General features: G+C 30.9%; 5 protein-coding genes, 2 long non-coding RNA genes and 1 pseudogene across 8 annotated transcripts; 5 read left to right on the top strand and 3 right to left on the bottom strand.

Moving 5' to 3' along the window:
• Positions 1-9,950: 9,950 nt before the first annotated feature.
• Positions 9,951-14,295, bottom strand: LOC107953235 (COP9 signalosome complex subunit 2). Its single transcript, XM_016888473.2, has 12 exons — positions 14,190-14,295; positions 13,981-14,073; positions 13,269-13,347; positions 12,673-12,913; positions 12,446-12,520; positions 12,229-12,363; positions 11,752-11,939; positions 11,107-11,175; positions 10,937-11,027; positions 10,706-10,840; positions 10,453-10,565; positions 9,951-10,360 (listed from the first exon to the last, which is right to left on the bottom strand). Exons 1-12 carry the CDS (start codon positions 14,197-14,199, stop codon positions 10,270-10,272), a joined length of 1,320 nt encoding a protein of 439 aa, XP_016743962.1. The 5' UTR covers positions 14,200-14,295; the 3' UTR covers positions 9,951-10,269.
• Positions 14,296-24,227: 9,932 nt separating this feature from the next.
• LOC107953236 (tubulin beta-6 chain) lies at positions 24,228-26,450 on the top strand. The gene is made up of 4 exons (XM_041117788.1): positions 24,228-24,349; positions 24,439-24,858; positions 25,205-25,474; positions 25,584-26,450. Exons 2-4 carry the CDS (start codon positions 24,465-24,467, stop codon positions 25,754-25,756), a joined length of 837 nt encoding a protein of 278 aa, XP_040973722.1. The 5' UTR covers positions 24,228-24,349; positions 24,439-24,464; the 3' UTR covers positions 25,757-26,450.
• On the top strand, positions 25,796-26,263 carry LOC121203683 (tubulin beta-1 chain-like). The gene has a single exon (XM_041074120.1). The coding sequence runs from the start codon at positions 25,796-25,798 to the stop codon at positions 26,261-26,263; it is 468 nt and encodes a 155-aa protein (XP_040930054.1).
• A 1,584-nt stretch (positions 26,451-28,034) lies between the features above and the next one.
• On the bottom strand, positions 28,035-30,199 carry LOC107953237 (uncharacterized). The gene is made up of 2 exons (XR_001699130.2): positions 30,047-30,199; positions 28,035-28,549 (listed from the first exon to the last, which is right to left on the bottom strand). It is a non-coding gene; the product is annotated as an uncharacterized lncRNA (long non-coding RNA).
• An 8,134-nt stretch (positions 30,200-38,333) lies between these two features.
• LOC107953238 (60S ribosomal protein L7-4) lies at positions 38,334-40,477 on the top strand. Of its 2 annotated transcripts, none has more exons than XM_016888477.2 (7): positions 38,334-38,488; positions 38,892-39,070; positions 39,163-39,260; positions 39,338-39,395; positions 39,635-39,714; positions 39,806-39,908; positions 40,102-40,477. In XM_016888477.2, the coding sequence occupies exons 2-7, from the start codon at positions 38,894-38,896 to the stop codon at positions 40,315-40,317; spliced, it is 732 nt and encodes a 243-aa protein (XP_016743966.1). In that variant the 5' UTR covers positions 38,334-38,488; positions 38,892-38,893; the 3' UTR covers positions 40,318-40,477. The 2 variants fall into 2 exon arrangements, with proteins under 2 accessions (XP_016743966.1, XP_040973723.1); XM_041117789.1 differs by having other exon boundaries at positions 38,372-38,553.
• Positions 40,478-43,490: 3,013 nt separating this feature from the next.
• LOC121232222 (uncharacterized) lies at positions 43,491-49,226 on the top strand. Its single transcript, XR_005930520.1, has 3 exons — positions 43,491-44,540; positions 47,544-47,607; positions 47,732-49,226. It is a non-coding gene; the product is annotated as an uncharacterized lncRNA (long non-coding RNA).
• Positions 49,227-61,011: 11,785 nt separating this feature from the next.
• On the bottom strand, positions 61,012-62,205 carry LOC107955897 (pentatricopeptide repeat-containing protein At1g31790). The gene has a single exon (XM_016891680.1). It carries the CDS (start codon positions 62,203-62,205, stop codon positions 61,012-61,014), a length of 1,194 nt encoding a protein of 397 aa, XP_016747169.1.
• Positions 62,206-63,861: 1,656 nt separating this feature from the next.
• Positions 63,862-65,921, top strand: LOC107953239 (molybdopterin synthase catalytic subunit-like; annotated as a pseudogene).
• Positions 65,922-72,089: the final 6,168 nt, after the last annotated feature.

Consider the following 72,089-nt stretch of genomic DNA (forward strand, 5'->3'; position numbering starts at 1 on the left):
TGAAATTATAAGTCTTATCTCCTTAAAGTTGCAGTGGAGCAGACTGAAAACTACAAACCTTATCTCTCTGAAGTTACAGTAGAGTAAGTTGAAGCCACAAGCCTTATCTCCCTGAAGTTGCAGTGGAGCAGACTAAAACACAAATCTCATATCCCTGAAGTTGCAGTGGAGTAGACTAAAAACTACAAGTCTTATCTCTCTGAAGTTACAGTGGAATGGATCGAAGCAACAAGACACAGTGGACTAGAATGAGGCTACCTAAAGAAGAGGAGCACCAAAGAAGTCAAAACTCGGTGAGACCGGGAAAAATTGGTCTTTCAAAAGTCTTTACTCTGTTCTCGTTACACGACAACAAGCAAAGAAGGACAGCTGTACAGCCCAATTTTCTGCCCGGGCCCACTATTACAAACCCAACTAAACCTAGCCCAAATAACCTAAACTCAACTACACCCAAACCCAAACCCAAAACCAAAACCCTAGCCCAAAACCCCAATAAAAAAATAAAAAAATAAACAAACCCTAGGTGCGCCGCACCTAGGGTCTTCTGACCCCTAGCCTGCGCCGCCACCGCGCCTCCTCCGCCACTTCTACTGTTGCCACCGTCCATTCACCTGCAAAAAAAGAGAGCAGAGAAATCATTAAACAAACAAGTTGTAAATGGCTATAAAAGCCATCTAAAAAACCATTGTAACTTCTTCTTCTTCTACGAATATATAAAAATATAAGAACAGATTCAAACAAAAAAATCCAGCAAGTTGATCAAAAACAGATTCAACGCGCAAAGGTCTTGATTTTCTTTTTTTTTAGTTTATTTTTCTCTTTATTTTCTTCCTTCAAATACATACATACATATTATTTTTATTTAAAAAAATAGTATATATTATATAGATATATATATAACAAAACAAAACTTACCTTCTGGAGTTTCGGCCGTCGTGCACTGTGGCCAATGGAGGCAGTCGACGGCGGTGAACTGCTGGAACTCTCGCTAGACCCTAGGGCTTCTTCAGAGAAAAACAAAAATGGATAAAGGTTTTTTTTTTTTTTGAAAAGTGTTAAAAATGTTTTTTTTTTAATTTTTGGCCTTATATAGACCTCCAAAACGACGCCGTTTTGGGCAAGCCTTTTAGGCACCAAAACGACGTCGTTTTGCCTTGGCCGACCCGAATTTGACCCGCTCCAAGCCTAGGATCCGCATGTTTTTAATGGAAGGGCTAATTGCACTTTTAGCCCTTCCACTTTTTTATTGTTTTGCAATCAAGTTTTTTTTATTTTAATTTTACCCCATAATTTATTTCGATTTTCATTTTGGTCCATATTTAAACGACGCCGTTTTAGAGGGCAGGGATTATTGCCCTTTTGGACACTCCTTGTTATTCGCGCGTTCAAATTGGCCCATTTCCACTTTATTTATTTCGGATTTGCCCCAAAACTTACTTTTTAGATTCAATTTAGCCCTTTTCGTTACTATTGTTGTTTTATTATCAATTTTATGTATTATTACTATTATTATTATTACCATTATTATTACTTTTATTATTTTTATTACTATTATTATTACTATTTTTGTTATTATTATTACTATTGTATTATTATTATTGTTATTATTACATTTTTTTGTTGTATTTACTTATACGTTATTATTATTATATTAACCAACTTAATTTTTTTTCAGCACACTTATTTTATTTATTTATATATCATTACTCTTATTATTATCATTTCATCATTTATTTTATTTATATCTTTTTAATAATTTCAAACTTTAGATTATTTATTATTTGTATTATTGTTATTATTATTATCATTATTAATTAGTATTATTTTTAAAACTACCTTACCTAATATTTCTTTCTTTCTTTACCCATTAATAATTACTATTAATTTTTTTAAATTAAATTTTAGTTTTTATTTGTTCATTTAGTTTTCTTTTTATTTCATTTTATATACAATTGATTTGTTTTATTATTTTATTATTATTTACCCTTTTTTTATTTTTTCCCTTATTATTGTTATTTACATTATCACCCTCATTTTTATTCGATTATGCATATCGGCATTACGATTCATTTTCCATTTTACTACAAAATCATATTGCATTAACCTTCACTCGATACATAAAATTGTGTTTTAAAAAAATTATTATAAGCGATACTCCGTGTTTCGAGATTTGAAAAAGCCGTTTCCTAACTTACGGGGTTTTGATTTTCTCAATAAATTCGAATACACGAGTCCCTTTTTAAAACATAAGCTTTTGTAAATAATCTTGGGAATTAAGAAAAGATCGTGCTCTAACTTACGGGATATGATCTCTTTCTAAAACCGAGATAATCAAACATCTTCCAAAATAAATAATTTTCAGTGTTTATCTTCGTTTTGGGGATTTAAGATATTGTGTCCTAACTTACGGGACATAATTTTTTCCTCGATTAGCGTGTAATACGCCATTTTCTCAAAAAAATTTAATTAAATAATATTTTAACAAACGATCGTACTTTTAAAATGTTCAAAGTTCTCAAATTTTTAACACCAAGACATTGATTAATCAACTAGGTACCAATTTTGGGCGTATCGAGGGTGCTAACCCTTCCTCGTGCGTAATCGAATCCCGAACCTGTTTTCTGGATTTTGTAGACCAAAAATCATCGTTTTAATAAATTTATTTTTTTGTTAAAATGACTGAATTATCAGGTGATCCGATCACATCTAAATAAAAAGGATTGGTGGCGACTCCCTTTTTTTTTCATTCTCAAAATAAAATCGACTTCGTTTTTTTTTTCAAAAAAATGGTTTCGACATATGTAAAATGAGGTTATGAAACAAATGTTTAGATATGATTTTGTTTTATGTTTTGGCATAAATTAATATGGCTATTAAGTGTGAAAATGGTTGATAATGATATGGCTTACATGGTGTATGATTTGGTTGGAAAATGGTTGAGAATTTGGTATAAAATGTTGTGGTTTTGATGCTTGTAGGGAGGACCCTTAATGGGTGGAAAATTTGGTATAAAATGTTGTAAATGGCCTATTTTTGCCCACACGGGTAGAGACACGGGCGTGTGTCTCAATCGTGTTGCTCGAGGGATATTTCGAAATGAGCCTGGGCAGACCACACAGTTGCACACACGGGCGTATGCTAGGCCATGTGGCCAAGTCAGTTTCGACCATGGGCTAGACACACGGGAGTGTGATTGGTCGTGTGACCCAAGTCAGTAGCCTCCTTAATTTTCACACGGCCTGGCACACGAGCGTGTCTTGTGGCCATGCAGATAAGTCAGTATGTATGCCCTGTTTTAACACGGCTTAGACACACGGACGTGTCCAAAGCCGTGTGAGGCACACGGCCTGTTCACACGGGCGTGTGGCTTGTACAACTTTGGAAAATGTTTAAGTTTTAGAAAATTTTTGTATGAGCTCGGTTTAGCCCCGAAAAATTTCTATTGTATGTTTAAGGTCTCGTTGACTTATGTAAGGGACTCTGTAATGATTTATGATTATGAGTAAATGATGTTTGTGAATTCTTTGTGAATTATTCTGATTTGTCCGGTAACGCCTTTAACCCTAGTCCGGCGATGGATACGGGTTAGGGGTGTTACACATATTCATTGAGAGTTTATTGTAATATCTTTTCTTACTTTCACAGCTTTATTTTTAGAGCTCCAATTTGCAAACACACACCTACTATTAATTTTTAGTTTTCTCATCTTCTCTTTTTATAAGGAGTACACTTGAGGTTTTTAAGGTTAAAAACCTTAAATGATTAGAAAGGGTTCTAGTTGATCCTTTACAAAAGGTAGAGGGTTTAAAAGATAGGGATTGTAAAGGTTATATCTTTTCCTTAAAAGTTAACAATTGAAATATAGTGAATTGGGAAATCCTTAGTTTAGGTATACCAAGGTAGTGGAGGTAGGCAATTGGGGCTGAACTATTATAAATTAAATTGTTCAAGTTTTTCTTTCATTTCCTTATTATTTAGAAAAGTTTTTCAAAATACCAATTCTCCCCCCCTTTGGTATTTTTGAGTCTAACACAATTGCACCCTTGGATATCCTTCTAAACTCTTAAGGATCTATACTATTGAATATGGTATTAAGTGCTTTAAAACATGCATTAGCCAACTTATCTTCCTTAGTGATCCATGTAAATTTCTAGCTTAGGAGTATTTAAACAACCAACATCTATGGTAAGAGGCTCCCAACTGGTCAGCATTGCCTTCCAAGCTTTCTCATCTAAAGACTTGATAAACACCCTCATCCAAGCTTTCCAATAGATGTAGTTGGATCCATCAAGTATAGAAGGTCTTTAAATTAAGCTTCCTTTCATCTTTGAGCAATTCAATAGCAAAATCTTTCACCTAGTACGTTAAGTTTCTATCTCTGATACCAATTGTTAGTATTGAGTTGTTTGTCAGTTGTACATTAAATTTAAACTAAAAGAACAAATGAAAGATTAAATAGTAAAGATGGACACACGAATTGCTTATGTAGTTCAAAACTCTTTCCTATGTTTGTGAGGTCTTATCCAAAGAGTAATCCACTATGAATTAACAATATAAGATGTGACTTAAGTTCAACTCATTTACCAAGTTGCAACCTCACTCCTATATATTAAATAATATCACTCCCCACTAAGGCTTTTCTCTTGAAATTAAAGAGCTCATTAACAATGTGTACTAAAAACAAATTCATCTATTGAACAAAATAAGTACTCTCTCTAATTCGTATATAATAAGATAAACAAGACTTTTTTAAATAGACAAAAATAGACTTGTAATTCACTAGGTAATGTGATTGAAATATGCCACTTAAATTGCAAGCCAAATAGTCTTTATAGAATAAAAAGATATCTTTTAAACTTGAAATTCTATGAAAACATAATCTCTTCAAATATGGTAACAAAGAACTCTCCAAAAGTATCATTGGATGACCCAATATCCTCATCAATCATATACCAATTATAATCATGTGCGATACTACTCAAATTATTAAAGCATGCCAACAAATATGGCAAATTGCACATTGAGTTGCAACCAACAATGCACCAGATAGCATTAACCTTTACAGCATTTACATCAAGTAGACAAGGTGTCGAATCCCAAGTATTAATTTTTTTTCCCAAAGCATCTAATATTTCAACCATCGTAGCATGCCAATGAGGAATTTTAGCCGCTTGTCATGCAAAGTTTAGCCCTCCAACATCAAAACCTGACACATGTTTAGATGCAACTATCAAGGCTTAGTCATGAGTTCTTCAGTACATTTCTTAATAAGGTAGAATAAAATTTATTTCAAAAAATTTTAATTTTTGAGTTAATCGAATTGAGTTATTTGAGTTATTTGAGTTATTCAAATTATTTGAGTTCGAGTCGGGTTGAATTTTACAATTTGAATAACTCAAATAATTCCAATGACAAATTGGTATAAATACCTTTTTGGTCCCTGTGAACTTTAAAAATAAGAAAATTGGTCTCTCTCACAACAAAAATTACAAAAGAAATAAAATAATTTTCAAATTTTCAAAATAATTTTTAAAAAAATAATAAAAATTCTAAAAAAAATATTTAAATAATTAAAATTCTAAAAATTTTCTAAAATAATAATTTTGGGACATAATTAATTATTCAAAATTATCATATACTCAAGTATCTTTCTTTTCTTTTCTTTTTTCTTTTTTTTTTTTTTTGCTTTGAAAATATTTTCAAATATATATGGTTTCAAATTTATGTGTTCTAATATGAAATTAGTTATACTGTAACAATATTTTTATTTGACATGTTTAATTTTTTTAATTTAACTCCAACAATTTTACTCGATTCGACTTAACTCGAATTTTATTTCACTCGACTCGATTTGAAAAAAATTCAAATTGAGTTAGGATGATAAAATAGGACTCATAAACTCAATTAATCTAAAAATTTTTCACTCAATTCGATCGAACACCTACCTCTACTTCGTAATATAAATTCATATTCCAATAGGATGGGTAGACACAAAAACTACATTATGAGAAGGTGGTCGCATGCCAACAGGAATGGATGAAGTAGTTGGAGTAGTTTTTCCTTTTTACTAGGAAAAAACTAAAAACTAATTCTAAAACAAGAGAAAAAAGAAATAAAAAGATAGAATGTTTTTACTTAGAAATGCAAGTAATCTTCTATAAAACACTAGGGTTTTCTCTTGGAAAAATTACAATTAATTCTTAAAAAAATAATAATAATAAATGAAATCAAAAAGATAAAATAGTTTTTTCATGTAAAAATCCAAGTTTTTTTTTAATAAAACCTTAGGTTTTTCTTTTTACTAAAAAAAACTAAAATTAATTCTTAAATAAAATGAGTGACTAAATGAAAAACTTATTAAATATAGATGACTAAATTAAAAATGAATGTTAACGGTAGTATCCAATTTGCAAATTTTTTATTTTCGATACTCAAAATGAAAATTTATAAACATTGGTGACCAATATTGTAATTATCCTAAAATAAAAGTAAATTTGCTAAAATCATCTAAAAAAATTATGATAATAATTAAAGTGTTGAGCTAAGTGACCAAGAGAAGGACCCATAACGAATTTTGTTAAATGAAAACTTAGACCACTTGTGATTTAAAGAAAATGGAAGTTTTATGGCATTGTTTGAGACCATATTTGTTGGATGTCCCAAGTGATGTGATGGTGCCAAATTGAGTGTTCAACTTCATCATCAAGGAATTACATGTTGTCTTTCTTAGTTCCTTTTGGTAGAACATCTTGAGTTACTAAATCCTTTATCCAGAAACCAGAAGATGAGAACTCACAAGCATTATCTTCACTATACTAACTAACAGAAAGCAACTTCATCAGATGTAATAAAATTTGATATGGTGGGTGTAATAGGAAGAATAGAACCATTTCCAGTGTAAATGTTCATATGATGGTGACAAGGAGAGAAGTTGGAATTGTATAGTATGAGCATAAAAATTAGAATCTCTTTCAACAGTTAATGACACAACTGCAAAGGCCTACTTAAATAGCCATTATCCAACACTTTACTACACTTCAATTATCATTGTAGATGGGTTCTCACAGCTGCATGCATTTTCTTCAAGGTGATGTCAAAGCTGTGCATAAATTTGTGATTTCCGTAGTAAATAATTTTATGGATGTCAGGCTTGCCATTTGCCTCAAGCTTTGAATGGTTAGGGTAGCTAGAAAGGTTAAAAACAAAATGTCTGGTCTCACATGCTGTCTGACACCATCTAAAATATTGTATCTCCCCTTGTGTCTTTTACTACCATAGGGATTACAGCTTATATACTAAATTCAAAGTTATTTTAATTTGATTCGTCCGGATATTTCCAGCAAATATTTCCAACAAATATTCAAAGAGAGGTTTTAAATTGGTTGATATGAGAATTAGTATAGATTGACTAAATCGAATAAAAAAATGATTAAAATCAACTTTTAATATTTTTATAAATATTTTAATAATTTATATTCTAAAAACTTTAAATATATCCTATACATAAAAAAAAATTCAACTATAATTCAAGGATTGAAATCTCTAATATTCAAAATCAACTTTATCATATATTTAATATTTTTATATACAATCATTTATTTTATGTGGCGATTAATTATTATAATAATCTTTATAACGAAAATCATAAGAACTAAAATAATTTCAGCTCCTAGATTAAAGTCGTTTTTAAGCCATATATTTATATATGTCATAAAACAAGAAAAAACAACATCAACTTTTTTTACTTCAAAAGAAAAAGACGATTGATTCTTAATTCAGATAATATTGGTATTGTTGTTAGTGTAAGAGAACATGGGCTCGAGTGTGTTGAAGTGTATTATCCTCTTATTTAAAGTTGGGGAGAGGTTATAAGTAGTTTTGGGCATTATATCAAATAATAAAGACTAAAAATCATAGTGCTACACTCATATGAAAGGAAGCCCATAAAAAAGAAAAGGGTGAAAAAAATTAAAGCAACTTACTTTCTATTTATCATTTACATTTTTTTTGTTCTATGAAAGCAAAAATTAAATCGATCTTACTAATATATAAGTAAAACAATTACATAAAAAATGTACCAAAAAGTCGATTGAGTCTTAGTTCGATTGGTATGGGTATTATTGTCCATTCAATAGGGCTTGGGTTCAAATGCATTGAAGGCATTTTATCAAAAATAGAAAATATGATTAGAATTTATAATGAAATTGTACCAAAAAATTATTAATAATTACAATTTACAAAGTTACTAATAAAATAATTACATTAAAATCTTGACTTGACCCTTGTACCTGATTAATTACCTTCTTTGCATGTCCTGTAAATTCTTAAAAGTAGATTATATTAATAGTCACTAAATTATTTTGAATTTTTTATTGTTTCTTTTTATTTTCTTTTTTCTTTACGTTAGTCAACTAGTGATTAAAAAAGACAAAATTGAATAGTTGGGTAACAAAAAAAGTCTTTAATAATAATCTATAATTGTTGAGCATTTTGTAACTTTTCATAATTGAATGATAAAAAGAAAATTACATTTCTTTTAAATAGTGATTTCAATATAGAATAATTATAAGTTTTAGTAATTACGGTAATTATAAACTCGGTTATACATTATGTTTCAATTTCAATTAATTAGGATATGAATATGGCAACATTAGGTAAACATTCAATTCTACAATTGCATGTCTCTATTCTTATTGTCATCATATTTTAACTAATTGAGATTAAAATTGAAATAATTGAGTGCATTACTATGACTGTTTTATTAAATATTACTATATTCATGGAATATCAAAAATCATTCACTCACTAAAATTGAAATTAATTATTAATTGTACAATTCATAGTTTTCAAATATTTTTTTTATAAATTTACTTAATTAAATATATTGTTAAGAAATTCATATTTTCTTATTAATAGCTTCGTTAATTATTAATAATTTTATTCGAAAGTGTAGCTTTTTTTTATGGAATTGTTAAATTACTAAATTGATCAAATCTTTGCTCCCCAAAAAGAAAAAAGTAAATTAAATCTGAAAAGTAATTTTTTTTTATAAAATTGTACTTTTATTATTATTTTAGTTTTCATGATTTTTATTATAAAATTTTCATTATAATGCTCAATATTAATTTAAGAAAATGAAGCAGCAATGATTTTATGAAAATTAAAGAATTACACGATAAATGATGCAGTACGAGATCTTGGAGGTGATTCTGATTAAGATGGCGTAGGTAGGATCTTTCATACTTTAGAGAAAACAAAAAGTAAAAGAAACTAGAAAAACAAAACCCTAAAAAAAAAAGAAAAGGGAGTAATTATTAGGATAAAGATAATGATGAAAATATATGTCCTGAATATATAATATTTTTAGAAATTAAAAAATAACATGGGGAAGAATAATCCCATAAATGGAAATATGCAAATGCAAGAATGATTTATCTAATTTTCTTAATGGTGAAGGGTATCCTTAAAAATATAATAATAGACACAGAAATATAACTGTCAAACCGATATATAAATAGAGGGGTAATTGATACCTATTTTTGAATAAATACAATTGGTGACTTATTAGCCACGTCTGCTCTAGTGCAGTACAAGATTTGAGACACAATTCAACATCAGATTATTCTTTATCAATAAATCTGCCACATATGTATGTCCCTCCTACAATCCACACATCAAAGTGTGCCAACTAACTTAAAACCCATTTATGTCTCAACTCATTTCTAAAGTAGAATTTCTTCTATTTGAAATCTGGTGATTTAATAAACACTTCATTATTTGGAGCCGACCATACCTTCAAAACTAGGCACTGTTGACATCTAAGAATTGAACCGATTGGCGTGACTTTAGGTTGAGATAAAAAGAACCCAGTTCTATTGCAAAAAATAATTATCACACACAAGTAAATTAGCAAATATGAAAAATCCCAATAACATACTACCAAGCCAGCATTGACAACAGCAACCAGCCATCAACATTCCACATTTTATATGCACTTAATGCAGAGAATCCATATTCTATAGTTCACATTACGACTGTCAATCTCATAATCAAAATTCTTGCAACCAGGCAAATATGTTTTCTTCTTTTGGCTCATTCAACAAAACTACAACTTTGGCTAACCAAACATATAACATCCGATTCTAGGTACACCATTTTCTTTTTCCGAATTGCTATCTAAATCACCTAATATGAGAATTGAGAATGCATATTATTATGGCCTCAATGAACAATGAAATCAGATATACCATATAACGATTTACTTGCAACTCAGGAAACCCTGTTGCTGACGGCTTGATACAGGGATCTAAGCTGCGTGTTCCATTTATCTATAGCAGTGTACTTCTTCATGCCCTTTGATCTGCCATGCATAAGTACAGGTCAAATCACGTTCACATTAGTTCAACTTCAACCACCCCTACTATGTAGTAATTATTAAGGAATAGAGCTCACCTGTCACCCCGCTCCAACAGCCGGTTCACTTGATCAATATGCCCCTCAATACGATTATCCAAGATCAATGAAACTAGCAACTGTTCAACATCTTTTTCTGGCACATTGAGCTCCTGAATATTGAAACCTCAAGGAGTTTAATCATATATTCTCCTTTTAAAAAACTCCAGAGTTTTATCATATAAAAAAAGAATCAATAATCAAATAGAATATCTGACACAACTGACTAGAAAGATAAAACTGTAGCCTTCACCTTTGATATGAAAGGGATCCGGATTCTTGTATATGGTTTTATTAGCTTAAGTAGCACTTGAGTTCTGACATTCTTCAATAGATCTTCGATATAATTTCGGATGAATGGATCATCCATGATTGTCCTTCGGTTACTCTGTGGAAGTCCAAGTTAGCAACTCTAAAGGGGGAAAGAAAGGTCCCAAGCTTAACAATAAGGAAAGCAAAAAGATGCTCTAAGATTTTTCCAAACCTTGAGGATTTTTTCAAACTCTATTATTTCATTTCGTTGATAGGCCGCTATAAGATTTGTCATTGCCAAAATCTCAGGGTCATTTTTGTACCTGTAGGAATAGCAATCAGGATATATATATATAGGAAGAGAGAGCGAGAGAGAAATGGTATAGATATAAAAGAACTTACGGCTTTGCTTCCTGGCCATCAAAAGGATTAACTTCGGATTCCATAAGCATATTAGCCAGAACAAGGTATCTGGCAATGACACGATAAAACAATCAATTTGAAATTTTATCCAATTGGGTAAAAGGAGTAGAAACAAGGCATTTATAGAAGGCATCCAATGCCTTATTTTTCTCTCTTTCTGCTCACACCGTAGCCTATCATTTTTATTTGTGCTCTTGTCAGATATTTTTCTCCTTCCATTCTCATTTTGTCTATCCCTACTTTTCTCTCAGTTTTGCTCTCCTAGTTTCCACTGACTGGGATTTTCTTCATATCTCCTCCACATATTGAACATTCTATATAATCTATCCTCAACCTTTCAGGTTGAACATTAATTTTGTTTTCTTACATTAGTTTAATAAGTGAGCATTTTTCCTCAAAGTAGCCACTTCAGACATATTTATAGAAAAGTTACTTATTTGCTGTAGACCACCCTAGTGCCATATCAAAGGCTGGCAAGCAATCAAGTATCAGAGAATGAGCTTCAGCTCTCATGTCAGAGCTTTACTATTATAATACTAATAATAAGGAGGGAGAGTGGAGTAAATATCAAATACGAAATGAAAAAAATACATATAGAATAAAAAATAGGAATGGCAATCATACTTAAGACATTGAATGCGTCTCTGATTCCCAGCTTCATCATAGTTCTTGAAAGCCTCAAAGAAATCTGTGGCTGCCTCAGCCCATTGACGCTCAGCCATATGCATCTTGCCACCACATTCACGAATTATTCCCATGATCCGTGGATGTGGTATAGCAGACTTGATAGCAAGTGCTTTCTGGTATAATTGCTGCATTTAATCCAACATTTCAGACTCAGCTAAACCGCAATTGATTCTATTAAGAAGCTAGGAGGACAACTACAAAAATTATGATTAATGCTTGACCCCCCCCCCCCAAACACACACACAGAGGTTCTTTCTATTCAAGGCTGTAAAGGGTACATGATTTTAAATTAAATGAGTCGCTTACTTCACAAGAGTAAATAAAGAATATTCAACCAAGCTTCCAAAAATCCTGGACCAGCTCAAATGGACCTTTGTAACTCTGTATCCATATTTCATTTTGAAAGGCGTTTACCTTGAGCTTTTTGTTGTTCTTTGTCTCCGTATACATTTGAATTTCAATTGCATATACCTCCAGAAGCTGACTTCCCTTTTTCTGATCATCTGTACCATCTTCCCTTTGACACGATTTGTGAAGTTCCTTCAAAATCTGAGAGTGCAATATATTAGCTGATTATGTTCTAACATTCTATATTGTGGATAAATGAAATTAAAAGGTTTTGAGAAGATACCTTGCTCATTCGCCCATACTCGCCCATATCAAACCAGATCTTGCAAAGCTTTAGATTTGTCTTAAACCAAAGTCTCTGCATGACAAGAAGAAATACATCAGAGCTTGATACAAATGCTGAAGCCATAGATTTGTCCTAAACCGAAGTCTCAGTGTGATAAGAAGCAAAATATCAAAGCTTGAAATAATGCTAAAGCTCTGAATATTGTAGATTAGATACTTTCTAACCTCATTCTTTGCCTCTTCAAGGGCCTTAAGAGTGGTCTGATAGAATTCTTGCAGGAGATCAAAATTTTGACTAGCTGATCCAGAAACAAAATCCATAATATTGTTTATACATTTTTCACTGTAATTTCGTGTCACTGCTGATTTGATGTACGTTAGCATCTCCCTGTATGAGTCCATCATTTCTTTATACTTCCCTAAACGGTAATAGAGCTTTACAGTTTGCTTCAAAGCTTTGAATCCCCTAACAGAGAAAATATGAGCACACCATTGAATATTGATAAGACTCAAACCAAATACATACTTTTTTGGTGAAAGAGACTATTTTTTTTAATGGAGAGATAAAACAGTAACTACAATCTGCAACGTGCAAGAATCTATTCATATAAATGGAGTTCTTTTGTAAAGTTAACATAACAGAGAAGTCCATCCAAAGTGAAGAGGCAACTGACAGCATATGCTCTTATATTATATAGCTAGCATGTGCAAAATCATAAAAAGGAAAACAAAAAAGCATTGGCGACTATTACAGAAATGCTAGGAAATAACCATAATATACCTGAAGTTACAACTACAAAAGTCAATTCCAGAGAACTCACCACTCAGCCTTTTCAGGCTCCATGCTAACTACTTCAGAAAAACCAACAAGTGCTCCTTCAGGGTCTGTTTCTACCAAACCTTTTATAAAAAGAAGAAGTATAAGTGATAAAAAGTAAGAAATCAATAATTACCAACTAACAAGGTTTAACACATATATCCAAACAGAATTGACCCCTGATCTCTCACCCACCACTGCTATAAGGAAGAGGACATACTATTTAGGGACCAATTAGCATCTGATATCAGGACACTGAAAATGCAAACACATTTTCGCACACAAATACATAACACTAAGCACAGTCCTTTAAAAATAAAATGATCTCAACAAAACATATATTCACCCAAATGAGGGATAGACAAAGAGAGAGAGCCAGAAAACGTTAATTTAAAACCTAATAACAGCGATAGTAGAGAAAGACGGGGGTCTCATAATCAACCTAACATGTTCAGTTTATTATTCAAACACTGCGCAGCAATTATAACTAAAATAATTTCCCAATTTTACAGACTTAAACCCTAGCAGCAGTTCACAACCATATTCGAAAGGTGAACTGTTAACTCTAATCAAAGGTAAAATGTTGAAGTATATAAAAATATAAAGAAACATAAAACATCTTTTATAGGTAAAGTTGAAACAAATCTTGATCATAACCATGTCAAATTTTGAGATTAGAATATAATATGCCCAAAAATAAAAATAGAAAAAGAAACCTTTGGAATTGTAATATTGATTCTCAATATCAACGTCTTGCTCCTCGGGCTCCTCATCAGAGTACTCAAATCCATAATCTTCCATATCCGCATCTGCCCAGTACCAAAAACCGATCGGTTTTATCATAAACTTATAACGAAACTTACATATAAGCTAAAAAACAAAATTTATATTTGAATAAAAGAAAATCAGAGAGAAAAGGAGAGACCTGAAGCCATGGTTACTCTGACAAAACTGGAGGATCAGTAAATTTCAATGTTCTCGGAAATAAGAGAAGCGAAGGCGAAGGTGAAGCTGTCGATTTGTGAAATTATATTAAAATGAATTTACTTTGTGTTTAAATAGAACGATAATCAGGCAAATAAATTTTGGTTTCCAATCCCTCTGCTCTTTTCATAATTAAAATGTATCTCCTCTACTTTTAATTTCCACAATTTAGTCCTTCTACTATTTCCATTGAAGTTGAATTGGGATGACTCTACATCTTCAAAATGAACATTTTTATTGATGTGACCAATTTAAAATACCACTTAAGGTATGTAAGGAAAATAAAATTACCGGCTATCACTCTACTTCAATTGTTAAATCAAAATAGTCAAGAGATGAAATTTCTAAGACTAATGTGCTTGTTTGGATGGAAAAGTGGAAAGATGGAAAGAGTGAATGAAAAAGAGAAGGGACGATTACAAAGAAGGTCGGTTCACCCATTCTAAGGCCAAGAGTCGAATAGGTAGAGGGACTTAAAGATGAATAGTTTTGTGCGGAAATGAATCCCCTTACTATGTGGTATCTTTGGGATAGTTATAGGTAAATAAAAATTCTTATCCAATTATGTTACTCATTAAGCCATGAGAAACCTGATAAAGGATCAAATTCAGTCTAAAAATATTACATTGCTAAAAATATTTTATATTTTTATAAATATAATGTTATCCATGTCGCATATTTTATGTTATTCATTTTTAATATGATTATTTAAAAAAATTATTCTATTTTTAAACTATATATTTAGATAATTAGTCTTCATGTCCAGTCACATTCTATTTTCGATTTATACTTAGATTTTATTTTTGAATTTATATATGTAAACAAGTTAGGTTATAAAATCACTTGTGAATTAATTCACATTATTTAAATTATTTATTTCTTAGGATTGAACCACATTATTGAGCTAGTTTTATTAACCATATATATTCATTTTATTTGTTGTGTTATATAGTGTTTTAATTTTCTTATATGTACTCTTTTTTGTTGTATATCATTTTATTTCAAGTTTAACGTAATTATTTAAATACAATTTTAATATTTCAAAATTTATAATTATTTTTAAAATTAATTAAAGGATAAACTACTAAAATAGTTACTTTTTTTTGTCTCAGGTTACATTTTAGTCACTTATGTTTGAAATGTTACGATTTAGTCAATTATGTTGTCGTGCTATAACATTTTAGTCACTAAGCGTTAATTGACGTTAACGGTGTAACGATAGGCTGACATGACACGTTAAATCATCATTTCAAATGAAAATTTTAGGTTGAATTATAAAATTGGTCCTTATTTTTTTCATTTGTTAAAACTAGTCCCTATACTTTTTTTTGAATAATTTAATTTTTTTATTTCTTTATTTTACTTTTCTTCTTCCCCTTTATTTGTCCACCAAATAAACCAAGTCCTTGTGTAACACCCCATAACCCCGAATCGTCGCCGGAACAGGGTTACGAGGCATTACCGGACAAATCAGACAACTTACGAATATTCACAAATAAAATAACATTCATAGTATAATTTAATAACTAAGTCCCTATAATGAACTCTTGAAGTATAAAACATGTATTAAAAGTGAAACGGGACACGTTCAAGTACTCTGAAATTTTTTTTTTATAAACTTTGACAGCATTTTTGCTTATTTTTACATAAAACCCCCTGCAAATTAAACCGTATCCATTTCAAATATAACCAATTTAACCAACTCATTTCACATACTCATTTTCTATTCTAAATACCTTCTAATCAAATTCAATCAATATAATATCACTTTAAATTTATCAACGTACTAATTAAATTGAAATGGATAAACTTTTTTTTTCATTATAATTCTTAGGCTTGCAGTACTAACATTTTTAACCATTTATATTCAAAACATAATAACCTTTATACACATCCTATGTACATGCCACATTACCAAAAGAAAATATACATCACCAAAAGTTTGCTAAAGTCGGGTCTGGCTTTAGATGTTGGTTCAGTACTTGACTTCTACAACCTGCGTACGCTGAGTATGCATATACTCAGTGGTATCACTATAATTCAATTTATAATTAAATATATTTAATCACACACATACTTTAACATTACAATTATCATCACTTAATGAACAATTCAATCTTTTTATGTTATCATTTGAATATATATATACCATTCTTATTTCTTTATTTCAATTATCACCTTTCACATATGTCATATCATTCAAATTTAGTTTTATCAGTAAATTTATTTCATTTATCCCTATTAACTTGACTCGGACTCGGCGGATACACGGGTTCCAACCAACACACCAGTACGGCACATTGTGCCTTAACGGTACACAGTACCTAATCAGCAATCAGTAACGGTAGCATTAACAGTAACAGTAACAATAACAGTATTCAACACACAAAGTGTTGAATCTGTAACAGTAACAGTAACAGTATTCAACACATAAAGTGTCGAATCAGTAACAGTAACAGTAACAGTAGTTGGCACATAAGTGCCTGATCAGTAAGCCGGCAAAAACCAGTACTCTTCCATATCCTATGGCATGCCAACCATATCCGACTAGCCTGACTAGTTAATAGTGTATTTAATTCACTTTTCAGTACAATTTCCATCTAAGTTCGGTATCAAATATAATTTCTTATTTCATTCAGTTTCACAATATTGCAGTAATTCATTACTTCAGTAATTTCATAGTTCAATGCAGTATACATAACAATATTCAGTAACTTCACAATTCAATTCAGTACTCAAAACAATATTCAGTATTCCATAATTCAGTTCAGTATCAGTCTCAATTTCAATGCCCAATCATAAATTTATCATTTTACTAAACACTTACCTTTAATACTTACCACACATAATTATTAAATTAAACACATAATAATGATAAAGTTTGAATTATAGTGATACAAACTAGAATTCTCTTCGGATTTAATCTTTGACGATCTTTTCTTTTCCTTTTTGGGTCGATGCTTCAGGCTCAATATTAGCTACAAACAATTAAAATAATTTCACAATCATTAACACAACATAATTTAATTGCTGAAATTTTTATCTAACTTTTACTTTAATTCCAATTTAATCCTAACTAAACCTATATATTTTTCTTTCTCAATTCATACCTTTTTACTACTCAATTTCTTGCCAAACTCACATTTAACTCTTTAATTTTTATCATGTTTTCATAATTTTTAATTTATTTCAATGTAATCCCTAAAAACTCAAAACTTATAGCTTAGTTTACAATTCAATCCTTTATTTAATTCCAATCAAAATTTCTATCAAATAAACCCCCAATTCCATCATTTGTTCAACATAAACCCCACTCAAAAATCTATTAACTTTCAAAATTTCAACTTAAATCCAAGAGTATTTCACTCTAGGATTCCAAAAACATCAAATTTATAAGAAAAAGACTTGATTAAACTTACCAATTAAACTTCAAGCTTTAAAATCTCAGTTTTCCCTTTCTTCTTTCTTTCCCACTTTCAAATGGCTTTCTCTGTTTCTATTCTGTTTCTTTTTGTTTGTTTTGTTTTTTATTTATTTATTTATACTTTCGTGGTTTATTTTATATTTATATTTAAGTTAATTTAATAATTATAAAAGATCTATTTAATAACAATATAATTAATACATTTGTATACATGTTTCTTTGTACATTTGTATACTATTATTACTATTTATTTGTTTTTTTTATTTATTCAACAAATAAAAATCTTATAATATCAATATTTAATTAATAAATATCTTTAATTTAAAATTTAAGTAAATACATAATTATAATACAAATGTATATATTCATATTATTACAACTGTCATTATCTAATTTGTTTTTCATACCAAAAATCTTATAATTTTAATTATTTATCTAATAAATATCTTTAACTTATTAATAATAAATAATAAATATCTACTTAATAAATAATACTTTTATTACAATTGTATTATACATATTATTACACATGCATCATCTCATGATCCTACATTTGTCAACTTATTAATTTATTCACTAATATAATATCAATTAAATAATAATAATCAATATATATCTTTTACTTATTATTTAAGAAAATATACAAATATATTACAAGTATATTTTCTTGTATTTTACACATATATTTAATTATAACCATACAATTGACATGTTTTGGTTTATTTACTTATTTAAGTTATAAATTAATAATACTATAAATTAACATAATATATATATTTATATATAAATAATTAAAACAAAAATCTTAGATTTTAACGCATATGTGCCGCCTCATTTCATATAAATGGTTTAATTTCTATTTTAGTCCTTTCTATTTTCTATTACTCTATAATTCAAATTTTACCCCTTATTTAATTTAGTCCTTTTTACTAATTACTCTAAATTGAGCTAATTTCACTTAATTAAAACTTAATTAAACACACTAATAGACTTATAATTATTCCTAATAATTATTTACGAACCCCTTTTACTAAGACAGAGGCCCAATAACACACTTTTCCGGTACTTACGAATTTTGGGTCGTTACACCTTGTTTCTTTCACATGATTCCTAAATTGAATTTCACTTCAAACCGAATATCAATCATTCTTAATCAAATCTCGCTTTAAATATAACCTAATTTTGAAACTAAAATTGGATCTAACTAATCAACATAAAAAACCATGTCATTAATCAAATCTAAACATAAGTTGGATTCTTTATATTCAAAACAATTTTTTCCAAACTTTTACAGAATCGTATAGATTATTCCTTTCTTTTTCTTTTATTTTCTGACGAAGACAATTAAGCAAATGATAAAATTGATCTAAACCTTCTTGGATATTCCCAAGCAAGCTTGATTGGAAGCCGAGTATGGATGATTCAAAAAGAGAAAGGGAGTATGGAACCAAACTGGTTTAGGTAAAGTTGAGGGTAAGTTTCGTATGATGATCGTTTTAGTCATTGAGAGTATAGAACTCGTTTGAAAAAACTGTGAAACAATGTAGTTCTGAGAGGGCGAGAATGTTGTAGGTAAGATAGATACGGTGGTCATGGGGGTTGGTTAGGAGGTTAAGGGAAAACTCTGTTGAGGTGAACTACCATAAGTCACGATTGGTGAGGTATTTGAGTGAGGCGAGTTTGTGGACTAGATCATTGAGAGGTCCAAATTGGTTCCTTAAAGCGATAATAGACGATGGGGGTTTGTAATTGTGGAGTGAGAATATGCGAAGCAAGTTTTATTTTGGTTTCAACTTTCGTCTTTTATTTTTTCATAAACATAAAAAAGTTTTAACGAATGAAAAATATAGAAAAACTACATTAAAAGAGATGGAGAAAGGAGGAAAACAGAGGAAAAAGCATAATAGAATGGAAAATAAATAAATAAAAAGGAAAGTTAAAAGAACATGAAAGAAAAAATTAAATTTCTCGAAACAAAAAAAATATAGGGACCAATTGTATAAATTAACTTAAAATTTTTGTTTGAAATGATTGCTTAACATGCCATGTCACTTATCGTTACACCGTTAATGGCACTTAACGGCTCAAGAACTAAAATGTTACAACATATTAACATAAGTGACTAAAATGTAATATTTCAAACATAAGTGACTAAAATGTAACATGAGGTAAATAAAAGTGACTATTTTAATAATTTTCCCTTAATTAAATAATATGATGAAAAGTAAATAATATTCTTGTCAGTCCTTTTATATATTATAGATAAATAGAATAAATGGATCCTAAACTTAAAAAAAAAAAAGCAAGGACTGGGATTCCAAATAGTTTCTTTATTAGGAAAAATACATATTACATTTCATGTAAACAAATATAAGTTAAATTCTACTATTAGTCCCTCTACTTTAATAAAGTTGTGAATTTAGCTCTTGTACTTTAATTTGGCCATTTTTTTAATCCTTACATCTTTTGAATTATAAAATTCTAACCCTCACCAAATAATAACTATTAAATTCATTAAGTTTTGTTATTTCCAAAATTTGACGCAACAAATACATTATCACACGTGTAATGCCATATTAATTAGTTATTTCCACATATTACTTACTAAAAGTCCAATTAATGGATTAATGACGATTATTTCCGTCAAGAATGAAATTTTAAAATTTGAAAAGTATAAGGGCTTAGAATGATTCTATTAAAGAATATGGATTAAATTTACAACTATACGCATAGCATAAGACTAGTAATTGCATATAACCAAATGTATATAACTACTATTGTTTGGTTCATAACTAAAATTGATCAAATTAAAGTATAAAAACTAATTCCATAATATATGTAAAATATAGGGACTAACAATAGAAATTAACCAAAAGTATATGATGTACTTTTTTTTTTCAACTGATGTATTTCATTTAACATCCTTTTAAATAAGATATTGAATTAAAAAATTTTAAATCATACTAGAAATTTTATCACACATGTATGTATATGGAAACCCCGTATTTAAAACATAGATATTAGTTTTAAAATAATATACTATAAATAATGAAACATCACTTTGAAACTAATTAATAACAACACATGAAATATATAAGATATTAAAATAAAAATATATATATTCAATTGTGTGTAAAATGAAATTTAAACACATAAATATATCATATTAAGAATGTTAAATGCACTACAATTATTTATTATAGTGTTGTCATCAATCTTGAGTTATTGTCAAGTTGACTTGTGACACCAACTCAATCGACATCATTATCAATACTAAAAAATTTATCATATACGTATGCATGTGAAAATTGCATATTTAAAACACAAATACAATTAGCATATAAATATCACATTAAAATAAAACCTCGGTTCAGTGGTAAATTTAAATCCCATCACATGTAAATTTTTTATTGACTTTCAAAAAAGTAAAAGACTAAAGTACTATCGAACAATATAACTTATTTCAAATACGAAAAGACATTTTTGTAACTTACCTAACAAGTTGGCATCTGATTGACTCGTGACAACAACTCAGTCAAGGGCTTAAATAATAGCATAGATATAAAATTAATGAAGGTAGTAAAGTATGCATAATATAGTTAAAATGTAAATATTATATTAAAATAAGGCTTTAGTTAAGTAGTAAAATTAATATTTGATAAATGTAAATAACAAAAGTTTAAATTCCACCACTTGCAAATATTTTATTAATTTTTTTAAAAAATAAAAAAAACTAAAGTCTAGAAGAATATTTTCTTAATTTTTCTAATTTATTTAATACTAAATTAATTTGTAACACAACTCAATTAAAGACTTAAATGATAATGTAAATTACTTATTTATTTTCCTTAAAAAAGCATTATTTTGGGTTTGACCCAAACTTGAGTATCTCAAGAATATTAGTATAAGATGGAGATAAATGGTGTAGGCATGTTTGAAAACATGTGCCCCTCGTAGCTTTGTCTTTGGATTTGTTCAATTATAGCACCCTTAAGGCACATGGCATTCATGTTCACGGCAAATAATGGACTGACCTTTTCACATGGCATATAAAATTTAATTAACATTGTAAATTTTCATCCAAATCATATTATCCCCTAATTTCGATTCTTTCTGGCTTATCTAGCTTTCAACAAGTATGCTTTCTCCTTTTTTCTTTTTTTTTTCACTCTCTCTAATGGTGAGAATAATTGGACTGTTAAATAAAACTATTCATAGGTGGAGCTTGGTTATAATCATTCTTTTTATTCAATTTTAATTTAGACTCACTTGAAAAGTTCATATTAAAATTTTAAATTAATTTTATTTTATAATTTAAATTTTTTATTCAAGAAATAGTCATTTTTAATATTTTATGTTTTTTTATTTATATGATGTACATCTAGCATACTATACGAGTCATTTCAGTATCGTTAAAATTTTATTTGTTTAGTCAACTTTTTCGTCTAAAAATAACAATTTGACTAAAATTTAAAGTTGAGAACCAAAATTATTCCAAAAAGAAAAAGACTTAACACCAAAATTTCGAGAAAATTCATTCAATATGTCACAACTCAACATGTTCATTATGATCGAATGATTTATTTTCATTTTCAGGCTTTAAAACAGTTCAAAAATATAAACTCGTTTTTTCATCATTTTTTAAGTAATCTTATATGTGCTGCAAGTTTTCATTTTCATTTTTATTTCCATTTTTAGAAACCTACATTCATTTCCAAATGATTCAATTTCTCCATTTTAGAGAAAACTATAATCATTCTTGAATGTTTCCCATTTCTCTTTTTTCTAATCATTCCATTCATTTTTATTTAAACACACAATTCATTTATAGTTTCAACGAGCTAGCGGAGGGATCGATTGGACATATGTAGTTGAGGCTCAAATGATTTATAATTAAGTTCCAGCTTTTCGCATATTAATTATAAATTTATTTAGTCACGAAGTCATTCCACTATAGTATCGTGATCAAGTTCTCCACAACGACATACTATTACAATGTCTAATGACATTGTCATTAGTGTATTACCCTTATAGGATATCCTTGGCCTCTTTGGGATAATATTCGTTCTCCCAATATGATCCTATTTTATCTCATAGTAACCATTACATCTTCTTTCATGAAAAATCAATCAATATCAATTAGTAATCAAGTTATCCATTACAAAGATTGATGACATGTGGCCATGTTTACTTTTCATCAACCATGAATGTGAATTAGAGGAAATCATTTATCCATGTTCTGGGGTATGAATTCCACTATTGTGAATGACTATATACTACAAAAATCGTACATCCAGCGCACCGGCTTTTGGTTCCTTATTTATTTGAACTCAGGCTTTTACTTGCATCAAAGTGTACGAGTTATGCATACATAGTCCGTCATCCACTTAGGATTTAGGTACGTCACACTATGAACGTCACAAGTGAATAAATCCATAAACGGATTCAAAATTTATTCTACTTCGGTCCTATCTGATGTATTGTCAGTCCAATTAATTACATCTATGTCTCCATTTTTTGGGAGTCATCCGCTCCGATGCCCAAGGCAAGACATCTCTCCAATTGAACTGGATAGACGACATATTAGTCTTTCAATCGATTTGCTCATTTCTGATTAGACTAAAGACATGTTTAAGTTTTTCTACTAATACAAGTTGTCTTTCCGTACTACGATTTGACCACGTAATACCGCTTAGTATTAGTTAAACATTTGACAACCAATGAGCAATATTTACTCCTATTTTGCTTTGCGTGCAAAAACCATGTGAGGACATTTATACAAAGCACGTTAATGTAATCAATGAATTTGTTTTATTAACCAATATATTCAAAAAAATTACAAGTGTATATTGACGAAAATACTACACTTAAAACACCAGAACCAACAATGATTCCAATAAAATGTGATTACTGATAATGCGATTGTTGAAAAAGTTATTTTGCAATGTTTGATATACATTGAAAAGTATTGATTAAAATATCAAGAAAATCTAATTATCAGGTTTGATTCACTAATTATTTTATTAAGAATATAATTGTAATTTACAAATTTACCTTTATTAAATAAAAATAATATTCATGTATTTAATATTTTACAATAAACTTAATTAATAATAGATTTTTGGATTTAATATTTAATAATATTTTAATTGGATATAAAATTATTTCAAAATTATTTTACATATATTTTTCTAAATATAACAATGCATATATAAAATCCTACCTATATAAAATTTGTTTTGCAAAGAATACTATAATACAATTGAAATTTCAATTAATATAGAAATGATAAAACATAAAAAGATAAATATAATATGTAAACAATATATTATATAGTTAATTAAATGTGTATATCGAAAATAAAATAAAAAAATAAATTTCTAAGCATCAATTGATATAACAAAAAAGTTGGTAGTAAAAAAAAGTAATAATTTTTTTTTATCTTTAATAGATTAATACCTAAAGCAAAATAAAATAAAATAAAAAATTATCTTTAATATGTTATTAACTTTTCAAATTGGGTATATATCCAAATTGGAAAATAGTTTTGTTTTTGTGAATAGGAGATGTTGGATATGAAGAGACCAAATTGCCCTCTCCCCCTTAATATAAATCCTCGCATGATATCTCCCCAAATAAATCACCATCCCTCCGTCTCTACCCGCATTCGTCCCGCCGTATGATTTCAATCACTAGATTTGTTTTTTCTTTGTTACTAGATTATTCTTTTTTTGAATTTTTAGTTACCATTTCTTGATTTTCGCAGGGATTTAACAAGTTTTCAAACGAAAAATGAGGGAAATCCTTCACGTACAAGGCGGGCAATGCGGGAACCAGATCGGATCCAAGTTCTGGGAAGTGGTTTGCGACGAGCACGGCATTGACCCTACCGGACGTTACACCGGAAACTCCAGTCTACAATTGGAGCGCGTTAATGTTTACTACAATGACGCTTCTTGTGGAAGGTTTGTCCCACGCGCCGTGCTCATGGATCTTGAGCCCGGGACCGTGGATAGTGTGAGAACCGGGCCTTATGGTCAGATCTTTAGGCCCGATAACTTTGTCTTCGGCCAATCTGGAGCTGGTAATAATTGGGCTAAGGGGCATTATACTGAAGGAGCTGAGCTTATTGACTCTGTTCTTGATGTTGTCAGAAAGGAAGCTGAGAATTGTGATTGTCTCCAAGGTATAAATTTCTTAGTTTTTAACATCTTTTTCTCATTTAATATTGATTCTTTCAATGGAATTGCTGTAGACTTTTTCTATGTATCTGTTTAACGTTCTCAGTTCGTTTGATTGTATAAAAAGAAAAATAAAACAAAATTGGATTAGTATTATGTTAACAGACCAAAAGTCATTTATGGAGCATTCTAAACATATTTTGGTGATGGATAATGTAGCGATGCAAATAAAGTTTGCCATGTAGATCTTTAATTTTTGAAGGGAAATTTTTAAATTTAAACACTAAAGGCTCTAGATTTTTACAGGAATTAACGTTGGTTAAATATAAGATTATTTGTTTGTGTGAATAGGTTTTCAAGTTTGCCACTCTCTTGGAGGGGGAACTGGTTCGGGTATGGGTACTCTGTTGATTTCTAAGATCAGAGAAGAATACCCTCATAGAATGATGCTCACGTTCTCAGTCTTCCCATCACCAAAGGTTTCAGATACTGTGGTTGAGCCATATAATGCCACCCTTTCTGTTCATCAGCTTGTCGAAAATGCGGATGAGTGTATGGTGTTGGACAATGAAGCTTTGTATGATATCTGTTTCAGGACTCTCAAGTTAACTACTCCTAGCTGTGAGTTTCTATTGTTCAACTTCATTTTTTAGTATATGATTGTCTATTCCCATGCTACATTGCCACAAGGTCATTTACTAAAGTAACTTTCATTTGTCGATTGTAACAGTTGGTGATTTGAACCATCTAATCTCTGCAACCATGAGTGGTGTGACATGCTGCCTTAGGTTCCCTGGCCAGCTCAATTCTGACCTCCGGAAACTTGCTGTCAACCTCATTCCTTTCCCTCGGCTCCACTTTTTTATGGTTGGATTTGCTCCTCTCACCTCACGGGGATCATAGCAGTATCGTTCTCTAACTGTCCCAGAACTCACTCAGCAGATGTGGGATGCTAAGAACACGATGTGTGCTGCAGACCCTCGACATGGTCGTTACCTCACGGCCTCAGCCATGTTCAGGGGTAAGATGAGCACCAAAGAGGTTGATGAGCAAATGATTAACGTTCAAAACAAGAACTCATCCTACTTCGTTGAGTGGATTCCAAACAATGTCAAGTCCAGTGTTTGTGATATTCCTCCTCGGGCCCTGTCTATGGCATCTACCTTTGTTGGCAACTCAACCTCCATTCAGGAGATGTTCAGGCGAGTGAGTGAGCAATTCACTGCTATGTTCAGGAGGAAGGCTTTCTTGCACTGGTACACTGGTGAAGGGATGGATGAAATGGAATTCACTGAGGCTGAGAGCAACATGAATGACCTTGTTTCTGAATATCAACAATATCAGGATGCAACAGCTGAGGATGAACTTGAATACGAGGATGAAGACGAGGAAGGTGTTCATGAGATGTAAAGGTGGTATGCTACTTGATACTATGTCATGTGGTAATGCCTCCTTATACTAGAGAGCGAAGTTTGGCGATTATGTGCTGTTTTGTGTAGTTTAATATATGTGAAAAGCTTGTGTGTATTACTCGTTACGTTTGCATTCCAGCCTTGTTCTATTGGTTTTCAATAATGAAAATTAGTAGTATTGGCTATATCTGTTTGGTTCTTGGTATTACGTATTTCTTTTATATTTGGTTCTAACAAGAAAAAGAAAAGGTTGAGGTACCAAGGTTTTATTTTATTTTATTTTATTTTATTATAAAATAGATTTAATAATTTGACTAAAGGAAGTATCAATTTGGAAAAAAAAAGAGTTCAAATATAGAAAAGGAAAAATTTATAATTTAGATATTAATTTATGAATTAAGGCTTTTAAAAACATATTTATAACTTTTTTATTTAAAAAAAAAACACTTTCCTATCTAAACATTTTATAAATTAAAATTTTCTAATGGTAATATTTGAATAACCCTTAGGTTGAGATGGATTAAAGGAGCTCCTCCACTAGTAACTTTTGACATTAAGGGTCCGTTTGTTTGTCAATAAAATATTTTCCGGAAAATGATTTCTAGAAAATGATTTACTTTTATGATATTTGGATGAATCTGTGTAAAATATTTTCTATTGTTTGGCAGATTTCCTGAAAATAATTTTTGGAAAAGCTGTTTTAAATTAAACAAATATGTATTTAAGAATTTATTATCTTTTCATTGTTTAATTGAGTTTATTATATATATTAATAAATTTATATTTAATATCAAGCATGTACAAGTTGCCAAGTTCTTATATTACTCTAAAAAAGTTAGACAAAAAAAATTTAAACCATTATATAGGAACCATTGCCATGTTTAGGGATTTAACTTGGACAAAACAAAAATTCAAGCCTTAAAACAAAAATAATTGCTTAGTTCAAATCTCAATGTAAGAACAATTGCCTAACTTAGTGGATCAATAATAAATTCAAGCCCCAATGTAGTTAGGGGTGAGCAAAATCTAATTCGGTTCGAAAAACTCGATAAAATTTTCAAATTTTAAATTAAATAGTTCGAGTTATTTGAGTTAATCAAGTTATTTGGGTCAACTCGAATAAAAAAATAAGTTTTTCGGTTTAACTCGAATGTGAATTACATAATTCGAGTTATCCGAAAATCTGAATAAGAAAAGGCAAAACTACGTTATTTTGATAAATGTTTACCTTTTCAAAAGTTAAAAGTCAAAACCATTAAGTTAAAAGGTAAAACTATTTTGTTTTGATAAATGTTTACTGATTAAGTTAAAAGGCAAAACCATTATATTGTTTATGTTGTTAAATAATTATATCGTTTATGTTGTTAAATAATTTTATACTTCGTTTTCTAGTTAAATAATCAGTTCATGTAAGCGCAACATTGAGTACAAATAATAGGATTCGTTAACTCGACTCGACTTGACTCGAAATTTTTTTGACTCGATTCGATCCGATTCGAAAAAATTCAAATTGAGTTCGGTTGCTAAAATAGGATTCGTCAACTCGACTAACTCGAAATTTTTTGACTCGATCCGACTCGACTCGATCGAATGCTCACCCCTAAATGTGGTATCAATTACCAAATTCAAGTCCCAAAAAATGATACACCATCAAATTTATTAGAAAACTTGTGAAATAAAGTTAGCAATTTCTTTTACTAAAGCGTCCTAGTTGCCTTTGAGAAACAAAAACCCTAGACAATAAAGTTCAAACATTGCAAGCCAACTCATTGAAGTAAACAATGTGTGATAGTAAATTAAAGAAAATTCAACTTCAACCAGTCAGATGTGGCCTAGGCTACTCAAATGAAAAAACAATATCCAATCAACAAACTGACAGATGTTCACTACCAAAAATTTTAGAACTATAAACCACATTAATTCTCTTTTCATTGCAATGAAAGAACTTAAACAAGTTAGGCTTTGATGCCTTGTAAGTGGTCTTCAGCTTCTTGGTAGGCGACCTTACCTTAGTGAACACCAATGGGAACTTGATTTTGGAGTTATGGAGCTGCTTGATGCTATCTCTCTTGCATAGCTTGGCTGGGATAGTTGCAGTCTTGATAATCTGGATACATGGGAACCGAACTCTGTTGCAAGAAGCCATCTCAGTGTACTTCTGTTCAATAGCTCCATTTAAAGTAGTGTCACGGTATTACTTGTACATGTTATGATAACCAGTACGGCTTTGGTAGTAGAGCAATATACCATAATTCTTGATCTTGGTAGGGTTCTTCTCAAATATCTGCAGAGAAATTTGATTTAGATACCAAGCATTAAAAAGAATATCAAAGAATGCATCAAAATTTGTGTTGCCTTGGGTGTACAGATAATCAATATGCAATCACTAACTACAACATTTTTTAAAACCAGTAGCCATTTCCTAGGCTGCAACTGCCCAAACCTTGTTGGAAAACTAGCTGCCCAAACCTTGTTGCTTCAGTAAAGTAATAGCAAAACCAGCTGCCTAAACTTGCAAAGGATGAGCCCTTTTCACCTTGTTGGAAAGCATACAATAAGCAGTTGACAATCAAAAACCAGGAAAAAGTAGCCAAAGCTTTCGACAAAATACTTTTTAAACCAAACCAAGAAGATGCACTTTGATGGTTGCTGTTTGAAAATATGATTTTGAAAAAGAAAAATGAAAAAAAACGTCATTTGTCTCGTCTTTCTTCTAACACCATGTTTTTAAAATTGACATTTTAACTTTTCATAGCAGTAGTTAACAACAATGCTAAAAGCTTAAAATTCCCAAACCATAATTTTTCAAAGCAATATTTTCCAAATGCACTTTTTTTTAGACCAAACTTTTTTACAACTGTAGCCATAATGCTAAGCTAAGCAACAATAAAGGTTGGACTAAACTGATAGATATATTACGCAAGATTTGATTTTGCAATGACAAAAGCCAACTCAAAGAAATCAACTAGAATATTTACAGGTTTGATTTATTTACTTACTAATTACTTTTTTTCTTATTTTAATAAAGCAACACTTCCAAATTCATGAACAAGTCATTAGACCTGCTTATTTGCAGCTGAAAAACGACCATGAGAAGCAAAATATTCTTTTGGAAGCCTATCAAGCTTGAACCTTTCAAAAAAGAACAAAAACCAACAGTTTCCTTTATTTTCTTTCACTTTCTCAGCAATCAAATAGAAAACTACTATGTTAAATCAAAAACCAAGAGAAAAGGCAATTACAAAACAGATCACCAGCATTCATAACCGAAATAAGCACATTCATTCATAAAAATGTCCAGTAATTAAAATCTAGGTTACTTACTTCACTACTCCCTCTCTCTCAGTTTCATTAAAAACTTTAATCTAGGTTTTTTGATGACCATTTCAAGATCCTTTCAGTCCTCTCAAACTAACCACACTGACTACTCATAATTGCTGCGACTCAGCTATGGCCTCTCAAACCCACATATCTCTCAATTTCAAGATTGGTGTTATTGGTTGGGGCTCTCAGGTACCAAACCAAACCCCTAGAATTTTATTTTTATCATTTTATTTTTATCAACAATGAAAAGAACAAAGATTAGAGATTTTTGAAATCGATCGATTTCAATTTCTAGATTATTTTCGGTATTTCTCTTTTCTAAAAATTTGAGTTTGAGAATCCCTAAATCATTCAAGTTTCTTCCCTAGCTAAAGAAATAGAGGAAAGAATAAAATTTCAGGCATAAAATCTTTAGAGAAGTAAGGAACAAGAAGAAAAAAAGAGCTTTTGTTCATACCTTAAGCCAAGACCCAACGAAGAGAAATGGTATAATCCTGAGAAAGAAAGAAACAGAGGAAATGAAACAACAGCCTGAGAAAATGATATATGCGACGGACTAGAAAATGAAGAACATAAGAAGTAAAAGAAATGAATAAAGGAATAAGGAGAGATTTTTACCTAGATGGAGGGACTCGAAAATGTCTTACAGAAATGAAATTGGTAAGACAATTTCCTTAAAACGTAAGACATTTTACCCGTGTCTTGGAAATCATTTTCCAAATGGAAAATGTTTTCAAGCAACCAAACACTGGAAAATCAGGAAAATATTTTCCTGGTAAACAAACGCACCCTAAGTATGAAACATGTAAAAATTAACATTTGTTATAAAGGATGATTACAATGCTTTATCAAGGACCTAAGGAAGGAAAATGAGTACACAATCTTCTTGTTAAAAATAATGGGACAAAACCTTTAATTGATTAAAGGGAAATAGTATAACTTGTTTTTAGACTCCCATGATAGCAACTTTACATTACATCTTTGAGTCGACGCATTCCAATCTTGTGTAATAGTCTTTTAAATGTTAAAGTTGGCAATGCCTTAGTAAAACAATCTGCTAAATTCTGACTAGAATGAATTTGTTGAACATTTATATTACCTCTTTTTTCAAGATCATGGGTGAAGAATAATTTTGGTGAAATATATTTTGTTCTGTCATCTTTGATATAGCCACCTTTCAATTGAGCGATCCATGCTGCATTATCTTCATATAAGATAGTTGACATCTTTTCCTGTAAAAGCAAATTACATATTTTCTGGATATGTTGGGTCAATAACCTTAGCCCAACACACTTTCGACTTGCCTCATGCATTACAATTATTTCTGCATGATTTGAAGAAGCAGCAGCTAATGTTTGCTTAGTTGAACGCCATGATATAGTAATATCTCCACATGTAAATAAATATCCTATTTGAGATCTACCTTTATATAGATCCGATAAGTATACAGCATCAGCATAGCTGACTAATAGGGATTTTAAATCATTTGAATAAAATAACCTCATATCAATAGTCCCTCTGAGATATCTAAATACATGTTTATTTCCATTCCAATGTCTACATGTTGGAGAAGAACAGAATCTTGCTAACAAGTTTACAGCGAAAGATATATCAGGTCTTGTGTTGTTTGCAAGATACACCAATGCCCTTATAGCACTTAAATATAGTACTTCAGGACCAAGAAACTTTTCACCATCTCGTAAGGATGAAATTTTTCTTTACTCACATCTAATGATCGTACAATCATTGGAGTACTTAATGGGTGTGCTTTATCCATGTAAAATTTCTTTAATATCTTTTTTCGTATTAGTTAATTGATGAACATGAATTCTATCTTTTAAATGCTCGATTTGTAAGCCAAGAAAAAACTTTATTTTTTGAAGATCTTTCTTCTCAAATTCTTTCTTTAAACAATTTACTGTATTTTGGAGCTCTTCAGGAGTTCTAATAATATTTAGATCATCAACATAAATAACAATTATCACAAAATTTGATCCAAACCTTTTTATAAAGACACATGGACAAATTGGATCATTTTTGTAACCTTCTTTTAACAAGTATTCACTAAGACGATTGTACCAGATACGTCTAGATTATTTTAATCCATATAAAATTTTCTTTAATCTAATTGAACAATTTTCCCGAGAAACTCTATATCTTTCAGGGATTTTCATATAAATTTCACTATCAAGTGTGCCATACAAATAGGATGTAACAACATCCATTAGATGCACGTCAAGTTTTTCATGTACTGCAAGAATAATAAGATATCTAAACGTGATTTCATCCACCACAGGAGAATATGTCTCTTCATAATCAATGTCGGGTCTTTGCGAAAATCATTGTGCTACAAGTTATGCTTTATATTTATGACTTCATTTTTTTCATTTCGTTTTTGCACAAATACCCATTTATATCCTACCGGCTTTACACCTTTAAGAGTTTGGACTACAGGTCCAAAATCCTCACGTTTAGAAAGTGAATTCAATTATGCTTAAATTGCATCTCTCTACTTTGGGAAATCTTTTCTATTTCTATAATCATTAATAGATTTAGGCTTAGGATCATCATCTTCTTTTTCTACTTCAATAGCAAAATTATATACAAAATTGTTGTCGATAACTATATTTTTCCGATTCCATCTTTTCCCCGAATTAACATAACGTATCAAGATCTCTTCGTTATCATCATTTTTAGGTACTTAAATCCCTTCTGGGGTTTTATGATTATAATTAGTTATATCTTTGGCCTCTTCTTGGGAATTTGTCTCTATAATATAATCACCTTAAGTATTTGCTTCTTTCCTTTTACGAGAACTTTTATCTTTGAAACCAACCGGTCTTCCACGCTTCAGGCATTGATTACTTTCTTTTGCACTAATAGTTTGTCCTATTTGGATATCAATTAGTATTGTAGCATTTTCAGCTGGTATGTGAGATTTTGTAATTCTCTTTAGGTCAGTAAATGAATCTGGCAGTTGATTGGCAATGTTTTGCAAATGTATGATCTTTTGAACTTTTTGTTCACATTGACTTGTACAAGGATCTAATTGAGATAATGATGATCCATTCCATGTAATTTCTTTTACCAACTGTATTTTCTCTCCCTCTAATGTTGGGAATATTGTTTCATTAAAGTGACAATCAACAAATCGTGCAGTAAATAAATCTTCAGCTACCGGTTCAACTTACTTAATTATAGAAGGAGATTCATAACCAACATATATTCCCAACCTCCTCTGAGGACCTATATTTGTTCGTTGTGTTGGAGCAATTGGAACATATATTGCACATCCAAAAATTCTAAGATGAGAAATATTTGGCTCCTGACCAAAAACCAATTGTAATGGGGAGTATTTATTATAACTTGTTAGCCTGATGCGCATAAGTGCTGCTGTATGCAAAATAGCATATCCCAAAGCTGTAATAGGGAGCTTTGTTCTCATAAGTAATAGCCAAACTATTAGTTAGAGACGTTTGATAAACGATTCAACTAAACCATTTTGTGTGTGAACATGAGCTACAGGATGTTCAACTTTTATCCCAATTGACATGCAATAATCATTAAAAGCTTGAGATATAAACTCACCAGCATTATCAAGACGGATAGTTTTTATTGCATAATCTGGAAATTGTACTCTTAATCGAATTATTTGAGCAAGTAGCCTCGTAAACGTCAGGTTGCGAGTCGATAATAAACATACATGTGACCATCTACTAGATGCATCTATCAATATCATAAAATATCTAAATGGTCTACATGGTAGATGAATACACCCACATATATCACCTTGAATACGTTCTAAAAATGCGGGAGATTCAACCTCAACTTTAGCTGGTGATGGTCTAATAATCAGTTTGCCTTGAGAACAAGCATCACAAGAGAAATCTTTGAATTCAAGAATGTTTTGGTTCTTTAATGGGTGTCCAATTGAATTCTCAATTATTTTTCGCATCCTAATAGATCTGGGATGGCCTAACCGGTCATGCCAAATAGTAAAAATATGTGGTTCAACAAACTTCTGGTTTGTAGTAACGTGTGCCTCAATTTCACTAATATGTGTATAATATAAACTTGATGAAAAAGCAGGTAGTCTTTCCAAAACATATTTCTTTTCATATTCAACCTTTGTAATATATAGATATTCAATATTTTTCTCATTCATTGTCTCAATATGATATCCATTAATACGAATATTTTTAAAACTCAATAAATTTCTTTGAGACTTAGTGGAAAATAAAACATTATCAATGACAAATTTTGTACCTTTAAGTAATAATAAAATTGTTCTTCCGGAACCTTCAATAAATTTTAAACTACTCGAGGTTGTATTAATATGAGCATCACTTATTATTAAATGAGAAAAATATTTTCTCTTTGAGTATCTTATGTGTTGTAGCACTATTAATAAGACATATGTCTCCATTGATTTCAGATCCAACAAAATTTTGTTGATCATTTGTATTCTTAAGTCGATAAAGAAATTAAATTCAACTCCTTCCAAGAACTTTAAGCAAATCGCTGCACAAGTTTGAATCCCTTTTTTTTCATCAATTTTGGGTAGCCAAGCAACCAATTTGAATGCTAGGTTAGGAAAATAAATAAAATAATTCAATAAGGGATTAGAAAAGGATAGCAAACAATTGAGGTATGGGTTTCAATTTTTTTTTTGGGAGGGGTTATCAAATGAAAAATAAGAACGAGGTAGGTTTAGAAAAAAAATTGAGAATCGTGCTAATAATGTGTTATAAAATAAAGAGAGATAGAAAGAATAAAGAACAAAGAAAATATGAAAGCAATAGGTAATGAACTTTATTAATTAAAAGGGATGATTACAATGCTTCATCAAAGTCTCTATTTATAGGGATAAAAAATATAAAAGAAATAGAGATCTGATTCTAATAACTATTAGAATTTAAAGTATATCAAAATTTTATGTTTATCATGATAAACATCCGCTTAATAAGATATTCATGACAACATTAACCTAAAAAATATTTTTAAAAAGTCAATATTTTTAATTTCTTATTTTAAATTTATAATTAGACAATTTTTTTATTGAAATATAATTACACCAGTTTACTCATTTATATAATTTTTTTATAAGATTAATACTTTAGCAGATTTTGTATAAAAGATATATATTTATCAAATTAATCATTAAATTTAACAGTGATCACACATTTTTAAATAAATGTGATATCTATATTGTATAAAAAAATCAATATATAATAAATGGTTTAAAGTGTGATACATTCAACAAATACTTATACATTTTAAATTTATTATTTAAAAATGAAAATAAAGTATCACGTTGAATTGTTATTTATTTAAAATTGAAATTAAAGTTATGGAATATAATTCAATGTTAGTTATTTGTCACCATAAATTGTTGATATTATGTTACACACAATATAGTTATACCCTTCCAATTTAATTATCTAAAGTAATATGAAGAGAATCATAAATTGTTTTCCTTCCCATTTTAATCTACAATTTCTAATAAAATAATAAATTTTCAACTGAAATTTACTACACTCAATTAACTAAATTTAACAAACTAATCTTTAAAATCATATACGGATAATAATTAAGGTGATTTATATTATTACTGCTCAAGAAATTAATTTTGAAAAAAATTAATAATTGCTATATATTAAAATTTAATAATAAAAAACACATTTTTAATCAATAATTATCTAAGAATTTTTTTTGATATTTTTATTCCTAACAAATATTACTATTTCGATTTTTCAATCTTAAAAAAAAAAATTTAAAACAACTCTAACAATTTCTTTAATTCATAAATTTGAGTTCTCCCTTTACTTATACCTAAATTAGAGCGAATATTTTGGTTGCTGATATATACTTTTTTAATTACTTTACAAACATTTATTAAGTACTGGTACTAAATTTTAGGCACCTATCTTTTTAATGTATATTTAATTTATCTATTCTCATGAAATAATTATAAATTAATAATCAATGTTAAGCTAATTACTTAAATACTAGAAACTTATTACACGCGTATGTGAGTGGAAACCACAAATTTAAAACACAAATGTATGTTTAAAAATAACATCCAATAAACAATCAAACATATAGTTTCCATGTGAGATATGTACGATATTAACATAAAAAAAATTAGATTAAATTATGATAAAATGAAGTTTAAACACATAACTAAATGCACTACAATTATTTATTATGGTTTTTTTCATCAATAATGAGTTGGTGTCGAGTTGACTTGTGACACCAATTCAATTAATAACATTATTAATAATATATAGCTCGTGGAGATAATAATTTGTGCATATTAAAAAAAATCAAAATACAGCTTTGATTGAGTGATAAATTTAAGGTTTTACTACTCTAATTGGCTCGGACTCAGATATCATTATATGTATATTTTTCTTAATTTTTGTTAAAATAAAAAGATGAATATACCCTCAAATAATATGGTTTATTTTAATAAAGGAATGACATTTCTTTAATTTCTTAACTAAGTTAGTACGGGATTAATCTGTGATACAAAGTCAATAAAAAAATTTTATTAATAGTATAGATAATAAACTTAATACGATTATTATCATTATTTTATAAATAACACAACTAATATAACAAAATTAATAGCATGGTACTTCACACTAATGCATATATGGTTTTCTACATTTATTAAATATTTTCAATTAAAAGATAAAAACTTTTTAAAAATTATTCTCATGTTTAATTAATTAATGAATAGTTTATATCATAAATGCTTTTATAAAGAATCCTTTATCAAATATGCACAATAGTTAAAAAATTAATATAAATACATAAAACCCAATTCAAAAAAATATACTTTTAAATCTCATATCAATAAAAAATAATTAATTTTAGGGATAAACTTTTGACAAATTTAATGTTTCATGAATATTTAAATATCTCACGCAAGAAAAAATCGTAGCTTTCTAATTTATTAAAAAATCTATCTTAATATACTTTCATAGAAACAACATTAGGAATTTCATTTTTTTTTCTCAATTGCATATAGAATAAAAAATAATTTATATTTGATTTAAAAATGCTTTTTTTTTTGAAAACTTGTAGTGTTTTATAATTTAGGGGCTTTAATGGATTTGAATACCCCCACATTAGACAAGATTGTTACTTTCTCACCAATGAAATTCAAAGGATGAGACGGTGATAAAAATTCTATTTGAAAAGATGAAAATTAAAGATCGTTTTTGATTTCTAAGGAGGTGAATTTTATTTTTCAACAACACAAAGATTCGATTTTTTTCAAATACAAGCTATATATATATATATATATATATAAAGACTTTATTTTTTTTTTTAAAAAAATCTGTTGACTTTTTGATTCTCTAGCAACTTATAACTGGAGATTTAAGTTTAATCCGTGGTGTGTAATTACCGATTTTAAGAAAATTCTTATAGTTAAAAATAAAAAATTAAGACCTCATAAAAAAATTGCATCAAATTGAGATTTTAAAGTTCAAAAAGTTGAATCGATTAATCACTCGTTAACATTTATTAAGTTTGATTGTTAAATTTTGCTAATGTGATTGACAAAGCAAGCAAGCGAGATACATCATATTAGGGGTGAGCATTCGATTAAATTGAGCTTAATCAAGTGAGATTTTTTTGAGTTAATTGAGTTGGTAAGTCTTATTTTATCATCTTAAGTTGATTTAATTTTTTTTGAATCGAATCAAGTTGAGTTGAATAAATTTATTTAAATTAAATTTAAAATTAAATTGACCATATTGAAATCTTGTTGACAATATGACTAAATTCCAAGTTAAGGAACACAAATACCACATATATATGTATCAAAACTCTTTCAACAAAAAAAAAAAGAGAGAAAAAACAAGATAATTAATATGATAGACTTGATTTGATAATTTACTTGTTCAACTTCTCAATTTTGTCATTTTGGAATTTTTAAAAAATATGTATATAACTTAGCATTTTTATATATTTTAAAGATTTTGTTAGGTTCGAAAACACGAAGAGGGGGGATGAATTGGCATTTTAAAAATTTCTACAAACTTTTTTAAATGATAAGGAAATGGAAGAAAAACTTGGATAATTTAATTTGTAGTAGTTTGACCCCAATTGGATGAGGCGAGGGGTGTTACAAGTAAAGTACGAAACAAAAACATTTATTAAAAATTTAGATAAAAACCAAATGATGCTTTGGCTATAATGACAAACTTAATTATTTATCATGTATGGCCTTACGGGTTCAAATTTCATTATGATCAAACTTTTATTGATTTATTATATAAAATGCTAAAAACATCCTAATAAAAATGTAACTTAATTTGTACATGAAAGGGTATTTAAGTAATTTCATAATTGAATTAATACTTGATTGACCTATGGCATCAACTTAATAAAATAAATACAATATTTTTTAAAAATTCGCATAAAAATCACTTGATGCTTTATTATAATGATAAAGTTAATTATTTATCATGCATGTATTTTGGATTTAAATATCGTTAAATAAAACTTTTATTGATTTATTTATATAAAAAACAAAAAAAAACTTCACTCATAAAAATATAATTTAATTTTTATTTAAGATGATATTTTAGTAATTTCAGGTACACCAATGCAGTAAAAGCATAAGTATAGATTTGAGAAAGAAAATAACAAAAAGATTATATCCAAAAATTTATCTGAAACTAGGATTTTGTTTAAAAGCATTGGGCCGCATTTTAGGTTGGATCATTATAACAATCCAAGTTTCATTCAAACAAAAGCCCAAATCCAATCAGCTAAAAACCCTAGAGACCGGAAATCAATCACTATATTAGTTTGTAAAAATTTCCGCAAACCCTAGATCCTCTTCATCTGCCGCATCTCAGTACCTCCGCAGTTCACTGAGGTAAGCATCCGCTCCACTTTCTGGCAAACCTCCAAGAACTGTAATGAAGGAACAGCAATTTCTATGTAATAAAATCTAATATTTTTGGTTAATTGTTCTGTTTTGCTTGAATATTTATCAATCAATTGTACGGATATGTATTGGTTTTTTTATATTGTCAGTGAAATGGCAAGGTACTGTGTTTAATTTCCATTTCTTTAACAATTAATTGCTCATTAGAGGAAAATGGGTTTTCCTTCGCACTTATTTTCTAGTTTTCTTCTATCAAAGAGCTTGATTTAGATAACCCATTTCGTTGTTTCTATTTTTTTGTTTATGTTTCGAGGGTTTTTTTTAGAACTGTTAGATATGTAGAATTTGTTTGTTTTCTGATTGGTTTTGATTTGATAATGCCGCGGACTAGAAATGGATGAGGAAGTTAAGGCTGTGGTTCCTGAGTCACTCTTGAAGAAACAGAAGAGGGCTGAAGAATGGGAGCTTGCCAAAAAGCAGGAGCTTGAAGTTGCAAAGAAGAAGAAAGTCGAGAACCGCAAGCTGATTTACACTAGGGCTAAGCAGTATGCAAAGGAGTACGAGGCTCAGGTAAATTTGTTCTGATTTTGTTTTTGTTTAATTTGATTTTATCAAATCTTAAAAGCTTTGGAATCTTATTGTTTCTGGTCTACAACCGACAGGAAAAAGAGCTGATTCAATTGAAGCGGGAGGCAAAGTTGAAAGGAGGATTCTATGTAGATCCAGAAGCTAAACTCTTGTTCATCATCCGAATCCGTGGGTATGTGATTATTGTGATATTATATTTGTATATGAATATAAATTACTAAATTGTAACATGTTAATGCTTGTTTTCAGTATCAATGCCATGCACCCGAGAACAAGAAAGATCTTGCAGCTATTGCGTTTGAGACAGGTAACCTACCAAATGTTTTCCAATACCAAGAGAATACAGATTATGAGAATTTATTCCTGCATTTCCTATTTCTCTGTTGCAACGTTGCAGGTGTTCCCTTTGAGGGGTGACATGTGTTATCTAATTGAAATAACTGTTCTTTTGATATAATATTGGTATTACATTTGCTGGTTTTTGAAACTGTGTATTTTTTCATTTGGATAGTGTAACTCAAAATCCATGGTTTCTATTCATTACAGATTTTCAATGGTGTTTTTCTTAAAGTGAACAAGGCAACAATGAACATGCTTCACCTGGTCGAGCCTTATGTGACTTACGGGTATATTTTTACCTTCCTGCTTCGTGGCTTTTGTATTTAGTAGTTACACATGCTTTCCATACCTTATTTCTCAGTTGTCTATGCTTTGTAGATACCCTAATCTCAAGAGTGTGAGGGAATTGATTTACAAAAGAGGTTTTGGGAAGTTGAACAAACAGAGAACTGCTTTGACAGACAATGCAATCGTGGAGCAGGTCTGTGTCTTCTTTCATTCACTGATTTTTATATTTGTATTAAACTATGTTGCTCCAACTTGTCATTATGATTCTTCAGATATATGGAAATAACTTGGAAAATATTGAGCATTCCCATGTTGGACACAAACTTTTATCCAACTGAGTTGAGTAACATAGATACTGAACATTTACTAAGCTATGCTGGTGACAGGCTCTGGGCAAGTTTGGCATCATCTGTGTGGAAGATCTCATCCATGAGATCATGACTGTGGGACCTCATTTTAAGGAGGCCAACAATTTCCTCTGGCCCTTCAAGCTCAAGGCACCTTTGGGAGGTCTGAAGAAGAAGAGAAACCACTATGTTGAAGGAGGAGACGCTGGCAATCGTGAGAATTACATCAATGAGCTAATTCGGAGAATGAATTAGACGTTGGCTTTATTTGTTAATTCAGTATTTTTGGTTTGTTTTGAAGGATCCTGATATGATTTCTTTTGGCCTTTTAGAAACAGTTTTGTTTAAAAGGATGAATATTTTTCACGGTGTTTACCATAATCTTCTTAATGAACTCTGTCAAAGTTTTGTTGCTTCCAGATGGATATAATTGTAGTTGGGGTGCTTAGATAGATAGATGAATACCATAATAATGCGCTCAAGAATCGACAGCACAGCTGATTCTTTGAAGGTCTGTTCCAAGCCCAATTTGGGTCAGGCCAGGGCCAATATTGCATGCATGGAAGTTAGTTGGCCGTGGCTCAACTAGCGCTATCCTTAAAAGCATTAATTTTCTTGAAATGCTATTATTTCATGTTTGAGACTGCCTCAAATGTGAAACCTGTTTTTGATATCTAAAACACATGCACTGTATCTTCTTTTCTGGACCGACCAACCTTAAAATAGTGGAGACTGTTAGTTTCTTAAAATTCCTCGCCAACTTCTCTGTTGTAAAATTGTATTAGCTTACCTTCATTGAATGCTTCATTGATTTGTTGAATATATGCTTCTTCCTCAGTGACAACTTCATTTGCCTCGAATGCTTCATTGATTTGTTGAATGTATAATTCTTCCTTAATGACAACTGGATTTTAGCTTTATTCTTGGCAGTCCAGATTTTCCAAAGAAAAATAGCTAAACCAACGAGTTTTTGTTTCACGAAAGCATCACCCAACCTTGCCTGTTGTATATTTTGTATTAATCATTTGATTGATTGCAAATTAAGATCAGAGGTATGGAAGCTATAGTTTGATCCAAACCAGATTACCCTAGCAAATGATCATTCCCAAAATAAGTGTTTTTCATCCTTCGATTATCTTTGACAAAGTTCAAGTTGTGTCTAGTGAGTTAATTCTCCTATTGATTGTCACTATACACAGAAGGGCATCATTAAGTATTTTCCAAAAGAATAGAATTACCTTGTATGGAAGTTGATTGGACCAAAGAGAATTTCAAATCTTTTTTGGAACGTTCTGGTTGTATAAGTTCTAAAATTCTACCTGCTCAATTAAGGCTTGAAAGTAGGCCAAGTTAATCGAAAATTCACCATCACTTGTATGTATCCACTTTAGTTTTGAAAGTCCTTCAATCAGTGGCTTTGGAATTGTTAGGTTTTGCCATCTCAAGTTTTCATTACTTACCTGATTGTGAGCCACTCCAGTGACTGTATTCCATTCACTCTCATTTTGTCATGAAATATTCTTTCATTAACTCCTTTCCAATTAGAATGCTCTTTCAGGCCCATGAATCTCTTGATTTCTTCTCTGTCTAAAGGAAGTTTTCCATTGTACAAATTTTTTTACCAAAGTTTCTTTATTTGAGTCAACTATTTCCATTAACAATTTTTCGAGCAACTTTGGCCAACAGTGTTTTGTTCATTGCTTGCATATTCCTAACCCCAAGTCTACTTGTGGATTTGCTAGAGCAAATTTTGTTCCAGTTGATAAAAAAATGTAACTTTCTCTTATTTGTTTCATCTATCCACCAAAAATTTCTCATAATATGATCCATTCTATCACAAGTTTTCCATGGGGCTCGGAAACATGATAATTGATAAATAGATACACTAGAAAGCATGATTTTATCAAGGTTAACTTCCCTCTTTGTCCCAACAATTTTGATTTCCACAACGATAATTTGGACTCCATTTTATCAATTACCAGCTAAAAAAATTACAATTTTTTATTCATGAGCCCAAAATCCATCCCTAAATATTTACCTGAATTTCCACATGACTTTAGTTGCAAAATACCTCTGAACATTCTTTTGAACTTCAGGTGATAGTTGTTGCTGATTTTGAGCTCCGATTTGTTGTAATTGATCCGCAAGCCTAATAAAGTACAATATTGTTCCAAAATCCCCTTCATTGCATGACATGATTCCCTCCTCATTTAAAAAAAAAAAAAACAATAACTTGAGATATCAATATACTCCTTCTGCCCACTTTGAGACCTTGGATTCGACCCTCACTTTACTTTACTAATCATAATTGACAAAATATTTTGGCATAAAACAAAAAGATAAAGGTGATAAAGGTTCACTTTGTCTCAGGCCCCTGGTGGGATTAAAATAAAACATTCAACAATATTTGGTATGAAATTGTTGAAATACATTGCATGATTAAGTTTGTCCATTTATCCTCAAAACCACTTGCTCTCAAGATCGCTTATAGGAAATTTCATATAAACTTGTCATAGCTTTGTTCATATCTAGCTTCAATGCTCCTATACTTCCTTTGCCTCTCATTTTCTTGTTGATCAGATTGATAATTTCCGAGGCAAGAATAGTATTATCTCTTATCTGTCTTCCTCCAATGAAAGCATTCTAGTAAGGGAAGATGAGATTGTTAAGAATCGGTCTCAATCTCTTAGTCAGCACCTTTGATATATTCTTGTAAGCAACATTACAGGGATTAATCAAATGACTGACTTTCCTCGAGCATTTGGTTTTGGGTATTAGCACAAAAAAAGTTTTGTTTATTTCTTTTCATAACTTACCTGAGTTAAGGAAGTTTAAGCATGCATCAATCACTAGAGGACCCATCACTTCCCAATTTTTCTAAAAAATGATAGATGAAAAACCATCCGGTCCAGGTGCTTTGAGGAGACGCATCCGAAGACTACTTCTTTTATCTCCTCTTTTGTGAATGGTGCATTGAGTTGAAGCGATAAATGTTCAGAGACTTTTGAGATATCCAACCCTCTAAAAAAGATTTCGATATAATTTACATTATTTTGATCCTCTTCTAAAAATATGTTTTCAAAAAAAAAAAAAAAAAATTCTTGAAACATTTCTCAATATCCACTTGATTGTCCTATATTCTTCCCTCTTCAACTTCAATCGTGTAGATTGTGTTCTTTATTGTCCTTTTATAGGCCAACAGATGAAAATATCTTGTGTTCCTTTGACAATCTAGTTACTCTTCGATTCCTGATGCCATTAAATATGCTCTTTTCAAGGACACTTTCTAGTTCATGCTTGAAACATTTTACTTGCTTTATGGATGGGTAGTCGTTTAGATTGTTTTGCGCCACTGCTAACTCCTCCATGAGATCTTGCTTCCTTTTTTTTTTTCTTAATATTACCAATAGATTCCTTATTCCACAACTTGAGTTTATCTCTTCTAATCTTCAATTTCAAGATAGTCTAAAGAATGGAAATCCATCTACCTTTGTTTTCCAGGCTTCTTTCACAATGTGGTTCCATCAACCACATTGCTTCAAACCAAAAGGTTTCCTCCCCTTGGAAATTTCCTTATTCCTATGAAGTAGAATTATACCATGATTAGATTCCACAATTGGGAAGTTGAGCAAGTGAGCTTGAGGATGATCTTCCATCCATGTAGCATTCCCAAATACCCTGTCTAATTTTTCTCAAATCGCCTCATCACCATTTTTATTATTTGTCCATGTGTATAGTCCTCCATGCATAGGAATTTCAATAAGATTACATCATTTATACAATTTAAAAAATTTTCATTACCCTTTACCTCCTTATACGCCAACGAGAATTTCTCATCTCCCCTTAGAACATGATTGAAATCTCCTATGACAATCTACGGTTCTGAACCCACCAGCCGTGCCATTTTAGTACGCTGATTCCAAGCGTGATCTCTCCTATGCGTCATGGGGTGACCGTAGCAACTGGTAATCCAACATGGCTTGTAATCATCCATATACGCACAAGCAAGGTTAATATTTTCATTAAAAGATGTAAGGGATAAACGCGAAAAACATGACTCATGCAAAAACCCTCACTTTTGCCTTTACAACTATTGCTCACGCACCCTTGAAAACCCAGCTTTTTAGCTAAAATAGACATTCGATGTACACTTCCTAGTTTCCATTAACACAACGACACGAGGCTTATATTTGATAATTTGATTACAAAGCTAATTGACAGCCAGGGGTCGCCCCAAACCCCTAGCGTTCCAACTCAAGATTATCATGGCCCCTATGGGGATTGATGAGGGACATTCAAACCGAACCCATATGCATCATGAGAGCGATCTTCTTCACTTGCCTCCATGCGACGTCTTTGGTTGCAGCTTTGGTCTGTTTCATCTTCCATCTCCAAATCCTTCTCTCTGCTTCTTTTGGAGACCCTTGATGGTGATCCATGCTGAGTTTCCACCATAGCATTGGCATTAAGCGAGAAAGGTTGGAATCTATTGGCCAGCATTCTGACGCTCTTCATTTCCATGTTTTAAAGTTGTCCCACCAAAATGGTTTCGGACACTACCTTGTCATCTTCCTACCGCTTATCCTCTTTAACCTTCTTCCTTTTCTTATCTTCATCTATCTCCTCATCAGCTTTCCTTTTCGATGAGTTCAAGGTCTCCATAATTGTTGTTTCCCAAGTTTCACTTTGAATCTCCTCATTCCCTACCTGCAACCTACCCTTTTCATCATAAAGTTGAGATTTAGGGGAAACAATCAACTTAATCATCCAGGTTTCAAATAACATCTCATCATCAAACTCAAAAATATTTAAATCAAAAGAGACCGCTGGTGTGTTAGGCTGATTCGGAAAAACTTCTTCCATCCTATTCAAGCCGCCTCCCTTTGACTGCTTTCCTTAAATTCGAAGTTACTTGAGGGAATATAAGTGCCCGTCGTTAATCCAACAACTTCATGGTCAATAGCCCCGCATCTTTAGTGTCTGTTGTTTCTCATTTGCGCATGGGTGCCAGGCCGTTACTGTTGGAGAAATTTTTTTTTACTTCCTTGTTGGTAAAAATATTTTTTGGGCCCTTAATTTTTTTTGAGCCTTTAAAAAAATAATATTTTGAACATTTTTCATTCTTGGACCCTAAGCAGTACACCTCCAGATAACACTCAGAGTCTGAGCCAAGGGGTGCATGGCTTTCCAAGTTGTAGGAATTTCCCTCTATGTGAATAGTGTTGTTGTCATCATCTATTTTTTGTTCATTTTTGGGGATAATGATAAATTTAGTGTTTAACATTTACATTTTTTATCAATTTGATCATTATATTTTTTAGTTGAACTTGACCTTCAGTTTTTTTTAAAAAGAATCAAATTTGATATCAATCTTTTAAAAAATTTAAAAAGAGTCAATTATTTTTTTTGAATTTTTATAAACTTTTCATTTTTGCTTTTTTTTTATAAAATTTAAATTATTTATTGACGTGACACATAAGATAATTACTATTATGTCAACATAAAATATACTTGAGTTGTCACTTGATTTTTCACATCAACAATGTTAAAAAAAATTAATATTTTAGTCATTATTTTCATTAAAAAATGATTTTCCTCTTTTTTTAACAAGTTAATAGTTAAATTTAACTAAATTTATCATTGTGCATTTTTTTTGCAATAATATTTTTACGTATCAATTGTAATTTTAAATGATAAAAAGAACTATACAAGTATATACTAAACTAAGGTTAAAAATATGTTTTGTTCATTCAAAGTTACATTATGGACATCGGTATTATCTAGTTGTATTTTGATCACTTATTCGTTAACTTTCATTGTCCCATTAACAAAATAATGATATGGCATGTTAGCTCAACAGCTAATAACTAATTTAGCTCTTGAGCTATTGTTAAAATTTCAATTTGGTATTTTTAGAATTTTTAATAATAATTCTAAATTTTTTTAAAATAAACAAAAATATGAAAATTCATAATTTTTAAAAATTTAAATTTATTTTAAAAATGTAATTATGCAAAAGTTTTTTTAAAAAAATCATAAATTTTTTTATCAAATATCATAAAAGTTATTACGGTTATGTGTTTATGATTGTTTTTTTGATCATACAATAGTGGTGAAGAAGGAAAGGGTTATAGGATTTGAACTTATGTCACCTATGTATCAGCCAAGAATTCTAACCATTGCTCTAATCAAATCTTGACTAGTATTTATGATTATTATTATTCTTTATATTGATGTTTGTTTTAATTTAATGTCTCTTTTAACTTAATTTAATAAGTCATTATTCTTCGCATGATAAGATACTTGTATTGTACTGTGTCATGAAAATTTAGATTCAATCTCAAAAATTGGTATCTTTATAATTTAATCACAATTATGATAAGGAAAAAAGTATAAATATAACATGAATAGTTTAATGAGCTCAAAGAGGGATAACAATGTTATTTTTCCCTTTCAAACCATATATGAGATTAAATCCGAACAAATTTGATTAGAATTTTTTAGAGTCATATGATTTTTCTTTAAAACTTTTTTTTGAATTTTTTCTTAATTTTAAAAATTAATTTTAAAATTTTAGAAAATAAATTATGAATTTTCAGATTTTCTAAAAGAAATTTATAATTTTTTATAACTTTTAGAAATATTTAAAAATTTATCAAAGTATTAAACTGATATTTTAAATATAATTAAGGAGACAAATTAATTACTAACCCTTGATTTAACTTACTGGATCATCATTTCGTTAAAGAGAAAACAAAAATTAACAGACAAGCATTCAAAATGTAACAATTTAGTAAAGTGGGTGACTATAATGTAAATTTTGATAATTGGATGACTATTGTAACGCCCCAAAAATTTTAATGTTGTTTCTTAAATTTTAATATAATTAAGTCTTTATATTTGTGGATAAGTAGTGCTTTGTTTGTTGTGTTAGGGGTCAAGGGTTCAAACCTCATTTTTGGAGATTTTGTTATTTTGTTTGACTTGACCCATATCATTGAATGTTTGACTTAAGTTTATTTTTATGTTATTTATGTCAAGAATGAGTTTGCTGGTTCAACGGTTAAGCTTATGTACATTCTAGTCTTGTGTTTGAATCTTTATGCATGTGTCATGAAATATTTTTATGCTACTTGGTAAAAGCATGTTAGTTTTTTATTTTATTTTATTTTTGTTTTGTCATTTTTAAAAGTCCTACTCTTTTGACTTTTTTTTCTTTCCTTCCTTCTCCCATTCACAGTTCTTCTGTTTTTCTGCCTTTCTTTCGCATTTCTGTTCTTTTGTTTTTTGCTTGCTTCCGTAAATTTTTACCGAATTTAGTTGGGAATCTACATTGTTCGTTGCGTCAATTGAAAGGTTATTGCATAAATTCTGTCGTTATTCTCTTTTGTTTTCGTGAAATTTTGTTGTTTTTCTTCGAGGATAGAAATTTCTGTTGTTTGTTTGAATTTTTGTTAATTGTGCGATTGCGGTTTTGTCAGGCGAAGGTCTTGCGGGAAACGTTCCTCCAACGCTCTAGCTCCATAATTCGCCACTACGTACAAGGTAATTGGGTGATTTTCGAGTTGGGGTTCTATGTCAAAATTTTGACATAATTTTGGGTTATACGTTAATCCTAGCGTTTCGTTGCGAATAATTGCTTAATTCGCTTTTGGACTATTGTTTTTAGGTTTTGGATTCTTTTCGGGTGCTTCTATGTCGAAATCATACCAAGTGAGTAACGAAAAGCCAAATTTTTGTGATTTGCGAATGCCAGAAAACATGGTTATTGATGCCACACAAACGCGTGGTAAGACGTGTGAGCCACACGGCCGTGTGTTAGACCGTGTAACTCATTATTTTGAGATTAAAGGTACACAGGCTAGAGACACGGGCGTGTGTCCAGGCCGTGTGAGAGATATTTTGGGTCTTGAGTCACACAGACGTGTGCTTGGTCGTGTGCTAGACCGTGCAACTTACTGTTTTGAGCCACACATCTGTGTGCGGCAATGAGGAGAACTACACAGGCGTGTGTTAGGCCGTGTGGACCACATGAGCTAGCTATCCAAACCGTGTGAATCCACACGCGTGTGTGGGCCAAAAATAAGAATTTTTCCTTGGGGCTGTAATTGCCGTTTGAATCAAACATAGGCCTACCGTAAGGTCCATATGATCTAAATTAAACAATGAGACTATTATCTTACGATCTGTTACTGAATAGTCTCTTACATTTATTCATATAATTAACATGAAATCTGATAAGTAACTATAACAACCTTGCATGAGTATGATCTGAATTGTTATTTTTGTATACGCATATTTGACATATGTTAAATCTGCATCTACATTGGGTTGGGATTGTGAAAAAGAGAAAGCGTGGGCAATTTAATAATCTACTGAACTTAGTGGCTAAGCCACAAATCTGTTACATTTATTTAAATAGTTAACATGAAATCTGATAAGTAACTATGACAACCTTACATGAGTATATCTGAATTGTTATTTATGTATACGCATATCTGACATATGTTAAATCTGCATCTACATTGGGTTGGGATTGTGAAAAATAGGAAGCGTGGGCAATTTAATAATCTACCGAACTTAGTGGCTAAGCTACAAACTTATATTTGACTTTGGCGAGTTATCGTATTCTGATCTGGCAGCTTGACTGCAATCTTCCTGAAACGTGACACATAGTCACTATGCGGTGTGTAGGGATAGATGAGTACTTGTTACCCTATATGGTGTGTAGGGATGGACGAAGATGATGTGTAGTGGTTGGGGGTAAGAATCTGCGTCTGTATCTGAATTGTTCTGCAATTATATCTGATATCCTTTGTTTTTGTATCAGATTCTAAGAAATTACTGATTAAAGGCGAACTGAAATCACATTATTTATATTATTGTTTAATTGAGAGTGTAAGTTACACACTGAGTTGTATACTCATTTAGTCTGTTTGTTTGGATTATAGGTAACCCACAAACTTAGACGGGTCGGCGTGATAGAAGCTTGGTCATTCCTCTCTAGTTTTTTTTTCCATTTTTATAAACCTATGCTATTGTGTGTTTGTTTTGGATTACGCATCGGAAGTTTGAATTTCTATGTTTGATTTAACTAATTACATGATTTCTGACTGTTAAATTTCAAGTAGTTAAAGACTAGTTTGTTTTGAAATAAATTTGATGTAGCCTCCAGGCTTGGTTTTAACTTCTAGGCCGGGTATGTGGTATTACAATCATAACGTAATTTAACATTAAGTTAGTGACCACTTTCTATAGTTTACCTATAATAAAAGGCTTAAATATAAATTTAGTACCTCAACTTGTTTATTTTTCTTAAATTGGTACTTACAATTTTTTTAATTTTTTTTCAACTAATTTGATGATTTTTTTGTAACTTTGTTAAGTTTGGGATATGATATTACAACACATATCATTGATGATGTTGTAAGCAAACATTTAGAAAAATTATAAAAAATCTAAAAATTTTAAAGAAAATATAAAAATAAAATTCTTAAAAAATTGCAAAAAGATCTTATAAAAAAAAGATATTTGAAAAAAACTACAAAATGAAAATAAATTAAATAAAGAAGTTCAACTAATTTTTTTTTCTTTCACATCTTTTCTCATAACCATTCCAAAATTTCTAGAAAAGAAAGGGACAAAAAATGCATACAACCAAACAAGCATTTCAAACTAAGCGGAGTTGAGCATGTTATTTGGGAGCAATTCTTTTCCTTTCTAGGCTTTAGTTCCTGTTTTGTTTTTCTTTTCCCACTCACTTGAGTACTTAAATTTTTATGATGTATAAAAAAGACCCTTAAACTTTTTTAAAAAAAAGTAATTAAGATCTTGCTTTTTTTATCACTCAATTGGGTACACGAACTTTCAAAATACATCAAAAAGGTTCTCAAACTTTTTCAAAAAACCAATTAAGCCCTTATTTTTTTTTGCACTCAATTGGGTACTTGAACTACCTCTAATTTTTTCAATTAAAGTCACTACATGTCACAATCACAGTGTAACATGTGGAAAAAATATAAAAAATATAACTTTTATTGATTTTTATTTTTTATACTTTTTTCACATGTCACGCTGTGGTTGTGACATGGGGTGACTTTAACTAAAAATAAAGTAGGACAACTAACTTTAGCGGTTAACGGTTAAAGTTAATGGTTAAAGAGTCTTTTTGATGCATTAAAAAAAATCAGGGGTTTAATTGCTATTTTTGAAAAAGTTTGAAGACCTTTTTAATACATTTTGAAAGTTCAAGTACTCAATTGAGTGCAAAAAAAAAATAGAGGGGCTTAATTGCTTTCTTTGAAAAAGTTTGAAGGCCTTTTGATGCATTTTTAAAGGTCAAGTACCCAATTGAGTGCCAAAAAAAAGGAGCTTAATTGTTTTTTTTTGAAAAATTTTGAAGGCTTTTTACAGCCTTTAGTCGGAAAAAAACTATTACTGTTCTTTGAAAAATTATTTTTATAAACCTTCCTTGTCACGTCATCCATGGTCCTTATCAATTAAAAATAAACATATTATTAATATGTTTATTTTTAATTGATAGAGACTATGAATGATGCGATAAGCAAGATTCATAAAATGTTTTATCCAGTTCCAATCACCCAACTTTTTTTTTATGAACAAAGCTAGCACTAATGTGATAACAAAACAAAAAATACGACTAAGTGACATCAGTCAAACGATCAAAATCTGTCTTGAGTAAATTTTTTACCGACTCCGGCCTCTCTACAAAAGTCTGCATCTCGTTGCAATTCATACTTAGAAGTTTAGCAATATGGTCAACAACTATGTTATGGTCCCTTGGAATATATCGAAGACGAACTCTCCAATGACAACCCAAGAGTTGATGAATTAGACGCAGCTCTGATATCTTGCTATTTGCAGCACCACCTGCTAGGATAGTTTCAATTACCAAAGCATTATCTCACTCCACCTCTATTTGTCTAAATTCGGAATCCCATGCTATCTTTAGACCTTCCAAAATAGTTTTTTCCTCCATTTTAAATTCTGATTCCTACCTAGTATTTATAGTGAATCCACAAATCCATCTAGCACTATGATATCTTAATACCCCTCCAACCGAAGCAAAACCATTATGGGCTGACACTGCACCATCAGTGTTGAGTTTAATCCACCCTTTTTCTGGTACCACCCATAAATCACCCACTATTATCTGAACACGATAGATCTCTTTTGATTTCAAGTTTGAGATTTTTTTTTCCAAGCCTCACCTGTGGTTACAACATCCTCAATATTGTTATAACTATTATTGAAAATAAAATTTTTATGACTCTTCCATAGAAGGCAACATATAATTGCAAACAAAGTCGGCCATTCTTTCTCATTCTCCGTATCTCCTCATTGATTTGTAAAGTTCCATTCAATCTAATATTGGAAATTAACAGAGAAAAACATGTTTCTTATTAAAACAGTAACAACCATTTGCCATATCACTCTCAAAAAGCCATAGGCACATAAAAGATGGATGCACGATTCCAATGGATTTCTGCAACGAACACAATGCCTGTCATCAGTTATGTGCCTTAGAGCTCGTTCATCATTTGTCAAGATCTTATTCTACCATAATAACCATAAAAAACTCAAACTTGTTGTGGAGCCTTACACTTCCACAATAACTCCCAATTGATACTTAAATCCACACTACCAAAACCATACAAGTTCCTGCAGGTTTCCTCTATAGAGAAGGAATTGCTAGTCAACTATTTTTAGCTGATTTTGTCACCTCAAGGGGGAACTATGGCTACAATATGAGAAAACACATGGTTAGGTAATAGAGAAACTAATCTACCCTAATCCTATTTTCCTCCTGCATCAATCATGTCACAAACTCGAAGTGTCTCATTTGGTTGACTAAGTCCTTCAAAGAAAGGTTTGAGTGGCCCAATCTTCTTAATCCAAGTGTCAGAAATTCACCAATTGACCATCACCAGTTGACCAAAAAACATTCCGGATGACTTGTGGCTCGTAATAGACCTCTAAATAAACGAACAACACCCTTTTGAGGTGGAGCACGTAATCAAACTCAGACCATTGTATTTACTCTTTAACACTCGAACCCACAAAGCATCCGGTTCAACAATAATGTTGAAACCCAACTTAAGTAAGAACACTTTATTTTGCTCAGCAAGTCTTATAATTCCAAATCCCCCATTACTTAGAGGCTTGCAACAATCCACCCAATTCACAAGGGAAGGTTTTCGCAAATCTCCACTTGAATCCCATATAAATCCTAAGCTATATTTTTAATAGTACCAAAAAACGATAAAGGAAGACAAGTCATACACATGAAATAATTCAGGATGGCTAGAAGAATTGACTTTACCTAAGTTATTCTTCCCGCCATCAAAAGATTCCTGGCATTCCAACCACTAAGCTTGCTACGAATCTTATCAACTACAAAGCTAAATGTTAATGATGTGATTCTCTGGTGAAAAATAGGTGTAATAGCCCAATTTTGCCCGGCCTCACACACATAAATACATCCAAACCAAAAAAAAAACAAAAAACAAAAACAAAATAAACAAAGTCCATTTACAAAAAAACACACTAGCCAAATTACGAAACCAAACGTATCTCAAAGCCCAAAACTTAAACAATTTTTAAAAACCCTAAAAAAAATCCTTAACTTTAGTCGCCACCGCTCTTCTGCTTTGCTACGTCAGCGGACATGCTTCCCGAAGTCCTCTTGCCCCGAGGTTTGCCTTTTCTGTAGCCATTTTACCAAAATAGCAAGGGCGCCCTTCTCCACCACTATTGACTCGGCCCCTTGCCACGAATACCTACAAAAGAGAAAGAAAACAAAGCAGACAACAGAAAGCAGAAACAACAGGAATAGCGAAAAAGAAAATAAAAAAAGAACAATATGTAATATATTTGGCTATAAAAGCCATAGCAACGAGATGTAATTTTTACAAAAAGGAATCGAGTAGGTTAAAAAAAAAGATACAAAAAAGAACAAATTTCAAAAGAAAAAAGGTAGCATTTTTTTTACTTTGAAGCAAAATATAAAAAAAAAGAGAAAGAAATCTTACTTACAAAACGCCACCGCCGTCGCGAGTCCCTTTCCTTCGACTCGAGAAGCCTCAGAACGAACCCCTTAGGGTTCCGTCGAGGGCCTCATCGAAAAAAGGGAGAAACCTTTTGGTTTCTTTTCTTCGGCCAAGCATCGATTAAATTTTTTGAGATTTAAACCCCGAATTTATATTCTACTCGAGAGGGATCAAAAAGGATTTTTTTGGGTTTTTTCGGCCACCGGAGGCGATGGCTGCCGTTGCCGATGACCGATGGCTTGCGGTGGCCCTATGGTCAGACAATGAGAGAACTTTAGAGAAAAAAAAAGAAGGATTTTTTTTAGGCTACAAACAAATGATTTTTTATTTTATTTATATAGCCCTATAAAACAGTGTCATTTTGGGCTTAACTTTCAGACGCCAAAATGACGTCGTTTTGAGATGACCCGAATGTCTAACCTGAAATACCTCAAAATCCGTTTGTGTTTTTAAGAAAAGGGATATTTTTAGTTTTGGTCCTGCCGCTTTCTTTGTTCTTTTTAATTTCATCCTATTTCATTGTTATTTTTTTATTTTTACCCCTGATATTTTGTTCTTGTGCAACTTAGTCCCTCAATCCATTGTGGACCCATTGAGGGAATGACACGTGTAAATGTGAGTGGGATAATTGCCTTTTGAGTCCTTTTACATTTATCCTATTTTAATTTAATTCTTTTATGTCCTGTTTCTTTATAATTTAGACTTTTAATTTTGTTATACTTTCAATTTAGCATTTTATTTCCTTTTATTTTCTTTATTTACCCATTTATTTATTTATTTATTTGCAATACATACTTTAAATGTCGTTTAAATTTCAATTTAACTCCTCATTTATTTAATTTTGCCTCTTTATTTATTATATCTTTTATTTTAAGATTTAAAATTTATGTTCTTTATATTTCTTTTTTATGCATTTATTATTATTATTGTTGTTGTTGTTATTATTATTATTATTATTCATGTTAATACTATGATAGTAACTATAACATGATTATCGCTATTATTACTATTAATTGATGTTTTTTTATCATTATAGTTGCATTATTATTACTCAATAGCATAACATTTCTTTTATTTTATCTTTTTATTTTTATTAATTTATTAATTTATTTATTTAGTCATTTGTTTATCGTTTTAATGTCATCATTTCATTTTTCCCCACTACTACTTTACTTTATTTTGCTAATTACCATGACATGTATCGTGTTAGAATACATTTATTCGTTTTATTATTAGGCCTAAAAAAATTAGAAAGTATATTGTTTTAAAAGTAATGTTCGTTCTACCTAGCGTATAGGAAATATTTAAAACCGAAGCAATATTCATTATTTTTGAGATTTGAAGGGTCATGCTCCTAACTTACGGAGTATGGTCTCTTTCTAAAACCGAAGTAATCGAATATCCTATTAAAAAATAAGAACGAGAGTTAAGTAAAGATCAAATGGTGATTATTCTTGTTATTGAGGATTCAAAGAATTGTGTCCTAACTTACGGGGCATGATCTTTTCTTTTCGACTAACTCGAAATAGGGCCTTTTCGTAAAATTTAATTTAGTTAAGTGATTTTAATGAAAAATAACATCATGCAATGAGGGATCCTATTTTAAATTCTCTTTTGATTTTCAATTTTCAACATCAAGACATTAAGTAATAAATTAGGTACCAATTTTGGGCGTTATGAGGGTGCTAACCCTTCCTAATGCGTAACTGACTCCTGAACCCATTTCATGGATTTTGTAGACCTAAAAGTATCATTTTAATAAATCTAACATTCTATTAAAATGAGTTTTGAGGTGATCTAATCACACCTAAATAAAAAAGATGGGTGACGACTCTATTTTTATTTTTTTTTCAAAATAAAAAAAGTTGATTTAAGAAAAAAGCTTTTCTACAACAAGCATACTCAAGTATTTCCAAAGATCATTCACTCTTGAAAAGCCTAGTTTCTGTAACACCCCTCGCCCGTATCCGACGCCGGAACAGGATTCAAGGTGCTACCTGAATCAAACAATAATAAACGAACAAAATCGAGTCATAAATCTGTATTTCAATTTAAAATTTCTCAAATTTCATCTTTAAGTCCCTAATATGGACCTACGAGGCCCAAAATATGCTTATGAATTGAATTGGGACTAAACCGAAAACTTTGGAAACTTTTCCTTGAAAATAGGGGCACACGCCCGTGTGGCCTGGGACATGCCCGTGTGGCCTGCCCGTGGGGCCAGCCCGTGGGCAAATCTGTCTTATTCACACGGCTGTAGGATTAGCCTGTGGGCGATTTTGACTTTTCCACACGGCCTGGGCACACGCCCATGTGACTTGGCCGTGTGAAAACCTAAATTTTCACCATTTTTAAGCTATTTTCACATATCAAACACACCTAGTTCATGCTCAAAACATTGACTTATAAATCTTGATCAAATAACATTCATTTATCCATTTCCTGTACTTAAACACAATTATACACTAATAGAATCCAACCAATTAATTATTTCAAGCCAAAACATGTATATTTTATTTTCAAACACAAAACATCACATTCAACATACTTTACATATTTAATCATTCAAACAATTACATTATCAAATCAACTCCTATACATGCCATATAAATCAAAAAGTTGTCTAACAAAATCTACCGGAGTAAATCTAGATAGTGTGATCCTTGTTGTAGATCCAATCCTCCGTATGTATATAAGTCAATCTACAAAACAAATAACATACACAAGTAAGTTTATAGAAGCTTAGCAAGCTCATAGGCATAATTACACAAATCTTACCAAAAATTGTACACAATCATATATCTATTAACTTATCTAATTCATCCTACAAATCACAATTTCATTAATAAACTCGTTTGGATAATATCCAGGTTGCTATTCACAAATTTAACTCCCTTGGACCCAATTCTCATTTACTTCCATTGTCAAATTAAGGAACAATAAAGGAATTGAGTGCTTCATTATCACATCGCCATAGTAAACTATGGAATTTCACATTGTCACACATCACATATCGAAGCCATAGCCCTGCCATGGTCTTACACGGATCACATAACATACCGATGTCATATTCCAGATATGGTCTTATACGGAATCACATTATCACATCACACTGATGCCATAGCCCAACTATGGTCTTATACAGGAACACGAATCACATTGTACCGATGTCATAGCCCAGCTATGGTCTTATACGGAAGCACATATCACATCTTTTCCGTCAATTCATTATGGTCACAGAATGAAAGCACTCAAATCCATTGTTCCAAATAATATGTACTTTTACTTAAATACTATTTCATACTTTTTACAATTTAATAGTATTCGTCTACAATAATATACTTAAAAACCATAATATTTTCATAAAAAAAAATTAAATTTTCCATATGAACTTACCTGGGCTAATTTGCAAAAGTCGTAGAAAGTTAGAGACTATTCTTGAATTTTCTCCTTTCCACGATTCACTTCGTTTTCTTGATCTATAATTGTAAAATCATTCCTTCATTAGCATCTATTTTGATTCTATTCTATTTCACAACTTATGCCCTTAAATTTTTAAAATTACACTATTACCCCAAACTTTTTAGTTTTTATAATTTAGTCCCTGTTCAATTCATTCATAAATTAAATTAATTCCTTTCAAATATCATTTTGTCTGAACTCTACAAACTACTTCATAGCCTTTTACATTCCAAGATTCAACACAAAACCCTAATTCCAACAACTTTCACAATTAGGTCCTAAAATAAATTTCTATGCCAATCTCTTCATAAAATCATCATAAAATAAAATTAAAACTTCAATTCCATGATAAATCATCACAAAATTTCAGCACTTATTCATGGGAACTTTCAAAATTACCCATGAAATCAAAAAACTAATGAATTAAACAAGTAGACCTAGTTGTAAAAATCTTAAAAACACAAAAATTACAAGAAATAATCAAGAGTTGAACTTATATGCTGTAGAATATAAAAACCAGCTTCTTAAAAGGTCTCTAATGGTGTTTTTAGCTGATGAAGATGAAGAAAAATGTTGAATTCTTTAGAATTACCAATTACATCATATTTTACTATTAAATTTTTTACTATTAAAATTTTACCCTATTTCCAATTTTGCCCCTTGTTCACACTTGATTTTTATTTTTTCTGCACACACATGCTGTCCAGCCCAATAATAGGTGTTTAATTGCCTATTTAGTCCTCCTTTAATTATTACTAGAGCTATTTAATCACATCTCACAATTTTGCACTTAATTCAATTTAGTTCTTTTTACCCAATTAACTATCGAAACCATAAAATTTCTTGACAAAAATTTAATACTAACTTATTAACACTCCATAAATATTTCTAAAAATATTTATGGCTCGGTTTATGAATTCGAGGTCTCGATACCTCATTTTTATCCTATTTTATCTACAACTTCCTTTAATTTATAATTTTACTAATTCAAAATTATTTCTAAAACCACACTTAACATTTACTTACTAATATCTAAACTTACATGTTAGATTTAGTGATTTCAAGTTACTGTTCCGATATCACTGAAATTTGAGCCGTTACAGTTTCTCCGTAATAGTGCCAACTATATCCTCCGACGTATTATGTGAAAAGAAAATTTGGGTCTTATCTCTATTGATCTTTTGTCCCGAGTATCGACAAAAAGAGCTTATAACCTTATTGACATGTTCTGTTTGTACTATATCTACCTTATAAAATAAGAGTAAGTCATCAGCAAAAAACAAATACAAAATTTTAGGCCCTTGCCTTGAAAAAACCAAAGGAATCCACAAATTCATTTCAACCGATTTCTTAATTAAATGCCCAAAGCGTTCCATATATAAAAACAAAAAGATATGACAAAAGAGGGTCTCCCTATCTTACACCACGTGTTGGAGAAAAAGATTGCATTTGGATAGGGTTCTATGCAATTCAAAATGGGAGGATTTTGCACCAAAATTTTGAGTTCGGCATCTCCACAAATTAAAATCTAACCATCGACCGATCTTGGTGTCTCTTAGATCAGATAATCAAAGGGGTAGGTAGCGACCTTTTAGATTTATTGCAAGTTGGTTGCTTCATTCAGAGTTTAGGGATCTTATTAATACTCATTGGGGAAGGGAGCTAGGAGTGGTTTTGAATTTGGATCAGTTAATGTTGGTATTACAAAAACGGAACAATGATGTATATGGGAACATTTATGCCTAAAAGAAAAAGTTGATTTCGGAGCTTAGCAGAGTTCAAAAGATCTTGGAGCTTAGGAGGTCATCACATTCGGTTTTAAGGGAGGTTGAAACCCAAGGTGAAATTGATGATTTGTTAAAGCATGAGAAACTTCTTTGGTTCCAAAAATCACGTGTTGCTTGGTATGAAAATGGTGATAGAAACACAAAATATTTTCATGGCTGAACGATGGTGAGATGAAGATTTAATAAAGTCGAGGGCCTTCAAGTAGATAGGGGGGATGGTGTTTCGATGATGAAATGTTAAAGCAGCATGCAGTTGAATTTTTTCAGAACTTATATAGAGCAGAGACTTCTGTTTCCGTGCAGGGGTATGTTTCCTGTTATTTCTACATATGAACGAGAAATGTTATCCATAGTGGTTACAGATGAAGAAATGCGACGAACAGTATTTAGTATGACGCCTTTGAAAGCACCGGGTATTGATGGTTATCATGCAAAATTTTACTAGTCTCAATGGATATTATTGGGGATTCTATTTGTTCGATGGTTCGGAAGGTTCTTGAAGGAATGGGCTTGATCCTATGATCAATAGAACTTTGATTGTATTGATTTCGAAGGTACAGGGTTCGGAGATCATATCTCAATTACGGCCAATCAATTTATGCACAGTTTTATTTAAAATTATCACTAAAACTATAGTGAATAGACTTTGTTCGATCATGGTTAGTATCATTAAGGAGAACCAAGTAAGCTTTATTATAAGGAGGGATACTTCTGATAATATTATTGTGAAAAAGGCTTTTTATACCATGAAGACAACTAACGGGAGGAATTGCTAGATGGCTTTTAAGGTATTTGGAAAAAGTCTACAATAGATTCGTTGGGATTTTTCGAGAAATACTTTAATGGATGCAGGGTTTCCACTTGGGTTGGCTAATGTCATCATGAAGTGTGTTTCTACATCCAATCACCCATATCTTTTCTCTGACTTTTTTTTTTATAAAAAAAACTCAAAAAATTTAATTAATTACATAAATAACTTATTTTTTAATTAAACACATAAATGACCTAAAATTTACTGTGAAAGTTGGTGGAGCCAAAGAGTTTGGTGCCACCAACATGCCACGTCAACAATCTACACTAAAAAATTAATTTTTTTAGTGGAGTCATGTAGAATGACGTCACTTGTATAAATATGAGGAAAATACTGTGATTTTTGAAAGTATAAGGGGAGACTTTAGCAATTTTACCTTTTCTGGTAGAGCCAAATTAATTGGCGCCACCAGATTTCAGAACTGACACCCAGTTACTTTGTTCTTTTTTTTTATTTACTTGTTTTAAGATTCCAACAAAAAAATTAATATTTTAGTGTAGATTGTTGACGTGGCATGTTAGTGACGCCAAACTCTTTCACTCCACCAACTTTCACTGTAGATTTTAGATTATTTACGTGTTTAATTAAACAATAAGTCATTTATTAATTAAATTTTTTGAGTTATTTTTATAATAAAGCCCTCTTCTATAATGTATTATATTATTAATTATACTATATCTGTAACATATATTATAGATCTTATATATATTTAGCCCCACGTGTATGCATAAATAGTTGTTATTTTTTTTTACTTTTTGTTATATTTTTAAGTAATAGATTATTAATATGATAAAAAACAATAAAATTACAATATAATAATAAATTGACATGAAATTCGAGTTAAATTTAAATTGAATTTTCATAAAATTTAACCCAGATAAAATATGATTACTACACTTTTGATTTATGTAAATGGTAATCTTTTCAGCAAAAACGGAGTGGATTTTTAATATCTACATTGAAAAATAATGAACTTTAATCTTTTGGAGTTTACAGCGTAGTACTCATAAAATTCTCTTTAATGGTTAAGAAATCTTTTGGATTTTCACTGCAACTGGCTTTTGTGTGGGGATGGAATTGTTATATGGTGGTTGGTGGTTGTAGAAGCAGTGATGATGATGATGATGGTCATTGTGGCTGGATGTGATGCTGATAGTGGGGTTTTATGTCCTGAACGCAGGCGGAAGAGTATAAAACTGTAATAAAAAAAAAACTATTTTTTTATACAATTTCTTTTACTTACTATAACTATAAACCCTTAAATCAAAAGATAATACAAATTTAAATATACTTAAATCTACATCTCTCTACATGTTACAATAATAACAATGTTAACTGAACTAATACCTAATCAGTAAAGAAATGATATTAAATTTTATCCATGTGTAAATATGACATGAAAACAAAAATTGAACATGTTTTATTTTATTGGTTGGACCATAACTTATGTAGTGTAAAACGTTATATAATAATTTCTTCTAATACAGAGTGTTTATCCAAAATTTTTAGTCTCCAACGGCAAAAGCATGAACAGGTCTAGGAGATGAATATGCAAAATGAGAACTTTGAGATTGCATAATTGTACACATCAAATATTAATTTTGATTTACTATATACATAAAACATTCATTCCCCTGCTATTTTTTTGGGTCTAAGAGCCCTATTATCCAGAAGTCACATCTGTTTCAAGAGGGAGAAAAGCTCCCTGTTTTCCCTATTGTTCACAAGACTCGAAACCCAATCCCTTAAACCCTTTGGCATGAATCCCCCCCCCCCCATTGACTCTTATGAAACTCGCAATTATATAGTGGTTGGTGATTCAAATATGTTTGCCATGTTCAAGTTCCCTATTACCAGAAGCGATCCTAACATCATTGATCAGTGATTCTTGAACCTCCAGCCCAGCTTCTTTCATTCCATACAGAAGCTTAATGGCCTGAATACACAACTTATTATGCACATAACCCATGATCATAGCGTTCCAACAAGCTATGTTTCTTTCATCACCCGCAACTTTAAATGCCTTCTCAGCATCTCTCACCAATCCGCATTTCCCATACATGTCGATCAACCCGCATTGAACGAAAGCTTCACATTCCAACCCAAGCTTGATAGCAATGGCGTGAACCTGTCGACCCGACATCCCTTCGTCATCCATCCCGGCACATGCCTTTAGAACACTTGAAAAGGTGAAGCTGTTTTTCTTAATACCCTGTCTGCCCATCTCAGTAAAATCATCAAACACCTTATGGAATTGATTTTCCCTGCAACTATTCACCATTTTCGCTGTCCATGTCACAGTGTTACACCGTGAGGATTGATTAAAGACAATGTTGGCATCATCTAGGCACTTGAAGTTTCCATAGAAGTTGATTAAGGAGCCGGATAAAGACAAATCATCGATGACACCCAATTTGAGTAACTGTCCATGAACCTGCTTCCCTAACTCCATATTCTTTGTCAAAACGCATGATTTGAGAAGGCATGTAATGATCCAAGCGGGGAATTTGAACAAACTACTACAACGTTCCATAAGCACGAAGTAAGAAATGGCCTGTTCGGAATCACCAGCTTGGAGACACGCAACAATCATGATAGCCCAAGAGTTGAAATCCCTAAGAAACATTTGATCGAACAGCTGACGTGCAATCTCCAAGTGACCACAGGAAACATGCATGAGGAGGAGGCGGTTAAGCAAAGGCAAGGAGAGCTTGATACGTCTGTTTCTGATGTGGTTATGTAACTGGATAGCCCTACGGGAATGGCGGGAGAGGGTGCATTCTTTGATAAGGGAGGCGTAGATATCAGGGGGGATGGGAATGGAAAGGCTATCCATTAAGCGCAAGATATCGGAGGTAGTGCTAGTACCGGGGTTGCTGGAAATGGGTTTGGCGGTGGGAGTTTTGGGGCATTGTTTTAGAAATCGTGGGGGCAATTGAAACTGGCGTTGGGTTTTGAGGGAAAACTTGTTGGTAGGGAGGAGATTAGGGAGAGCGGGCGATACTACATCCATTGTCTCATCTGTTTCACTAATTCAACCTAGGAGGATACTAACATCCCTCATAAATCACATGAATGAAGGATTTTCTTTTTCCGTCTATATGAAACATTGAAAAATATTTATCTCCATTATTTAAAATACACAGAGTTTGAACAGTGATAGTGGTGAAGTCTACGTGTGAAGGAGTCAACTTTTTTTTTTTTTCAATTTTCATGCAACTTTTATGTGACTTTATAACACTAGCTTATTTATCAAAATCTCACTCATTGTAAGCAATTTATTATTATTATTATATTTTAATGTTAATAATACATTCTAATGTTGTTGAATAAATGAAAATAGTGTATGAATATAATTTTTGCGTGTTAATTATAATACAATCAAAATATTTTTTAAATACAAGTTAATATCATGAAATTAATTATTACATGCATTAATAGATTATTTTTAATGAAAACTGAGCTAAAATGACTTTAAAACATTGAATGAGAACTCAAAATATAAAATTTGGAGCCAAGTCTTGATACTTGAGGCCAATGTATCAACACATGATTTCATGTCTCAAGACTTAAACACCATGTCTTGAGACTTGCCTATCATGAAACAAACTTTAACTATTTTCTTCGAATGTCTAGAGACTTACATTTAGAAATGTATTTTAAATCTAAAAACGCATGCTAAGTCTAAATTATTCACTTCATCTCGAGACACATCTATCATATCTCAAGACATAACCTCATAATTGCAGGAAAAACAAAGCAAAATATCATGCAATCATTCCCCAAAAAGTATCCAAACTTGTTAGGCACTATACCAAAATAATACCAGCAAGTAATTTATACTAAAACCAGGCTAAATCACACAAATTCATACTAAAAAACATGTTAAATCAAAATTTAGCTATATAAGTAATTTGAAGATACTAAAACAATTATGCAATTCCGTTAAATTTCTCAACACATAAATGAAAAAAAAAGTGTATTATAAATATCAATAGTGCACATGACATATGTCACAATGTTAAAAATTACTCGTAACTTAGGTATATGTCAAAATCTACAATAAAATAAAAGATTTTATAAAAAATAATATTAAAACTTTAAAAATGATATTATTTGACTCTAAAAATCACACTCAAACTATTTGAAACCTAAGCACAAAACACAAATCCACACGTTAATGACTAAATTAAAAGCATGCTAATACATCACATAAACATACATTAAATCCTTATCGAATGTATAATGGAAATTTCAAGCATCATACCATATTGCCACACAATTAGCTCAAACAAATCCTCGTCATTATCAACATATAGCATCACCATATAACAATTTCTTCTATTGAAATAATTAACTAAATACATTTTTAACAATGCCTTATTGACTGAATATGATAACGTAGTTCAAATTAATGGATATTTCTCTTAATACTCCAATAAATGATTTGTACAAAATGTAATCCGTTTATATTGAACTAATCAAACACTTTAAAAATACATATAAATTTTATATACAAAATTCTCTGTTACATTTAACAAACCCATTTATATTTAATATTTTTAGTTTTAACTTTAACTTTTTAAATCCAAATACATTCATATTAAATCTCATCGCATAATATTCAATTTCACCACAACATGAATTAATCTCATCTTTACAAATATTTTTAACCTTTTCCCACCCCATCCCAAACGAGAACTATTTAAAATTGCGTTCTAATATATATGTAGAGAGGTGACAGGAGTGACAAAAGGAAATGGCGTCATTTTGCCTTTGGGAGCAGCGAAGGAAGAAGCGGTGGCGATAGTTTCGGTGGCGATAGTTTTTAGCAGCTCTTTCAGCCTTCTCTATAAACCAAACTTCCCCTGCTTCATACCGTTTTCTTTTAACAGGTAAACTATCCAAATTCCATTTTCTTTCTTTTCATTTATTTATTTTAATATTCTATGCCTTCATCAGATTTCCGGGTTCAACTTGATTTGGGATTTTTTTTCTTAACAAAATAATCTTTTTGTATGAGAATTATGTTCACTTTCATGGATTTGAGTTTTATTCTTTTTAGATTAATGCTTTTTCCTTGAATTAATTGTGTTGAACCTTGGAGTTTAATGTTTAATTAGTAAGGCAATTTTGCTGAATTTTCGTTTTCATTTTTTTTTTGAAGGATCGCACCATTTCCATTAACGTTTCCTAATCTAGGCGTTGTTTCCCCATTTTGCTGTGATCTAATTTCAATTTGCAATCCATCATTTATCCTAATCAATGTAAAAGTTTCATGTCTACTTAACATAAAAGGAGTGGCAAAAGACTTGTGTTCAGGTATTCCGCACTGGTCTCGGTTCGATCCCTGGACAATATTTGCCCCTATCCCTTTATAAAAAATGGTTACAGAGTTCATTTGTTGTTCTGGAAATTACAATTGAAAAGAAAAGGCCTAAAAATGAAAGAGAACAATAAATAAATTTCAAAAATTTCCTATATCCCTTTTATAATTAGTTTTTTTTTTTCAGAGATTTTCAAAAATGGGTGGTAGTGACATTGATTTCTCTTGGCATTGCAGTGTTGGCAAAACAATTTGATTGTCTTATTTCACTTGCAGTTTAGCTGGTGCAGTATCATTCTTTAGGGTTTTTTTCTGCATATTGGTAGGGTTCATGAAAATGGGTAGTAACACTGATTTCTCTTGTATTCGAATGGAATACGACATGATTGTAGTGTTGGCAAAACAATTTGACGCTCTCATTCCTCTTGCAGTTTAGCTGGTGCCTGTTAATTGATTAGATTTTCCTTCTTGGTTTTGTAGATATTTAGTTTAGTAAATCAGTTTTGTGTTTACTGTGGTTTACATTACATTGTTCTGGTGGTTTAGACTGCTGTCGGCACTCGGATAATTCCTGCTTAGAACAAAAGGTATTTTTGTTATTCAGGTTGGCACTTACCGATCGAAGCTTCTGAATAACTGCCAAGCTCCAAAAGCGGAGATGAATTCTGAGGATAAAACTCTTGTTGAAATCGTAGATGAGAATAAACAGATTGAGCTTGCTAAGTATATAAACTATGTCAGTGCCCCTCAAGCTGGAGCCATAGCAACATTTTCGGGCACAACGCGCGACACTTTTGAAGGCAAAACTGTAGTGGAGCTAAGATATGAAGCATATGTACCAATGGCAATTCGAAACCTCAAGTCTATCTGTTCCTCAGCTAGATCCTCCTGGGATCTCCACTCTATAGCAGTTGCCCATCGTGTAGGGTTGGTTCCGGTAGGAGAAACAAGTGTGTTCATTTCTGTATCAGCTACTCATCGTGCTGATGCCCTAGACGCCTGTAAGTTTTTGATCGATGAGTTATAGGCATCTGTTCCAATATGGAAGAAGGAGGTTTATTCTAATGGAGAGGTTTGGAAGGAGAATACGGAGTTTCTGGAGCGGAGGTTCGAACATGGCAAGGATGGCAGCTGCTGCAGAAGGAAGATCAAGACCGAGGCACGTTATATAAAGGGATGTTGCAAACCCAAGGTTAAGGAGGAGGATGCAGCAGATATTAGCACCAGCTAAAGCTTAATTGACGATAAGTGAGATTTGCTGTTCACTTGATCTTCAGTTTTCCAAATGTGTGGAAAACTTAGGAAAGTAGATACTGAATATCTCACAGATAGTTTCAATGATTCTAAATCCCTTTGGGCGAAAGACACAATATTGAATCAGGATCAGCTATTATTACAGAGTATTGGGTCGTGTTGTGTACGTTTTTTTATTTTTTTTAATTTGTAAATAAAAAATTGAATAAAATCGAATACACTTAAATAACAATCAAACCAAGATAAGAATAAATTTTCAGTTTTTTCAATTTGTTTAATCAGCCCTAGAAATGATACATCTAGACCCAAATGAACTAAGCGAGGTGGATGAAGTCCCAGACACAAGGACTAGTAATTTCAGCGAATCCAATTTTAATTTATATGCTTTTCAAATCTAAACTTCTAACTCTAGAACATTTAAATCAATTATGTTAAATTCTAGGAGAAAAAAAAGTCCAACACTAAATTAAATCTACAGTAATATATAATAATATAAGGTAAATATCAAGTTGTCCATATATATAATTTTAATAAATAAAAAAATTATTAAATTTTAAATAAAAGAATATAAATATTTTTAAAAAAATTTAAAAAAAATTGATAGGGTCTAAAATGGACTTGGTTAGTCATTTATAAATATGAGTAAGATTGAGCAAAATTTTACTCATATTTCGGGTCAAGTTTAATAAGCATAAAATAATTTAATACCATACTTCAACTCGATCCGGTCAAAAAACACTTTTACTTTTATTAAAAGAAAATATCTATTTTTCTTAAGAAATAAAAATGCAGCAGTATTTGAGGGTTATAAAATTAGAGTTTTTTAACTGATAATTTATCCTTTATTTATTTATTTATTTATTTATGTGGGGCATTCATAGAAGAGGGGAGAGTTTAGCTGTGCCGGTGCTTTAATGCTGACTAAAAATGGTGAAGGGATAGTGAAGATACGGAGAGGGATTGATTCCACCTTAAAACTCTTAATTCCCACACTACTCGGGTATTTTCCCTTTTGAAGGGTATATGGAGGGCACGCTTCAATCCAACGGTTCCATATCTGAAATTTTCCCGGTTTGATTAATTCGAAATCTAACGGCTCTCAATGGCTACGTTTAGCCGTTATGGGTGTCTGGTACGGGCATCCGGCCGATTTGAGTTGGAAAGGTGAGTTTGTTGCTAAATATTGAGCTTTCCTCTCATGATTTTAGTTTAGTTACATTGTATAAATCATACAAAGCTGCTAAACTAATCATACAATAGGGTAGGTGAAACTAATTTTAGTTCAAATATCTTTGTCCAAAAAATTATATCCAACCGTACTTTACATAATGCCTTGTAATATAGTTTACCACTTTTCAATCTAATTAAATTTATATTAGGTAGAGTTTTGGTACCGCATTTTATAGTTTATATTATTACTAAACAAGGGTTTCATACTCTCTCTGTAAAAGTTATTAAAATGTCATTCATTGTGAACAAATAAATCTCAAAACACATTTAGTATTATCTCTAATGGGGGTTTTGTCTCCCAAATCAATCGAGAACTCGAGTGCCTTATATAAGACTACTTGAAGAGGAGATAGGTTTAACAAAATGAGAGTGACTCATCAAGTGTATGAAGAAGTCACATATAACCACCCACAAAAAAAATTTAACATTTACACTTGATGAGATTTGAACCTTTGCCCTACAACATAAACTTAGTTAACTAAGGAATGAAAAACCTGCGAACATTGAATTTTAACTCACAACAAAACTCAAAACTATCTATGTCAAGACTGCAATTTTTCTTAAGTTCGTAGTAATCCAAAGTGCTATTCAATGCACGATTTTCTAAAACATCCTCACCATTCAAGGTAGGTAAAGTTTATCATAGGGATGTTGGATTGGCTCACCATAATTTTAATGATCAAGGGACTTCACCTTCAACAAGTTTGACCACAACATCGCAAGCTCTTGCGAGTCCTACACTAACAATAACATCAATGTCAGCATCTTTGTTAGGCTCATCATAGTTCACTGAAGCCTCTTTGCTGGCAAAAGTTCTATTCTGCCATTCACGTTTACAATACTTACAATACGTCAAAAGAAAATTCTTAGGCTTCTTTATTTTTCCTAATAAGATTAACTCAGCTCATCCTTAGCAACTCACAGTCACACTTCCTCACATGTTACTAATCCGCTAATCAAAACCTCGCCTAAGGTCATCTTCCTTAAAGTTGTTAAGGCTCTTATCTTATAAACAGTAGTTCCAAACCTTCTCCATCGTCATCAATTCTTCTATTTTCAATGGGAGATCCCATCTCTAATGAGTATGTTGGACTTTTTCGAACATACTTTTTAGGTTGAGAACTTGCCACAACGTCACTACTTGGGATATACCATCTGATTGGGAATTTGAGCTCTCTTTTGAACTTGTGCTTATTAAAAATGTACTTGTGCTTATCAAGGTGGAGATTGTTCATCGTATTGCTTATTATTCGTTGCTTGCCTTTTACGACGGGTAAAATACATTGTACCTGGCAAGTGCTCAATAGTAGAAAATTTAAGCCTATAGATATTTCTGAAGGAACTGAACATTAAAGGCTTGCCTCTCTCATGGTAGTCTATGAAAAATCACACCAATGACCACCAAGAAAAGCCTACTAATTGGCCATAGGCAATACTGTACTCATTTAATGCCTTTACAAAGAATGGATACATAGGAAGGTGGAAACCTTGTTGGAAAAAATCCGATTCGAAAGCGATTTTTTTGCATAATGAAAAAATAAAAAATTGAAAACAAAGTCATTTTGTGATATTTATAGTAATAAACTCTTTCTCAAAAATATTTGTGCTTTGTGCAAGACAAATCCTTAACGCTCTCGACTTTCAATCGAACGACCTCCGCTATTCTCGTACCATGAATTACTTCGAGCGTGAGCTCGAACAATTACAAATCAAACACAGAACTAGAAATAATTTTCTTGCTTTCAGTAGGAAAGTAAATCTTTCTCTTATAGAAACAGTAGAATTGTTATTCTCGAAAATATAATTTATACTTAGAAATAAATTCCGACTATTTTCAAGCAGAATAATAATATCTCTAAATTATGTGTTTAGCGCTACCAGTGTCATCTATTTATAGGGAGAGGAAGTGAAACCCTAGTTGAATTAGTAGAACACAATTAATGCCTATTTAATAGAAAAACAATTCCCTAGTTGAACAAGAAGAGAGGGAGAGAGGAGCATTTAACCCTAGTTATTTTACTAGGGTTGTCACCTCTCATGTTTAATATGAGGGGTTTTGGGCCTCTCTTGTATCAAATCCAATTATATGTGCTTCCTAAACTTTTAACCCAACACTTTATAATTTAATCCAACCAATACATGTTTTTCTATTTCTCAAAATATACATTATTTATTAAATTAAATTAATTAATTTTTCCATTAAATAATTTTCTTAACCAATTCTAATTCCGTTAAAATCATGACAACTTTATCATAAAAGAATATATGAGAAAATATATTTAATTTCTACATAAAACGGATTCACGATGACTAATTAATTTAATTCCATTTTCGAACTTCAATTAATTAAATAATAATTTGAAAAACCTAAATTAACTATAAGGTCATTTCCGTACTCATGAAAAACAACATTCATTTTCGAATGTAGCCCATTTCTCTAACTATATCATTTCCATCAATTTATGTTCATTTGATTCAACATGTAATTCATTTCTAGTTTCAACAAGCTAGCGGAGGCACTGATTTGACATATGTGATTGAGGCTCAAATGATTTATAATTAAGTTCCAAATTGTCGCCTATTAATTATAAACTCATTTAGTCACGAAGTCATTCCACTATAGTATTGTAACTGAGCTCTCCCTAATGACATACCATTAAGAAAGCTACTTGATCAGTGCTAGTCTAATGACCTTATTATTTTTTTCTTACCCTCATAGGATATCCTTAATCTCTTTAGGATAAATTCGCTCTCCCAATATGATCTTATTTTATCTCATGGTAACGATTACATCTCCCTTCTTAAAAAGTCAATTAGTATCAAATAGTAATTAAGTCATTCATTATAAAGATGAAAGACTCGTGGCCACATTTACTTTTCATCTATTATGTAATGTCAATAAGAGGATATCATTTACTCATATCTTGGGCTATGAATTCCAATATTGTGAATGATGTTACATACTTGTTAAACTAAGCCTTATTTGATAATATATTTTGATATAACAAATTAAAGTATTTTTAAATAAAAGTTAAGTTGAACATATTGATAAATTTAAGTTGAAATGGTTTAAATTAAATCAAACATTTTCAATTATATTTTAACCATTTTCAAACAAGTTAGTGTTGCTCCAAGACAAAAAGTATCCAAGTATCGATAGTCTTTAAGATATCGATACATTGTCTAAAATGATACCAAATTGACATTCTATTTTCAATTTTCACAAGAAGTATTGATACCTTTTACCGGGTATCGATAAGTTGCCTTAGGTATCGTTGTAAACTTAATTTAACGGTCATTGAATTGGACATTAAATGCTAATAATATTGATACTCGTAGAAAAAAATATCAACACATTTTGTTGCTGGTGAATTTAATGGTATGGTATTTTTATCCCAATGGCTCTATTCACTCTCACAACAACCACACCAGTTGGAAATCAGTTAGAGGGTATAAATACCATCTATCAACGGTCCTTCAAAACAAGAGACATGTCAAAATCTTAAAGATAAATAAAAACAACCTAAGGGCTTAATTCTTTCATACATTTTCTTGTAAACACTTGTGAGCTTTCATTATAGTCATTTAACTCAAGTGTTCTTCTTTGTATTGGTGCTTAATTGGCAAACATTTTGATCTTGTAAGGATTACTTCTTAGTTTGCTTATTTGTTCTCTTTGAGAGAGGGATAATTCTTAAGCTTTGGGTAGAAACCTTAAGGGAATACAATCTAAAGATTTTAGGGCATAAATCTTAAGAGAGTTGTAAGGTTAAACCTTATCCTCAAAGGTTACCAAATTAGTGAATTTGGAGAAAATCTTTAGTTATGGAGAGATAAAGTAGTGGAGTAAGCAATTAAGACTGAACCACTACAAATCCTTGTGTTCTTTGTTGCATATTTTTCATTATTTCCACTATAATTTCTCAAAAGCCAATTCAACTTCATTATCAGTGATTTCGAGTTGATCCTTTCGAGCTAACAACTATAAAGGGTCTATACCTAATGCACCAACTTTTGGTTCTTTATCCATTCGAAATTAGGCTTTTACTTATATCAAAGTATATGAGTCACGCATACATAGTCTATCACCCACTCAGGATTAAGGTATGCCATACTACGAATGTCATTAGTGAACAAATCCATAAATGAATTTAGGATCTATTCCTACTTGAGTCTTGTCAGATGTACTATCAGTCCAGTCAGTCACATCTATGTCTTTATCTTCTAAGAGTCATCCATTCTGATGCTCAAGACAAAGTATCTCTCTAATTGGACTTGATAGACGACATATTGGTCTTTCAATCAATTTTCTCATTTTCGATTAGACTAAAGACATGTTTAGGTTCATCTACTAATATAAACTGTCTTTCTATATTACCATCTAACCACGTAATATTTCTTAGTAGTAGTTAAACATTAAATAACCAATGAGCTAATATTTGTTTCTATTTTACTTTGCATGCAAAAAACATTAAGGACAATATACAAAGGGTATTAATGTAATTCATGAATAATTTTATTAAACAGTTCAGTTGGAAAAAATACAAGTGTACATAGACAAAAATATTACATTTAGGACACTAAATCCAATAGAAGCATACTTCAAAAACGTATGAAGGAATATGAAAACCTAGAACCACATCACTAATACAGTTTTGCCTAGAAAGAATAGAAAATTCATACTCATAATTTGGAAGCCTTATCCTTCTGACCTCCAACATACTCACCATATCTTACTCTTTCATTTTGCACATCCACTCTTTCATAGTAATGACCATCGAAAACTCCCTATATTTATCCTTATTTTTAGTTGTCGCTATGCTTAGATTTACTTTTTCCTTCCCTTTCTCCTTTCTACTACTATACCTCTACCCCTTTGACTACTTTCATAGGCTATTTTATACAAATCCTAAACCTAACTCTGGTTCACTTAAATAAGTTTTACTAGCAACACCTAAAACATAAAAAACATAAAAAATATTCTAAAACTTACCAAATGATCTTAGTCTTTAAAAATCAACATCGTAATGACTTATGAAATTCTTGAAGAGCCCTATTCATACTAGAACAAGTGTTCCCAACATGAT

Source organism: Gossypium hirsutum, chromosome A07, assembly GCF_007990345.1.
Source record: "Gossypium hirsutum isolate 1008001.06 chromosome A07, Gossypium_hirsutum_v2.1, whole genome shotgun sequence".
Taxonomy (NCBI): domain Eukaryota; kingdom Viridiplantae; phylum Streptophyta; class Magnoliopsida; order Malvales; family Malvaceae; genus Gossypium; species Gossypium hirsutum.

Excerpts from the sequence above, each read along its gene's own strand:
- LOC107953238 (XM_016888477.2), top strand. The coding sequence starts at position 38,894 with ATGGATGAGGAAGTTAAGGCTGTGGTTCCTGAGTCACTCTTGAAGAAA. Across the intron at positions 39,071-39,162 it reads CAAAGGAGTACGAGGCTCAG|GAAAAAGAGCTGATTCAATT; the intron begins GTAAATTTGTTC and ends TACAACCGACAG. Across the intron at positions 39,909-40,101 it reads ACAATGCAATCGTGGAGCAG|GCTCTGGGCAAGTTTGGCAT; the intron begins GTCTGTGTCTTC and ends TGCTGGTGACAG.
- LOC107953236 (XM_041117788.1), top strand. The coding sequence starts at position 24,465 with ATGAGGGAAATCCTTCACGTACAAGGCGGGCAATGCGGGAACCAGATC. Across the intron at positions 24,859-25,204 it reads GAATTGTGATTGTCTCCAAG|GTTTTCAAGTTTGCCACTCT; the intron begins GTATAAATTTCT and ends TTGTGTGAATAG. Across the intron at positions 25,475-25,583 it reads CAAGTTAACTACTCCTAGCT|TTGGTGATTTGAACCATCTA; the intron begins GTGAGTTTCTAT and ends CGATTGTAACAG.
- LOC121203683 (XM_041074120.1), top strand. The coding sequence starts at position 25,796 with ATGTGGGATGCTAAGAACACGATGTGTGCTGCAGACCCTCGACATGGT.
- LOC107953235 (XM_016888473.2), bottom strand. Across the intron at positions 12,914-13,268 it reads GAGCCTGAAAAGGCTGAGTG|GGGATTCAAAGCTTTGAAGC; the intron begins GTGAGTTCTCTG and ends TTTCTCTGTTAG. Across the intron at positions 10,841-10,936 it reads AGTTTGAAAAAATCCTCAAG|AGTAACCGAAGGACAATCAT; the intron begins GTTTGGAAAAAT and ends GGACTTCCACAG.
- LOC107955897 (XM_016891680.1), bottom strand. The coding sequence starts at position 62,205 with ATGGATGTAGTATCGCCCGCTCTCCCTAATCTCCTCCCTACCAACAAG.